This window comes from Drosophila sulfurigaster, chromosome 2L, assembly GCF_023558435.1.
Source record: "Drosophila sulfurigaster albostrigata strain 15112-1811.04 chromosome 2L, ASM2355843v2, whole genome shotgun sequence".
NCBI classification, from domain to species: domain Eukaryota; kingdom Metazoa; phylum Arthropoda; class Insecta; order Diptera; family Drosophilidae; genus Drosophila; species Drosophila sulfurigaster.
Window position 1 is genome coordinate 16273390 of NC_084881.1, and position 60948 is coordinate 16334337.

At 39.2% G+C, this 60948-nt stretch overlaps 5 protein-coding genes across 9 annotated transcripts; 4 read left to right on the plus strand and 1 right to left on the minus strand.

The window, feature by feature from the left end:
• Positions 1-20988: 20988 nt before the first annotated feature.
• On the minus strand, positions 20989-47466 carry LOC133846269 (serine/threonine-protein phosphatase 6 regulatory ankyrin repeat subunit B). Of its 4 annotated transcripts, none has more exons than XM_062281136.1 (17): positions 45858-47466; positions 43839-43940; positions 38145-38246; positions 35185-35301; positions 33683-33775; positions 32550-32763; positions 32190-32485; positions 31832-32134; positions 29834-31261; positions 28788-29324; positions 28519-28725; positions 27759-28452; positions 24363-24586; positions 22935-23063; positions 22388-22496; positions 21812-22029; positions 20989-21690 (listed from the first exon to the last, which is right to left on the minus strand). In XM_062281136.1, exons 1-17 carry the CDS (start codon positions 46242-46244, stop codon positions 21685-21687), a joined length of 5166 nt encoding a protein of 1721 aa, XP_062137120.1. In that variant the 5' UTR covers positions 46245-47466; the 3' UTR covers positions 20989-21684. The 4 variants fall into 4 exon arrangements, with proteins under 4 accessions (XP_062137120.1, XP_062137128.1, XP_062137135.1 ...); XM_062281144.1 differs by adding an exon at positions 27192-27278 and having other exon boundaries at positions 20989-22029; XM_062281151.1 differs by lacking the exon at positions 24363-24586 and adding exons at positions 25134-25345; positions 27192-27278 and having other exon boundaries at positions 20989-22029.
• A 426-nt stretch (positions 47467-47892) lies between these two features.
• Positions 47893-50142, plus strand: LOC133844690 (cytosolic non-specific dipeptidase-like). Its single transcript, XM_062278783.1, has 2 exons — positions 47893-50055; positions 50107-50142. Exon 1 carries the CDS (start codon positions 47973-47975, stop codon positions 49947-49949), a length of 1977 nt encoding a protein of 658 aa, XP_062134767.1. The 5' UTR covers positions 47893-47972; the 3' UTR covers positions 49950-50055; positions 50107-50142.
• Positions 50143-51395: 1253 nt separating this feature from the next.
• On the plus strand, positions 51396-54089 carry LOC133841569 (cytosolic non-specific dipeptidase-like). Of its 2 annotated transcripts, none has more exons than XM_062274157.1 (2): positions 51396-53556; positions 53766-54089. In XM_062274157.1, exon 1 carries the CDS (start codon positions 51474-51476, stop codon positions 53448-53450), a length of 1977 nt encoding a protein of 658 aa, XP_062130141.1. In that variant the 5' UTR covers positions 51396-51473; the 3' UTR covers positions 53451-53556; positions 53766-54089. The 2 variants fall into 2 exon arrangements, with proteins under 2 accessions (XP_062130141.1, XP_062130133.1); XM_062274149.1 differs by lacking the exon at positions 53766-54089 and adding an exon at positions 53608-53643.
• A 102-nt stretch (positions 54090-54191) lies between these two features.
• Positions 54192-55979, plus strand: LOC133847955 (beta-Ala-His dipeptidase-like). The gene has a single exon (XM_062283305.1). The coding sequence runs from the start codon at positions 54192-54194 to the stop codon at positions 55977-55979; it is 1788 nt and encodes a 595-aa protein (XP_062139289.1).
• Positions 55980-57239: 1260 nt separating this feature from the next.
• On the plus strand, positions 57240-60675 carry LOC133844513 (medium-chain acyl-CoA ligase ACSF2, mitochondrial). The gene is made up of 3 exons (XM_062278545.1): positions 57240-57469; positions 58822-60259; positions 60322-60675. The coding sequence occupies exons 1-3, from the start codon at positions 57396-57398 to the stop codon at positions 60583-60585; spliced, it is 1776 nt and encodes a 591-aa protein (XP_062134529.1). The 5' UTR covers positions 57240-57395; the 3' UTR covers positions 60586-60675.
• The last annotated feature ends 273 nt before the right edge of the window (positions 60676-60948 follow it).

The following is a 60948-nucleotide window of genomic DNA, read 5'->3' on the forward strand; positions in this document are numbered from 1 at the left end:
ACAACAGCAGTGAGGTCATTAATAAGCCAAAAGCCATAAGTAAATATCCTTAAAGGATGTGGGAAATGGGATAAGCGCAAGGAGCACAACTATAAACCCGACATGCTTATGGTCCAGGCATATTTATGCATATTTGCAGCGCATAAAAATTGCTATGCTTCAGCTATGTGTTCTGTGTTCTGTGTTGTGTGTTGTGGTGTAGTGTGTGTATTGTTGTGGTATGTGTGTCGTTTGTTGTGCCTTGTTTTGCCTTGCGGCCTGTCAGAGCAGACAACAGGGAGACAAAGCGGCGTCGTTTTGTTTTGCAAACACAAAAGACAAAGCGACGAAAAAAAAAATAAAAATAACGAAACACCGATTTCGATATTGAGAGTTCAGCGTCGAGTTCGAGTTCGGGATGCAGAGCATCCTCCAGGCAAAACTCTGATGCTGACTTTGACTCTGACTCTGACTCTGATTCAAGCGGCGCACAGCAGGATCCTCGGGGACCACATGTTGACATTATTTGCCTCTTGCCGCTTGCCTCTTGCCGCTTGCCTCTTGCCAGTTGCCACGCACAACAAACAGGTGTGAAGTTCAGCATATGTGGGTGCAGCATCCGCATCCTCAGTTCTCTTATTCTCACTTCTCACTTCACAATTCTCGATTCACGATTCTCATTTTGTGTCCGTTCTCAACTGTCCTGCAAAACGCATTAATTTTAAATATTATTTTGGCAGCTTGCTTTTTGTCCATTTAATAAATGAAATTTGCAACCTTTTTGTTTGTTGTTCGTCGTTGTCGCATCTTTCGACAAATTGACCGCAATTTCGCTGTGTCATTTGCTGTTAATTTATTTGCCCAACAAAAAAGAAGAAAAAACAATTCACAGAATACTGGTTAAATATTAAAAGATAAGATAACCAAAAAAATACGTAGTAAACTGCAATGACAACTGAGAAGTCAAGTAGAACTATTTTCGAATAGAAAACACTTCATGAAAACTTCTACGAAAATAAGTTTTAAGTTTGTTGAATTAGAAACTATTATATTGAACGTCTTCTTAGTATTTCTGGAACATTCGTAAGCTATTGAACTAAGAGTTTATTGTCCTTTAAATAAAATATTTGTATAATATTTTATATTTGTATAACATTTTATAGAATCAAAAATATATTTAATTAAAAATAATTCTAGAGTTATTTAATTATTTTAACTGTTAGAAAACGGTTTACAAAACAATTTATAAGAATTTTTCCATATTTTTATTTATCAATCTAAACCATGATGATATAAGTTTAGCTTGTCGATGCATTTGCTTTGTTTTATCTCTGTCCGCATTCCATTTGTGTGAGAATTTTGTTATTGTCAGTTTGTCGATTGTGTATTGTGGATTATGGCTTGTGAAAGACGACGAATGAAACAATAACAAATGACACTTTTAATCATTGCATATTAACAAGGTAAAACCTTGACAAGCAGCATCGTCTCCGACCCGCACCGAATTAAGTATATTTCGTGTATATATTCGTTGTTATATGGATACGTATAAGTATAGTATAATTAATGGCCGCAGACCGCGAACTGTGCCACCAAAAATAACTCATTAACTAAATCCGCTTTTAATAAATGCCAATACCAGTGTTGGTAGCCCCCCGCATTCCCCTCGATCCCATTGGCTTTACCACTTTAGCATTTCTTGCCACGGTTGCCAGTTGCCAGTTTACAGGCCACAAGACCAGCAAATTAATCAACCTGACGGAACGCGACGTTGTTGATGATATTGGGCGACTGATGCTGACATTGATGCGGCTGCCACAAGCAGCACAGACAATCACTCCAACAGACAGAGAAAGAGAGTAAGGGAAAGGGAAAGAAACGGCGGCAGTTACAACTTCAAGCCGTATCCAACTGTGCTGCAACATCAATCTGTGGTTGCAACTCAAGTTGTGAGTCGCGTAAGTAGCCTCGTGTCTCGTTTTGGGGGGCAAGCACAAATCAACTTCAAGCTTCTACAACACACACTCACTCTCAGTGTAACGTGTGTGGAATGCGCCCAAAAATGTTGTAGAATCAGAAGCGTTGACATGACAACTTGAGATGCCAGCCAAGATAAGCGCCAATAACAACAACTGCAACTTTCTATGTGGCACGAGCATGAAAAACCTTTTTAATGCGTCTTTTTTGTTGTTGCACTTACCTATTGCCATTGCCCCATAGGCTCAACAGTCACGATGATTGACCCTACATATGTACATACATATATAGTATATAGTACCCATGTCTCGTACCCAACTCTTTACTCCCCTCACTTTACATCACTTGTTTTCACGCCACACTCTTCGATTTGTTGTTGTTGTTGACTCGTGCGCTTAATTTTCAACAATTTGTATTATGAAAATGCAGTGAATTTCTATTGAAAATTGCCCTCGGCTCTGGCTGCGGCTTTGGCTCTGTCATTGATTGATTGGCTTGTAAAATCTTTATACGAAAATAAGAAAAGAAAAGCTTTTCACTCTCGTGTCAAGTCAAATGCGGCAAGAGCGTTTCAATGCTCGACAATTAGTTACCCTATAAACGCTAAAGTGAAGAAATTTGAAAGAGTAATTCAAAATTATTTGTGTTTTGTTTCTTACATCACTAATAACTCAAAGGTCTATAGTATGTTGATCCTCAAAATATTTGTAAGAATTGAGTATAATTTTTATAAATTCTATATATAAAGTCCCACAATATATAACGGTGAACATTAAAATAGCAGTGCTTAAGTCGTAAGCACGTTTATAATTTAAAAATCCTGTTATAAAATTTAGTTATAACAGCTTTATATATTTATTTTTAAATAATTCAAAATTTATTTCATTTTGGGTAATTCAATATTTTTGCAATATTTAAACAAAAAAGGATGCCTTGTGATTTTTCATTAAAATATCAGTGTTAAGAGCTAAATATATTAAAAATTTGTAATAGCTTATAACTATCTTAATCAGACTGATTACTACCTAATATTTTGTTGGTTGTATTGGCTATTACAGTCTCATACTTACATGGTATGGAGTCCACCAAGTCCTTGAAAGTCCCAATATATATATTAAATACGAAAGTTTCAAAGATTTAACAATTATTAATAATTCCACTCAGTTCTAAGCACTCTCTATAAACTTGTAAACCTTCTTTGACGGCACTTAATGCTTACAGGGTATCAAAAGTGAGTAACAAGTCGTCGTGTAACGCTTGTAACAAGCATTTCGTAAGCTCATTTTGAATCTTTTCGAACTGCGTAAATGATGCTGACAAGGCATTTGATTAACACGATTAATTGCTGATAAAAATGTCTGACAGTTTGTTGTTTGTTTTTTCTTCTCTTGTTGTACTTTACCCCCCATCGCTATGAACCATGAATTTATGCCCAACTACTGGAGATACGCTCCACAAAAAAATGTCCTTGTAAATGCATATTAATTGAAAGATGAAGAGAGAGCAGGAACACAAACAGGCATTTCAATTAGTTATGAAAAATGCATTTCTCTCAACGTAAAACGCAGCGCATAAATTCATCAATTGCAGCTGCAACATTTACTGTCATTTGTCCAGTTGAAGCAGCCAGAGTAACAGCAGCAGGCGCCACATCCAAGTGGCACCACCACCCATTGGCTACTGTGTTGCACGTTGCACGTTGTACGTTGCAACAGTCGCGCCTCCCTGTGGTGGCTGTCTGTCTGCTTGCCCCATCTCAGGGCAAAACTCCAGCCATCAAACGGTGGCAGGCAGCAGCTGTCAACTGTCGCACACGACTTGTCCTTGTCAGTCAATGACTGCGCACAGCCCACATCCCAGATCCCTCCTTCTCCTCCGACCTACAATGGATCCCTGATCTCACAGTGCCCAACCCTCGCTCAACGTTTGAGTATTTTCTATATTAAACTTCACATTTTTTGACGTATGGCGTTGCCATTGGTATGCAAATTGCTGGCGGCACGTTAGTCCCCGTTATTCCTCCTCCCCAACCCCCTCCGCTTTTGGCCTCACACTCTGATTGAGCTGCGCTGCAGATTGTGTGGCATCTTCGTATTTTTGGCCCTCTGGCAGTTTTACATACGCACTGACAATACTACCAAAAATCTGTGTGCCTTAAATGGCTAAAAGATGCCGGCAAATTGAAAAACGTTAAATCTAATGAAAATATATGCAAATCTTGGGTTAAAATCAAAATATGGGATGTTGATAAAAAAATACGATATTAAATAAATATATATTAATATGGAAAATGTAGTAAAAGTCTAAAGTGCCTTGTATTCATAGAGAAGCAAGTGTAGAATTAAAATGTAGAAGTTTTTTTGCAATTAACATATTTTTAAATAACAAAGGAAACTATAAATTAAAACCTTTATTTTCCTAAATAAATTCACACTCTTTTTATAATTTTATGATACCATATTTTTCCATAAATCGATATGTCCTAAATACCTTGGTATGGGTAGAGAAAATATAATGAAAAACTGAAGTTCCTTGAACTAAAATATGTCATGGAAATAAATTAAAAAGATTACAAAAAATATTAATATTGAGATGAAATTTAAGTTTTAATACTAATTTTTGTATTTTTTTAAATAGGGGTTAAATTCTACAACAATAAATAGATCAGATAGATCATATTTTGCTGTAACTTTTTTGTTTTATTATAAATTATTCATTTCTAATTTTATTTGCCTTACTTTTTCAATTATAATTGAATGAATAATATTCGATTTGTGTTATTATTTCTTGTTAACCCGTCAAAAGAAGTCTCTCCAGCACATTCAAAGTTGCAGCTAATTTGTACATTGAATAAGCATGAAGAACTGAGCTGAGAGAAATCTGTACAAGCAATCATAATTGCCAGTCTCTCACACCTCAGCTCTCCCCGCTCTCAGTTTGTACTTATGACAGCTCGGATAATTTCATATTTGTTAAAGGGATTACAAATGCCACGAAACACAAAAACATGCCACACATAATGATGCCTCACGAATGTGATGGCAAACTGAAAGGCAAGCAAAAATCGATCTTACGCTCAACATGCAGCAGATACTCAGCTACAGATACTTAGTCGTGTCGAAGATACAGATACAGACGATACAGATACACTCATGTGGCATCATTTTACATTTGAAATGCGTGCAGTTGAGTTGAGAAATAAAAATTGAGCATAAAGCGTGCTTAATTCTTAAAGAAAGTTCCCCATTTCCAATTTCCATCCATTTCCAATTGCATTACCAAAAAAAAACACTGGCATCTTCTGCCTCTGCTGGAGTAGCATACGAAATTTGGTTTGGAGAATGACACAGGACACGCCCCTCCTCATCCGCCCGCAAGTGCACAAGGCGTGAAGTGAAAGAAAATCCGCTCGAAAAAGAGAAATGTGTGAAAAACCACACGCATCATTTTAATTTTCCATGTTTTCTATTTCTCCGCTCTTAATCCCATTTCGAGATGTTGGAAATATTAGTAATATTAATTGAAGGCACAGGGAAATTGATACCAATTTTAGTTATCTTTAGCGAGTAAAGACTGTGAAGAAGAGAATTTGTTCCTCCGCATCGCAGCCATTTTCTCAGAGTAGGCGTTCACTTGGCTCCTCCAAAACTCTAGTTAGTGTCCAAGTCTTTTGCCTCATTGGCACTGATTCGTTCAACTGGCCAAATGTGATTATTGTTGTTGCGTTTGTTGTTGTTGTTGTTGTGCTGTGGTTTGCTGTTAACTCGTTTGGTATTTAAGTAAACTGGTTTGCAGTTGGCTCTTCACTCTGGCCAAAGCATCAGCAGCTCTTTAGCGCTCGTTCCAAAAACTAAAGTGTTGGACCAGTCCCCATGTGTGCCCCTCCTCCTTCCCCTTCTTCCCCCTGACCACCCTTCGAAAGCCAGTCAACGAACCAGTCCAGTCCAGAACCAAGCGAAAATTATATAGCATGAGTATGTGTACACTTCTTGAGTGAATCTCTCGCATGGCTCTGCCTACTTAATCTGCCTGCTTGTGGCCGGTTTTGTGGCGATATTCTTGCAGAGAGTGTTTATGACTCTTGGGGTTAGCAAATCTACCGACCGACGGCTTTTCAATGTTCTTAACATTCAACTAGTGAATAGTACTTCAGAATAAGGTTTTACAAGAAAGTTTATGTAATTTTAAGGGAAATTATTACAGAGGCAACTGAATATATTTAATTATTTCAAAATTGTTTCTGAAAGAATTAATTACTTAGTTAAAGGAACATGTTGACTCTCAATTAAGAAGTTTGCTTTTTCTTTTGTTTATAAAAGTAAAATAATATTCAAAAGATGTAAAATTAAATGATAACTAAAAACGTTACGATCTTCAGGTATACAAATAATTGAATGAGAATTATGCTTAAATTTAAGAAAAACAAAAAACGTTCAATTATTTAATAAAATTTAAATAACGAAAAGTATCTAATTATTTTAGATTATTTTATTTGATGTTAAACTTAAAGTAAAGAGATAGAAAACAATCTAGATTGAAAAGTAGAATGCAAATCTAGGAAGTTTTCGATCTTAAAAATAAAAATTTGAAACGTGATTTTTTGATTGAAAAAATATTTGAGTAAGATAAGAAAATTGAGCAATTTGCCATTTTAGATACAAAAAAACATATTTTAAGATTAAAATCTTGCTTTAAGAATATTTTATTTGAAAAGCATAATCTTGATTTAAGAACTTTCGATTTTTAGATAGAATTCAACAAGTTAGAATTTTGTATATTATTGCAATTTTAACATGTAGTATTGACATACTACATACTACATTTTTCAATTGTATTCACTTCTTAGCAAACTGAGTAATTTTGTATAATTTCGTTATAGTCATAATTAAATAATTAAATTAATAACTCAATAAACCGCGAGATAGCAGAATGCATACAGTTTTATTAGCCATTATTATACCATTAAATGAATTTCAAAATTAACAAACAGAATAAAGTTAGCCTCGTGGCCATTTGTGTGAATGTGTATGACGAGTCTGTGGATATTCACAATAGGAGTTAGTTCGTGTCTATTAACAAATATGGTCTGCAATTTGCCATGTAAAATCGATAATCATTCACAGCATTTTGTGTAAAGTTTGTGGCACGCCCACAACGCCTACGCACAGTAAAAGACAACAAAACAGCTGCCCACCTGAGCGAGTCGCTTGCTGGCTGTAAACAAAATGATTTGCCATAAAATTATCATAATGCCGCTCGAAATGCGGCAACAACATGTTGTCAACGGCAAAAGCGGCAATGGCAACCACAATGGCAACGTTGCCAACAACAGCTAACACGCACACACATACACACAGATACATTTACGAAAACACACACAGACAGAGACAGCGACATGGACAATGATGACGACTTTCCAGACAAATTGACGAGCGGCAAAATGTAATTTTGGCCGCTGGCTGTATTTTTTTTTTTTGCTTTTGTGAACGTCACAAACACCAATCAAAATGTCCATAAATCTGTTTGGCATCCCACACATTTGGCCATAGTCAAACAATTGAACTTTGTCAGCCAAATGGTCAGACACTCATCTCTTTCTCCCCTCTCCTAAAATCTAATTGACATTAAATTCTGTTTTCAAGGAAATGCAAAAATAACAAACTGCCTTTTTGGTGATCTTAACTAATAAAAGTTTATTTTATTTCATTTTTTTTATTGTTAATTTTTTTATTAATTCGCTTAAATATACCGCTCCCCCTCTACTCTTAATTATGCGTAAATTGTGAAGCAGAAGCAGAAGAAGCGAAAAATACGCACAAAAATTTACATGCAAATCAGTTTTTAGTGCACAGTTTGAGTTATCAGCAGTTGCAAGCGAGCTTTTCAGTTTGCCTTCAGTTTGCCAGTTATCGCCATTTCATGCTCTGGATTTGTGTGGCAGCCACACACACACACGCTCACTCATATACACACACTCATGTGTGTGCGCTGGCAAAATGTTTGCCGCATGCAACATCAAAGTTAAAATTAAATGCGCGGTAATTTGGCAAAAGGCTCAAAGGATGCCGTTGCCGACGTGAAGATGGCCCTGAATATGGGCGCAATGAAGGGCCAGAGAGAGAGAGAGACACTAGAGAGGTGTAGCATAGGGTGGAGTAGAGGGGGGCGCTAGGTGCCAGAGGGGGGAAGTGTGGCAACTGCAGGTATGAGGAAGTTCTTGCGATTGCCTTTGCCATTTGCCGCCAAGCGTGTACAGGTTTCTTTTGCTCAGCACAAATTGTGTTTTGATTGAAGTGTTGCTCGTTGCACAAAGACAATGAGAGGAAGGGATAGATAGTGTGAGAGAGAGGGATAGGGAGAAACATCGAGGTCGTTGCATAAAACTTCATTTGTAAATTTAAATTATGCCTTATAGTTGGCGGTTGATTTGCGGTCAACAACTTTGATAACTCTGTTTTACACGTATTTTTCTCTCTGTTGTCGAGTAAATTGTGCCAAACTGAAGGCCAACTGCAGTCCTAAGTGCCAATTGCAATTAACACTTGCAAGGCTGCCTGAAAGTCTGGCAAACCAAGTTTAAAATAAGTATTTTATTTATATGTTTTACATAAATACATTGCGTGTTGTCCATCGCAGACTTCAGCAAATGCTTCAGAAGTGACAGACAGCAGCCGTCAACGAGTCGAGCTTTATTTAAGTATATTTTTACTATATAAAGATTGTGGCTCGTGTTGAAATTGCGGTCAAGTTTCTGCTAAAATTAAATCTTTATAAACTTGACAGTTGCTCAAAGACATTTACGAACATCTCTAGTTGGAAATGTCGATCAAATGAGGAAAAATAATTGTGATGATATTTACAATTGTTATTCAAAGAAGAGAAAATAGTGTTTTACATATAATTGTCTTTCAAATATTATATAAATAATTGTATGAAATATTTCTGAAGTTAAAATATAACTTTAAATAGAACACCCGCAACACATTTTGAATAAAAGCAGAACAGTGCGGTATTAATTTTAAAATATATCAAATTAATATACCGAAGAATACTGAAAAACATATACCAAAGTATAATATATATTTGCTATATTTATATAGTACAACATTCAAAATATAACATTTCTTATTAAACTTTAAATCAAATCAGTAACACAATTTGAGTAATATTATAACATTGATTTGAAAATATGAAATAAAAAAAGCAGCGCCCAATTAAAAATGCTTTAGCATTTTATAACTTTTCATAAGAGAATATTATAAAAGGTGTTATTTAATGTGTAATTTCCTGATTATGTCTTGTCTTGAATTCTTCATTCGTGCTGTCAATAAATCAAAGAATTTATTTAATAAGCTGTTCTACTAAACTTAAGTAGTGTGCTCAGCTTAATTGAATTAACAACAAGTTGTATGCGTTTCTTTTGCCATCATCGGCACGTCAAAGACAAGGCGAAGCCAAAGCAAAAGCAAAAGCAAAGTGCTCTGGCACTTATGCAAATATTTTAGCTAATTCGCTCTTTAATAGACCATAATACTTGTGGCCATCACAGTCTTATTGTCAGGCTGTGCAATGCGCAATGTGCACTTGTCATGCGACTTGTGCATTTGGCTAATAAAAGCGTTAATCTGGACTACTCCCAGCTAACTGACTAACTAACTAACTAACTGACGAGCTGCTTGGACCACCAGCAGACGAGACCAGTTTAGAGAGGAATAAGGAGATGGGGGAGATGGAGTTGGAGTTGGAGGAGCTGTAACCGTCATGTTTAATGCCTCCCAAAGGCTGTCATTTACTCGTATGAATGCGAGTACGAATGTGAATGTGAGTACTTCATGTGTGACTATGAATGCGCTTTCGATTCGCGAGTGAAGGAGGAGGGAAGAACGGGAGGGAGAACGGACTCCCCGAGGTGTGAAATCATCGTAAGTGAGCAGCTGGAATGTCCAGCTAAGTGGAGAGGCCTCTGGCAGCATGCAACAGACAGCAGTGTCATGCCACAGCAGCAGCAACAGCAGCAGCAGCCGTGCAAATCCTGTTGCGATTTGCAACATTTATATAAGAATGATTTAGCAGTTGCCCCACGGCATGTTGTACGCCGCCTTCTCCTACTACTTCAGCTCCTTTTACTCCACCTCGATCACCTCCTACTCCTCCTCCTCCTCCTCCTCGTGCTCCTGCTGCTTATATAGCCATAAAATCATGTGACATATCCGCAATTTTTTAAGCCAACCTCAAGTGTCAAAATCGACGCCCACCCGCTGCGATTGCTTGCAACTGCCACAGACTGAGTCTTGTTGTTGTCGTGGAGCTCACTTCGCTGGAAGACAGCTCTTCCACTTCTTTTGTTCATCAACTTAAGAGTGTGCGTGTATGTGTGTGTGTGTGTGGGTGCAGCAGTAATCTGTGCAGTTAAATTTCGTGGAATTAACGCCCCCAAACGTGCGTTGACAAAAGCTTTCAGTGGCGCGTTTTCCCCTCGCCCTCCTATCCACTTTGCCACTGTCGATTGTTTTTCACGCCGATAAGCATCGCTAAATCGCGTCCATTCGATATATATTTCGTATAATTTGTTTGCGAATTTGTGTCGAGAATTGCCCACGAGCAACTAATTGCTGGCGATTAAGTCGAGCCGCCTCTCATATTTGGCAAACTGCTGACAACTTATTTATGATATAATTTTATGCCATTTGTTAGTCGCGCATTTCGATGCGACTCGACAATCTAAATCTAGTATTATTATTATTCTACTAGTTATTGTTGTTGTTGTTGTTGCTATTACTGTTGTCCGTTGTAGTTGCTAGTTTGGTTTGCTGCTATTATTATAACTCTCTGTCTAGCCGTCTAAATGCTGTTAATGAATTATGGCCATTATTTAATGCTGTTCGACTGTGTCGTGTTAATGACAGCATTTTCAAACTGCCGTTGTTGCCTTGAATTTTCCATGCAAAAACAAAAAAAAAACATTGATGTTGTATTTATTAATATTTAAATAGATTTAAATTCTATATTGTCTTTAGATTGAGATCAGTGTGAATTTAATATTTATTACTTCCTTTAGATATGATTTAAAAATGATTTATTAATATTATTTTTTTTTCAGTTAAAATAGATTATTTTCTAAATGTATTTAGTTAAAGATATATGCCGAGAGAAAAAAGATGTTGATTGAGCATTTATTTTAGTACTCATTTGATATGTGATTTTAGCCGCTTATTTCAATCTTCATTCTCATATTTTTAGCTTTTGATATTTAAGTGATTTGTTTGCTATATTGAAGTTTTACTTTTAACGCACTCCTAACACTATTTCCTTTTCTGAAATTCTTATTAAGAGTATAAAGGATTTAAAAGTTATTATTATAAAATTCGTTCATTAATTCTAAGTAGTATTCAAGTCTTTTCATAAATACAAGTTACAATACAAGGTCTTCACATTGATCATAGTTAGAAAGGAAAGAAAGGAAAACTGCTATTAAATCGCGTCATACGTTTATTTTCATATCCATTTTTCTTCCGACCCAACATCTAACTATGAAACTGCTTTGGATACTTAACCTCTCGCATTTATTTATTGGCGCCTTTGCTGCGCTGTCTCCTTTGCGGCATTGTCTTTTGCCGTATCTCTGGCTAAAGATTAGTCGATCAGCGTTCAATGAGCCAACCAGTTGTCCAGTTCCGCTGACGAGCTGAGCTGAGATGGGCCTGAAGCTTACTTACCAACTGATGTTGGGGCAGGCAGGATGCTGCCAGCTGGAATGCTAGCCAGGTGTGTGTGTTTGTATCTAAGCCTGAGGCGCGGGTGACCGCCGAGAAGCGGCTGCCGTGAATTCTTTTGTTCTATGCCGTCAACACTAAATACTCACGTCAGCCAATAAATCCACTTCAACTGTGGCAAAGTCTTGCAATCTTCAACGCCACATCCGAGATTGAGATCAAGCGTTCGCCCAGCCACAAGTGTGTAGCATCTTTCTCTCTCTTTCTCTCTCACTCTCTTTCTGTCCCTCTCTCTTTTATTCTCTTACTCAATTCCTCTCGCTCCCCTTTCCTCTTCATCTGTATCTCGGCTTTTTTTCGCACAGCTTCCAAATGGTGTTTCGGGTCTGTAGGTTGAGTCCGGTTGGGCAGCTTTTTGGTTGCTCTGTTCGCTTGGTTGGTTCCCTTTAGGTGTCAAAAGCAATAAAACGCCGGCCTGTAATCAACGCGATCCTAAATAGGTGTACAAATTACACCAAAGTCCTTAATTATAGCGAAACCGCCACAGTGAGACTCTAAACCACAAAACGCTTTTATCATGCTGCTGCATTCTCTCTCTCTCTCTCTCTCTAGCTCTCTTTGTTCTTCTTATTGTTTACACTCTTTGTATGGAAGTGTGTGTCAGTGTGTGTGTCTGTCTTCTGTGTCTGTGTGGTTGTGCTCTCATAGTAAGCTCGCAACTATTAAGAATTTGGCACGGTCCCAAGGCGGCTGCGACTGTGGTTTGCTGCTCCTGCTGCTGCTGCTGCTGCTGTGGTTGCTGTGGCATATAACTTACACCCAGATCGATCAGTGCAATTGGTGTAAATGTACTTTACTACGAGAACAGCAACACCACAAACAGGGCACAGCACTTGGCGCTCTTTGCTCCATGCCGCACGTTCGTGCTGCGAAAATTACGTTTGATCGATTTGATCGGCGCTTCAAGATCAAAGAGAATGAAACACACAACACACAGCAACACAACACAGCACAACATCGTCGATGAGGACTTTTGGCTTGGCGTTGAATGTTTAGCAATTGTAATGCCCCCACTCAGCAGTAAGGGTATTCCAGCGAAATCGAAATGAACTCAATGCGAAAATATCCGCGTGCACAGCAAATCAGCTCAAAATGGTTGGCGAATTATATTAATAATAAAATTCAGATATTTTAAGTGACTTACTTAAAAAAAAGAAGTCTAACTTCAAATATTCTGCAGAGAATAGAAAACGTTTAGCAATTTATCCAAATAATACATTTTTAAAATTTGAAGGGACCTAAAAGAAAAAGAAGTTGAAATATATATATTAAAACTAGTATTGCTCAGTATATTTTGCTACAACTAATACTGAAAAAGTGTGATTTAACATTCTAATAGTTATTTAATGGTTAATAAAGAAACAAAAATTAACAATAGTAACTATTTTGAAATCCAATGCTCAACAATTTATTTAAGAAGTTGTCGAAAATTTTTGTTTTATTTTATTTTAAGCTATACATCAAATAAAACAAATACGCTACAGTCTTTTATGTTCAACTGTGCGATAGTCGCTACCCAATTTCAATACAAATAAACCGTAAATACACCACAAAAATACTAAATTATACCGAAGGATGTAATTGGTATATCGATATTTGACTAGATTCAAAATATACCATAGAGTGCAAAATATACCGAATAGCCAACCAAAGCAAAAAATAAGAACTGTGGTAAGTAGACTTTTTTTTCCATACAAAAGTATTTCTCAAATAGCTTTTACAACTTTTATCTTAATAGCAACAAAATTTTCAAGCATTATAAATATATTAGTTAACAAAATTTTAATTTGTTCTATTCAAATTTATAAAGGGTTGTTATGGTACAATGTCTTGCTTGTACAGATTCAAACTCTTAATATATAAATGAATACACAAAATTCAGGTATTTGGTATTGCTAAAAATATTGTTAACTGCAAAATTTTAATAATTTTATTGAATTGCATTGAGTTTACTTTTCTAAGAAAGGGTGCAAATGATTCGCGAAGAAAATACAAAGTTATTATTGCTATTGGTTAGTGGTTATTTCTCATTTTGTTGAGCATGGCCAGTTGGCCTAAAGTGTGAAATTTGCTAAGCTAACCGAGGGTGGCGTGGTTGCCATGTTTGAACTCTGCTGCCTTCTAGGTGCATTTTCGCATTGCTGGGCAACAGAGGACACAACAACAATAACAACTACAACAACTGTATTAGTGTTAGCCCTGAGCCACAGTCTTACGCCTTTCGTTGCGGCTACGGACGCAGCCTTAGCGCTTTGTTGGTTAGTTGGTAGCACAACAAGCCGTGGCCACATTCATGTCCAAGTCGATGTCGATGCTGATGTCCATTTGCTGTAACGGTAAGCGAGGGAAATTCATCACGCACGACAAACTGAAAATACGTAAAGTAACTGTGACCATAACTTATGCGCAAATTATTCGATTTGGAGGCGTAAAAAATGCAGCTTCCCAATAATGGCGGCAGCTACTTCTCGTCATAGACTTCAGACTGCAATAATAATAATAATCATAATAGGCAGCTAGCCAAGAGTTTGTGTCTACTGCAGAAGCTGTGAAAGTTTTTTATTTTTTTTTTTTTGGGAGAGAAAGAGTAGCAAATTTGTATATAAATTGAATGGTGCCACCAAAAAAGAAAAAAAAAACCGAAACGAACCGAATTCAACTTCATAATGAACCTAATAGTGATGGCAACATGCAAGTTTGCAACACGTAGGCGGCACACGGATGCCAATGTGTAATTTCTTTTTCTTGCGAACACATATTTTATTTGGCAATGCAGATGAAATCAACTTCAGCTTTAGCAAATGCTCGTAATTGGTCAAGTGGTGGGAAAATTTCACTCTAGAGTTGTCTAATTGAAATTCCCATGCATTGGGGGACCACTCAACTCGGACTCGAACTCGGACGACTCTAATGGCCAGCTGCTACAGCTGCTGCTGCTGATGCTGCAGAGAATGAGAATCACATAGCCAGAATATGCGGACAATTTAAGCCAAATCACAGTACAGCACGCACACGCACTCTGATCGAAAGCATGTGGATGCATGGATGCATGGAGATGGAGCTAGACATGGAGATGCAGCTAGAGCTGGGACTTGAATGGGGAATGAGAATGGGAACAGAAACAGGACAACTGGCGCAACATCAACAGCCATTTTCGTGATTTTAATTGTCGACTGCATCTCTGCAAATGGTTCCACATGCTGCTGCCCTCCAACTCCAATGCTGTCTCTCTCTCTCTCTCTTTCTGTGTTGATGTTACATGAATGCTCCGATTACGCATTGTTCTCATGTGACCCGGGCTATCATTGTGACTGTGCCCATTGCCATTTTTAATGCTGCTAACGAAATTTAATTGGCCTCTAAATGATTTTAATTGTGCCACTGATGTTGGCCATAAGTTACAACGCAAAATTGCCAGCAACAACAACAACAGTCGAGTTTTTTCAACTGGTTATTGTAGTACCAGCATAGATTAACTTGCGAGTAACTAAGCAAAGGGTTCACAAGCTCATAACATTTATTTAATTAGACAAAATGGTTGTATTTTAAATACTACAAAATATTGTCGATATTAAAATTTAAAAATCTTTTCAAAATTAATAAGTAATTTCTTTCTACATTTAACTTTCTACCCGCTACCCTACGCTAGATAGAGACTCAAATTTTTATGCAGAATACTAACTACAGTATTTTTATGAATTTGGTTTGGATACGAGTTGATCTAAGCCTACTGCAATTAAGACTTAGCTGTTTTGACGCACAATCTGCTATATTTTGACCTCTATGTTCTACAAATGTAGTACTTCATCAATATACCAAATATGGCCTTCAGTATATTTTAACATTATTGCGGCATATTAATTGGTATATATTATATTAAGAATACATTTAATAAATGTCGTACTTTATCGATATTTTGTGGTATATTGCTTAGTATATTTAAAGAATGTGCGGTATTATTCTTGAAATATGCTAAACAATATACTATGTGCGGTATTATATATACTAATATAAATATACTAAACAATATACCAAAAAATATCGATGAAGTACGACATTTATTAAATGTGTTCTTAATATATTGTTTTTATTCAAAATACATAGATACCGGGAATCTCACAGTGAGGCACACTCCACTATAACTTTCTTGCTTGTTTCTCCTTGTGTTAAATGCGTTTTTATGATCGTCATTTTGAAATAGAATATATTAGTCATAATTATTGCTCTCCAGCAATTAAATTTAAATATCAATAAAATTGCAACTTTAATCGCTTCTAGAGCTATTTTTGCAACAGTTTAGCTTAATTTGATTATATTTAAATAACTATTATTAGATTTAAATATGACAATTATACTAACATTTGCCAAGGTCTTTTCGATTATAGTCACAGCTAAAAATACGTACATAAATAAAATAAAAAAATTTAAATAGAAACACTTCTCGCAAAATGTATTTAAATTAGTTTCCAATTTTAACATGGTTTTATATCATTTTTTGTCAGAATTTAGAAAGAAAGTCTCCTTGCATTTAGCAGCTTTCTCTTTCGACTCCTTCACACCTATTCAATAATTTGGGTGGTTCCCTTTCAACTCGGGTTTCTTCTTGGGCAGTCTTATGAAATGTTGAAGGAAAGCTTAGTGTCTTCGCATCCGCTTTCATTTCACCGTCTGTCAGTGTCATTTCATTTGTCATCATTTCGCTCGGCCCCTACTCAAATCAGCATTAAACCAAATGAGCCATACCAAAAGCCAGTCACAACAACAATCTACATACATACAGACATACATATTATATTAACAATATCACCAACAACAACAACGACCCAGTTTCATTTGTAAATTAATAACCTTTCACCTGAGTTTTAATTTAAATGCCCGCAACTTATCCGCCTAACCGTAACATTTTAGTAGTGTAAGACTCAACTTGAACAACTTCAGGCCAGAAGACTTTGAGTCGAGTTGTTGCCCACCCGGATGAATCCGCTAACTGAAGTCGATGTGGAACCTTCGTCAAGAGCTTCGCCTCAGCTTTTGGCTGACATTTCAAATTTTGCAAATGTCAAAAATGCCGTTCCGTTGATGCCGCCTCATTTGTCTTGAAAATTTGCCATAGCTGCTGCTGCTGCTGCTCAGCCAAGTCGCACTTTTTAACACTTTTCACTTAGACCGAGTTTCCATCCCCGCTCTTTGTCTTCTTTATGATACTGATGTGCTTGCCCGAGGGGAAGTGACTGCCTCCAAAACTTCAAGCAAGAGAAAAAGACACGAACGATGTGCCGACCTCGAGTCCATGGAGTGTCGAGTGTTTGGCTTGATGAGCGTCTCCAAAGTGACCAACACAGCACACAGGAGTTGGCTCTCTGTTCACCGAGGCTCACTTTCTTGCCATTGCCGAATAATTTCACAGTCTATCAATTAGCGTGGCGGTTACAGTGGTAGGGATGATGGAAAGAAGACTTCATTAAAACTAAGCACAACTAATAAAAAAGAAGAAATTAAGAATATAAAATAAATGTATTTGATGAATCTTCAGTTTTTTTTACAATAAAGAACTTATGGTTTTTTTTTATTCAAATGCAAACAAGATTTCAAAGGAATGTGCTTATAATTTACATTGTTATTAGTCCCATATTTATTGGCTGTTTGTAAATAAATTTCAATCAAAAAAACTTATATTACAATTATTATATTATTTTCTTTTTAAGATAATCTGTTTAAGTAGAAATGGCCAAACTTTTATAGGACCCGCTAACCATAGCGTAGAAGAGTATTATATTATACATATAAGAAGCAGAAAAAGTCATCTTCGACACCATATAGTATTTGAGATTTCTGAAAATATGGTTGCGAGCAAATAAAAATTCTAGAAGATATTTAAAAAATATTTTTTAATTTTTTTAGTAGTTTTAGCTGACAATCTGGAATATTTTGAACTCCATGATGAATTTGAATGTAGCACTATAACTATACTATACTACCATTCAGTATATTTTTGTGGTATGTGTATTTGGTATATTCTTAAAATAATACCACACTTTTGCTTTTATTTAAAATGGGTAGCGAATATCTCACAGTTCAGCAGACTCGACTTTTTCGACTTTCTTACTTGTTTTTTTTATTCTTTTTACACTTGTAAACATGTAAACCTATTACGTAATAAAGCGTTAAACAATTTAAAATAATAACACAAATACAAACATTTTTTCAATTTTTTCAGAGTAAAGACTTCAGTTGATTTGGCTTACTTTTTATATCCTATAATTGAATGGTAAGTTACACTTAATAAATAACTTTTATGTATTATATTTGAGTAGCAAAATTATCATTTTGGGTTAAAATTAACTTTACTTTTCTCCCGTCTATACGAAAAGCATATACATAGCCTAGTTCAACGTGATTAAATATTGTATAATAATTATAGTTTAAATACAGCTTTGTCATTTCTATTTTCATTCAAATTGTTGGGTGTTTTGTGACCACTGTGCCAGTTTGTAGGCCATTTTTCATGCTCTGGCTGCTAGGAGCAAGAGCACTAACTGCAACAACAGTCACAGATTTGCAGCAACCGCAGCAGCAGCAGCTGGCGAGAGAAAGAAGATCGAGAAGACTGTAAACTGAAGACTCTGAAGACTGGAGACTGCAAACTGAAGACTGCAGACAGGCTCTTATGACCTTAGGGGCTGGCAAAAGGTGGTCTCGCTGATTGTTTACGTCTGCGCTACTCATAAAATTTCAATTAATCTGCGTGTCACTTGGCCAACCGAGCACACTGACTATGGAGGTCTGTGTCTAGATACCTGAGTGTGTATGTTTGTGTGCATGCTAAATATTTAATGAAATGCGAAGAGCTATGACATCAAGAGTGTAGAGAGGGGGGGGGAGGAGATTGTTGTGTGTTGTTCATAATAAAACAAGCCTTTAGATTTCAGTTTCTGTTTCTCGCTCTCTCTCTCGCTCTTAGCATGAAATATCAGATTATAATCTCTCTGTGAATCTGCTCATTTGGCTTTGCCTGGCAGGCTGGCTGGCAAAACAAGCAAGTTGCACAGACACACACACACAAATTAATCTTCTTCAAATTAGCATCTTGATTAGCCAATGAAATGTGTAACCCATACCCCAATACCCTATACCCTCAGAGGCTGCCACACTATAAAAATCAACAGCAACATTTTCGAATGCTTCGTTTTTGATGATCATTGATCATTTTTTGAGGTTTTCTTTTACGTTTTCTTTAGCTGTTTGCTGTTTGTCTTCTTTTTCATTTCGTTGATCTTTCAGTGGTCTCTCTCACTGGAGCCCCTCACTGCTTGCTGTTGATGTGATTACAATAATTAATCTTGCTCGAGATTATGCTTGATTTTTGATTCCCTCCTCTTCTTTCTCACCAAGATCGCTTTAGTTTGGTTTGCTTTGGGTTCGTTTCGTTTTTAGCTGCTGTTTTATTTTGTTTTAATTTTTTTTCCTTAAGGCGCCTGCGCCAACTCGAGTCGACTTGAGGCGACGCGACGCGACGCGACGCGGCGTCAAATTAAGTGTTTGTGTCGCTTGCCATTAATCAAAACATATCACAAATTTCGATATGAAAAAGTGTTTTGTACTATATCAAACGCAAACTCCACTAACTACAACTTGTTTTCATGTCGTGTTCGATGTTCGTTTCTCGTGTTCATCTGGGTGTGTGGTGTTCACTTTAATTTCTGTTTTTTTTTTCTTTCTGTTTTTCAATAATTTATTTTGATTCCTTTTCCTGGTCTGGAAATGTCACCTGCTGTGCAAACACCGCACTCTGCCTGATACTGAGACTGAGACTCTGTGTCTCTCTCGCTGCTGTTTGATGAATGATGGACAATGTCTGCAGCTCTCTACGGATTTCATTCATTTTCATTTGCATTGAGTGCGTTCAATTTGAATTTATTTGCAGTTAACATGCAGCTGTCTCTCCCAACTACGATCTCTCTACGATCGATGGTCGATGGTCGATTTCAGTAGCCAATGTGGAAAGTGGTCAAGTGGCTGCCTCGCATTAATCATTCAACCTGTTTCGACCACACAATGTACTTACTCTAACAAATCAGTTAAACTCGGCAACGAAATTTATGAACTGCCTAATTGTAACAATATTTGACAAGCTTGTGGTCATAAACCTTGGAAATATTTTACACTTTTACACAACTTGTTTTGCTTATCGAGCTAAAAATATCACAGCTTAAAGCAACAACAATGCCAACATCCAACAGTCAAGTGACAGCAGCAAAAGGCAATTATCTATAATAAAGCACAAACTATGCAACAACAAAGACGACGACAACAATTCGACCAGTTTTCCCAGACCAGTTGCAATTTTCAACACTTTGCAACCAAAATGTGACACCTGCAGCTGTTGTTGTTGTTGTTCCTGTTGTTATTGTTGCTGCTGCAGTTAAAGCCAAATTAAAATTCACTTGACCAGCTCAACACCTTGGTCAATTTGAATGTGCATGTGTGTCTGTGTGTCTGTGTGTGTGTGAGCTGAAGTAATTGCTAAAGCTGTTGATTACTTCCAATTTCAATAATTCCAATCGGAAATCAGCAAAGTTCACTCTAAGATAATATTTAATTATGTTACAACAAGCTCATATTATGTATCCGGCTACAAGTCGTTTGTCATCAACTCAATTTATTACAGGTAGGATTACATCAACTGACTTGAGTGGTTGGGAAAATATGAAATATAATTATTTAAATTGCAACATGTAAGATGGAGACAAAGATAAAGAATGGGTTTTCTCCATTTACAAATTTCTTAAATCGCATAATTTACTACATTTTATTCAACAAATGATGTTTAATTTTCAATCTTGCTTTTTTGCCCATACAAAATTCACTTACCTGCGTTTCGTACGTGTACCCATAGATGGCGCTGTACAAGGCGCCATCTGACGGCAGCAATGGTAACTACGCAAACAATAGCTAAGACAATAACCACACATGAGCAGGACAGCCATACTTATGGTTGCCGTTGACTCACCGTGTGAAAGAGACAACACTCTTATACGCAGTGTAGTGAACTGTAAAAAATTCCACTGTTGTTCTTTAATCCGATTTATATTGTAATTTTTTTATTCAGTAAACAATCAAGTCTGTTTGTTTTTTCAAATATGACTATTTATTTACACACAATACATATAACAAATTCAAGCCATACATTTGTTAAAGAAAAAAAAAGCTTAGGAAATCAAAAATGTTCACACTGAGAATTTTCCACATCGATTTTTAAAAAAATGAATAAATTCTTCATACACACCAAAAGCTTATTTGAATAAATTTGTTAAAGTGAAAGCTAATATTAAAAACTTACTAGCTACCAAGTACGAGTACAAATAATGCTAACATTATCATCAACATCATATTATATATTATGAAAAATCGCTTAATAATAAAATATTAAAATGCTAGGCGAGCTCTTGTCAAAAGATTAGGCAAATTTTTGGATGACTTTGCAGTGTGTCCAACAAGGACTTTAAAAAACGTTCTTATTTCAAATAATTCATTAAGTATTTATGGAAAACTCGTTGTGTTGTTGTTGTCTTTTTGTTGTTTTTGGATCGAACTTCATATCAAAAATTGTTTGTTGATTAACTAAATACAAATATTTTGTCATAAAATTGAAATCATAAAGCTTAGGCTTAATTAATTATTAAAAACAATTTCAATATTCTAGCTAAATTAGTTAAGATTAAAGTGAAACTTAGTTTAGATTCCCAAGAGTGCAGCTTAGAGTTACAGTTACTTAAGTTACTTAGAAGTAGTAGAGCTTAAGTACAGAAGAGGCAAGACAGTCGAGATGGGAGAGTTAGATGGTTTTTTTTTTTTTTTTGTTTTTGGAGGAAGAGTTTTGAGAGGGGAGAAGTTGAGATAGAGTAGAAGAGTAGAGGAAGTGGTAGCAGAGAGGGATGATCTTGAAGCATTTCTTTTAGACCTGCAAATCGAAACACGTTTAGTAAAAAGTACAAGCGAATATGCAAAAAAGCGAATTCTTAAAACAATCTCTAATTATCAAAAAGTTGTTCTAAATTGCCCTTCATGGCCGCTCTTCCCACCTGTGCCGGAGCCTGTGCTCCACCGCTGCCCTCTTGCGAGCCACTCTCCGCATCCGAATCCTTGAGAGAGCCACCCTCCTCGTCTCCAACCAGAGCGCGATACTTCTTGGCAATTGCCTCCCAATCGGCGACATTCTCGATCCGATTCTGATTTGCCGCCGAGAAGCTGGCCTGTGAGCCTAAAGGCGATAGATGCACCTGCGATAGGGCCACCGAGTCTGAGAGATTGAAAGTAAAGAAGCGTTAGTAAAGCATAGGAACAATGCAGTGGAGAGTGAAGAGAAAGGCCATGAAAGTTGGAAGTTGAGAAAGAAATTTTGAGCTAGAGCGCGCCAATAAGTTGAGAGAGAAATAGAGAGAGATACAGTAGAGTAGAGTAGTAGTAAAGTTGAGATATAATAGTTGAGATAGCATAGATTGTAGATAGTTGACATATTTACGATCGCTTGTAGCACCAAAAACTCTTGCACTCTTCACCAATCTTCCTTGGTAACGTATTTGTGCAATTGGTCGAAGGGGGATTCGAGTAAGGGGGGAGGAACTTACGCGTAGCGATGCGATACATACATTGCTCACCTTTCTTGATCTTCGATAGCCATTTGGCGCCGGCTTTGGTGCGTGGACTGGCCTGACGTATTCCCATCATCTGTACCAGACTTGGACGCTTCTTTTTCTTCATGCGTGCCTGTGGCGTGTGTAAGTTATTCAAGGCGTTTCATTAGAGACAGGACACACATTGACAATCAACACAGTACAGTACATATATTTAAGACAGACAAGAGACACAATACGGAATACGAGCGATTAAACATTGAAAGCATCAACAACAACAATAGCTACAACAAAAATATTTACGAAAATACAGTGTTACACAGTGCGTATACTTGTTTTGAGTGCATTGGTGCTAAATCAAAGGCAACACACTTAAAGCATTCATTGGACAAGACGTTGTAAATCAAAATAGTGTTCATTTCATTTTTGCTTTTGTCATTTTCTTTTCCATTTGCGGTTGTTGCCAAATTGCTTTAAATGGTTTGCAGAAAAGGTCAGCAACTACTAGAGTTCTGATTCCATAATTACTAATAGAGCTAGGAGGTTTCATTTCAATGATTTGCGGGGTTACCTTGACCTTCTCGACGATCCACATAAACCAGGTGGTAACTAAATTAAGCGGCGATGGCGCTGTTGTGGTGCGATGCATATTGCGTATAAGCTTGGATAAGCCAAATTTCCATTCGATGTCGGATTGCGCCTAGTATTTCATAGGTTTTGCATAGCATTGCGATTGATTATTATTTTTTGTAAGTTGATGATGATATGGATGAGACATGACATAGGATAGAACGAGAACAACAATTACACAAATGAGTTTCATGAGTTTCTTTTTGTTGTTGTAGTTTTTTTGGTTATTTCATTAAGCAGTTTACAATTTACAATTTAATTTTAATTTTAACTTAAGCACGCTGCAACAAAGAATAAAGGAAATACACAAATGTACGCGTTTGTTTTGCATAGGAATTTCTAATCCATTATCGATCAAATTCGCTGGAGAAATTGCTAGACAAAACCATTCGCATTTATTGGTATATTTCAGAGATACGATAGATAGTAAGAGTAGGAGACTTAAACATAGACACAGAAACATGCAGCAGTAATTTGTAAAGCATGCAATTTGCCAACACTGGGCAATTGGCTAGCAGTTTTTTGATTAAATATTGCTCAACACTGGGCACAAAAGCTACGCACTTTTCGCTATAAAGTATATATAATATATATTGTATATTGTATATTGTATGATCATCTAAAGCTAGAGCACACACTAATTGTATCTAACAATCTAGAAGCAAGTGATTCAATCTGCAAGATACACTTTGGGGCGAAAGTGTATCTCACAGATGCAGCTACAATTTTGATTATTTTTGTAATGTTTTGTATTTTGTTTGTAGTTTTTTTTGTTTTGTGTTTTCTTGAAAAAACCTGGAAGCTGCAAGTCTGGGCAGTTGATGGATCTACATAATATGCCATTCAGTATACACTTTGGCTAAAACGATAATATTATGTTAGGGGTGTAAGTGTGAGTGTGATCTTGAGGACTGATATCTGTAGAGAACGTTCTGTGTGTATCAACTTGTATCAAATTTCAATACTAATTCACCTATATGGTTTCGGTTGTTAATTTCATCAAATTTTCACATTGCTTCTGATGTTTTACTGTTTTGTTCTTTGAATTTCTTTGAACTTGTCTACTCAATATTATAGTTTTTTTTTGTTGTTGTATATATAGTTTTATCTTTACTTATCAACTGCTATCATAATTCTACAAACTTATAGACTAAATATATATGAGTTGTTTATCTGGAAAAAAGACTTGAGGATTAATTGTTAAAAGTATCATTATAAATAAGACATAACTTAGTTAACATTTAATAGATAGATATTTATAAAAATGTTGAATATTGTATATTAGAGTTAAAAATACTTGATTTCGAGCATTCAAAAAGAGTTGAATAAAATGGATTTTTTTGATTAGAAGCGCCATTAGTAATACTACCTGAATTCTTTGATAGGTGTCTGACATCATAGCAATTAGCAGGTTAATGAGTACAACCACCGAGACCAACATGTAAATGCCAAACACAATTTTGAACAGATACTCAACCCAATAAGGCTGAGAGACTTCATTTTTGATTCGGTCAACTTGAGTTTGCTCCGTCGTCGTCTGGCCAAACACGGCGAAGAAGAGTAACTCGAACGAGTTTATTGGATGCATGCGCACTGTGTCGTTTTTTTCCCCGTTTTCGTATTTGTTTTTTTAGCCGGTTATTTTTGTTGTTGTTTTTTCCGTGGCACCCAATAGACCGAATATCGTACATATATATATATATATAGAAAACACGAGTCCAGATATCAACCCCCACAACACAAATGATTATATACGAGCACAGCACACACACACACGCATACACACACGCACATACGCAGAGACAGCGAATAGGGAAAATAAAAAGATAACGTACGCCCATTTGACATGCGGTTGGCCAAATCGCCCAATCATTGGTTTGATTAGACGAAATCGACCAACCGTAAAATAAAACCAAAAACGTGGGCCAATTGCGTTTCAATTTTGTCAAAACAGTCAACGGGGTTGTTATCAAAAGCGATTTCAGTTTCAAATTAAGTTCAACACAAAAATTTACATATATAGTATAGTATTGTAGTATGATATTAATATATATATATAGAGAGAGAGGGAGAGAGAGAGAAAGAGAGAGAGAGAGAGGGGGAGGAGAGTGTGTAATTAGTGATGATTGTCAATACAAACCTGAATGCGTTGATAAGTATCCGACATCATGGCAATTAGCAGGTTAATGAGCACAACCACAGACACTAACAAATAGATGCCAAAGACAAATTTGAACAGGACCTCGGTCCACTCGGGACGCAGATGTCGCATGGGATTGATGTCCACGGTGGTCGTTTGTCCGAAAACGGCGAAGAACAGACGCTCGAAAGCCAGAAATGGTGTCATGGGTCCTAACATGACGACGATTCGTTTATCGATTCGTCATCACAATTGATTCGATTATTCGATAGTTATACGAAGATCAAATATCATAACAAACACGCACATCAAGACTAACTTTTTTTTTTTGGTTTGGTTTGGTGAGGGAGCTTATTAATTTGCTTGCTTGGAATATACATATATATATATTGAATATTTTTGCAATTGAATATTGTTAAGTTTAGTTATGGCACAGGCGTGTGTGCAAAATGGGGGGCAGGGTGTACGATACGTCAAAAGCAATAGCGAACAGCAACAGCAACGAGAGCAACATTTTAAGACAATTTTTGATCACATGTTAATATAAATGTAGAGTCATCGGCCAAAACACACATATTGAATTATCGATTCGATCTTTTAATGGCGAGTTTATCATCAAATGATTCGTTTCGCCGTTTTGTGCAGCATTTTTGAAGATTAGTGGGAAAGGTGGGTGGAAGGGCAGCAAGCGTCGGCACAAGCTTAAAGCTTCAGGCGAACATGACTTACTGATTTATCGAGTATACACATATACTGATTGGATATACATTTGATATAATTTGATATATTTGGAGTGATAATTTTTAGAATTTGCTTGCGACTTGCAGAACATCAACATGCATTGAATTGAATTGAATTTGATTTGGTTAGTTTACATTTTCTTTTTATCTTTGCGCATGACAAATAAAAAGTGTGAACAAAATTTAAAATTATAGAAATTATAAAATGTAAAATGTAAGAAGAACTTATTGAATTGGGATAATCAGAAGAAATCGCTAATTTCTTATTCCTTTCCTAATAAATAATTCCTTCAAAAATAAAGATTCCATTTAACAATTATTGAATCTCCATACGATTAAAACATAGATAGAGAACAAATATTATTAATTTTATAAAATTTTAAATGTCAATTTTTTATTTTTATTTTTTAACACTCATTTGCCTGGAAAATTTGGTCTATGATCTTTCTAATTTTTAATAAATAATGTTATTATTTTGTTATACAATTGTAAAAGGTTAATTTTTATATTTTCTGACCTATTATTTGATAACACTCATTTGTTTAGAAAATTTTTACAATATAAAAATTAAATTTATCTATTATCCATTTTTAATCAAGGGAATGTATAGAAACATTATGTTTAAAATGAAATAATCTCAAGCCTCAAGTTAATAGTCTTCTTTTTACAAACACAGCAGATTTGATAACAATAATAATTTAATATTAAAGAAAAGATTTCATGCAAAAAGTGTTTAAAGTAAATAATAAATGAATATTTCGTAAACGATTGTTGATAATACAAAATAATATTGAGTAATGTAGCATATGATACCTAGATTGATTAACATTGATCCACAACATCAAGAATGCACAAAACATAGAACGTATCCACTGGCCAAGACCAAGATAAAAAACATGCCTCGAAACGAAAGGAACTTAAGGAAGAACAAGGCTAACGTTAGGTATTGTTGTTGTTAGTACGAATTGTTGTAGTTGTTGTTTGTTGTTGTTGTAGTTGTACGAGTAGTAGTAACAGTTGTTTGTAGAGTTAGTTGTTAATTGTAGTTGTTCGAGTATGTGTAGAATTTGTTGTTGCATTTGCTTTTTCCATAGGACTGGAAAATAAGATAATGACAATAAAAAAAACTTGTTACACACAACATTGAAGGCAAGGAACAGTTCGGTCGGTTCGACCTGCAGATTATATCGGTATATATACACATATATTGTTATATTAGTATATATGTAAGTAGAGTGAGGAAGAGCCCATGCAAAAAGGCTGAACGAAGGAAGGAAGCGTTGCGTTACGTTGCATTACGTTACGTTACAAGACTTACGATCATCTTTGTGTTTGCGGCGAAATTCGCTAGAGCGACTATCAATATAACTCTCCACGGGCGGGGGACGTGGGGTGGGCATATCATCTGAAGCAACAGTTTATTGGCGGGGCGGGGCGGGGAAAGGGGAGAATTGTAATATTAGTATTGCAAATCTGATTTATTTAGTTGGGGGTTTTAGCTTGGGAATACAGGTTGGATCAATAGCACATGACGACATCAAAGAGAGAGGGTTTTGAGGTTGGGTTCAGTATTTTGTTTTTGGTTATTTATTTTGTTGTTGTACAGCATGCAATTGTTGTTGTATTGTGGTTGTGGTTGTAGTTGTTTTTTTTTTTTTTTTTTTTTTGTATTTTGATAGGTGGAACATTGAGCACATTGAGTAGTAGTTTCATTCAAGGCAGAATACAGATACTTATCAAGACACATTAAAAACGAGGATGTTGCGAAAACATTCCAAAAAATCAACGAAAAAACGTAATTCAAATCAAACTCGAAAACAAATTCAACTCAAGAGTTTAATAAATGAAATTGTACCATATAAGCAAAGCAAACGTTCGGACTTACCGTCACTAAAGTAGCCTTTATTTCGATTCTTCTTCTCAAAGCCGCGTATTTCTTCGGGCGTTAGGTTGTTAAACGATTGATTCAATGCCACAATGTGCATGGAGAAGCCAAACACGAAGATGGCGAGCACGGCCAGAAACCGTGCCAGATCCTTCAGCAGATCACCAATGATGATGGCCCAGGGGCCAAACAGATGATGGAACGACAAAAAGTCCAGGATCTGCACACAGGCCAAGAGAAAGGCCAAGGCGAAGCATTGATTGCGACAATAGACGAGTGTGGGATAATATTCCTTGGAGACGAATAGAAAGGCGACGACATGAACGCCGACACCGGCCATGCCCAGCAGGAGGACGAGCACCTTGATCGATCCCAGACCCGATTTGTCGGATGGATTCGTCAACTCGAACAAAAGTAGACCGCTCAACCAAATGAGCAGACCTATTTCGTACCAGTAGGGGACCAGGCTGAGACGCAGCACCGGATAGATGGGCGTAATGCCGACGATGCTCAGATGGGTCATGAGGTAAATGTGCGAGGTGAGGTAGGACATGAACTTGATGATGGGCACCTTGTTGAACTTGTGGCCCATCGGGAATGTGAAGCCAATCCATACAGGCGGACAAACGATAAACGCAACCAGCAGCAACATGATCTTCCACGATGCCCACGTCAGTGAGCCGTGCCACAGTTCCTAAAGTGGAAGTACAAAGCGATTAGTTCAGCACATAGAAGATGGCAAAAGTATTAATTAACTGACTTGCAAGTATCGTTGAACTACTGTATGTGCAATGACTTCCTTCTGCTCGTTCTCGATCAGCACATCGAGAAATTCCACATTTCGTTTATCGGTCGCCTGCAGAATCTTTCCCGCCGAATCGGAGCCAGCTGCCAGAGCCAAGAGCTCTGTGGCCATTGCCTCACATTGTTTGCCAGCTGCCACCAAATCCTTGGCGCGTTCCTTCTCCTGCAGAAGCAAAAAGTGATAACCGAGAATGTGAGCAAGTTCATTCTGATTAGAAAACGCACCTTTGTCGAGAGGGTTATGTAAATGTTGGACAATTTGGCAGCTGTATCCACTGGCGCTGGGGAGACCAGCACAAACTCCTGTATCGGCTTGTTATTGTGATTCTTGGAGACGACCATCAGATTGTAAACGAAACGTTTGTCCTCCATCAAACCGTACGTATCGTGTTCCTTGTTCATCAGATACCGCAGCACCTCGTTGTGACCCTCGGAGGCGGCAAACCAAATGGCCGCACAGCCATAATTCGTCTCGGATTTCGGTGAGGCGCCTGCCTCGCACAGCAGCTTAACCACATCCAAGTGGCCGGCTTTGGCAGCACAATGCAGTGGCGTCCAACCGTTGCGATCGGTTGCATTTATCTCAGCGCCCTGGCCGAGCAGTATCTCCACCATCTGGAAATGGCCGTGCATCGCTGCGATATGCAGTCCGGTGCGACCATTGCGATCCGTGGATTGCAGGAGTTCCGCCGACCGACTCAGAAGCAAACCAACCACTGACATGTGTCCACCGAAGCAAGCCAAATGGAGCGGATTGTAACCCTGACAAAGAGAAGAGTTATTAGAAATGGACCAAGTAAAGTCAAGAAAATGAGAAGTTGAATGGGAGGAAAGTAAGGGATTGTTTTACGAATACCAAGGAAATCGGAGACAATTAAATAATGTGAGTATTATTGCCAAATATTCATTTATTTAAGACAATCCTAAGGGAAGGTAAAGTTCCCTTTACTTAAAACTTTATAGATTTATTACTTCAACTAAAGATTGAGAAAACAAGTTGGAAGGAAACAAGATGAAGGAATTCTAAAATTGTAATACTAGATGAATAATTTCATTTGAAAAAGATTTAAACAAAACAAGGATTTAACTGTAGTTCAAGATAAATGATAGGAATAGGATGAAAAGAAGTTAGGGAAATTCAGATATGATTAAGGTGATTCTGAAGTGTTTAATTTGTTACCCGGAATATCAAATAGGATATTTATATATATATATATATTGGGGTTCAATTGTAGTGTCAATAAGATGTAGAAAAAGAGATTATAGCTTACGTTCTCCACGGTAGCTGCATCGACTTGCACACCTGCCGAATTGAGGAGCAAGCGCACCACATTCTCGTTGCCGGAGAAGGCGGCCAAATGCAGCGGCGTCATGCCCGACTCAGTGCCCAGCTCACCGAACAGACTCTGCCCCGTGGGCGTCTCTGACTTGACCGTTGCCGGCACGCTCGTAAGCAGCTCTCGCACAGTGTCCGCCTGTCCGTAGTAGGCGGCCACGTGAAGCGGCGTTAATCCCAGTTTCTTGCTATTGATGCGCAGCGAGTTTGTGCTCTTGAGCACATCCAACACCTGACCGTGTCCATTTTGGGCAGCCAAATGGACGGCTGTGAAGCCCGCCTTGTTCTCCTCGGTGCAGGAGGCGCCGGCGCGTACGAGAGCCTTGACAACATCGGCATGTCCGCCCTCGGCTGCCAGTTGTAGGGGCGTGGCATCGGTCAGTTTATTTCTAGCCGATATCACGCCGGATCGATCGAACTTCATGAGCTCCTCGATCACCTTGACGGATCCCTGCATGGCAGCAATATGGGCACAAGTGTTGCCATCCTTGCTGGTCGCATTCACCAGCGATGGATGCTGCTGTAGAAACAATTTGGCCACTTCAGAGTAGTTGTTCTGGGCAGCGACATGGATAGGCTTCTGGCCCAAATCATCCGTCGCATCTATATTGGCGCCCAGCTCCAGCAGCAGCTGGCATACTTCCATCTGCCCGCTGGCCGCCGCCAAATGCAGCGGCGTCTGTTTGCGCAGCGTCAGGATATCGATCACTGCATTGTGATCCTTGATGAGAAACTTCACCAGATGCGTGAATCCGTTCATGGCCGCCAAATGGAGTGCGGTGCGTCCCACACGGGACTTGGAATTGATGAACGCTTTGTTCGTTAGCAGCGCATCACAGACATGCAAATAACCGCGCTCCGCAGCCAAATGCAATGCGGATCTGCCCTCGGTGTCGAAGACATCGACCCTGGCATGATTCGCTAACAGATTGTTGACCAGCTCCATGTGACCCCGATGACAGGCAATCAACAGCGGTGTCCAGCCCACCGATGATTGACGATTCATTGCCTTCTGTATGTCCGTGGGATTCATGTGCGATATCATCTCCATCAGCACATCGTTATTGCCGGCGACGGCGCAATAGTGAAACGCCGTCTCCAATGCGTTCTTCGTCTGCAGCGTCACATCGGCGCCATTCTCAAGCAGCATGCGCACGATTTGCTTATCGGATTCGGGTATTTTCACCTCCTCCTTGGTAATTTGGCAAGTGTAATGCAGCGCCGTGGCGCCATCATCGTTCACAGAGTTGATGTACGTGGTGGCCTTCTCCTGGCCGTGCTTCTCCTTCACCGTCTCGATGAGATGACGCACAATCTCCGGGTGGCAAGATCTGCACGCCATGTGCAGCGGCGTCTCGCCAGTCTGCAAGCGAAATTTAACAGATTATTAATTCAGGGATAAACCATTATATAAAGAATATGTCGGTAGTAGCAGATAAGGGTGGTGAAAAACCAGCATAGATGTCTTTCTGTCTGTCCTTCTGTTTAAGCATCTACATCTCGTGTACTACAAGTGCTACAGCTTACGAATTTGTCGACAATGCTCTTCTAGATGATAGCAGTTGATACTGGTACTAGAAATTGACAAAATTTCTATTATTTGCCGCAAGTCACAAAAAATGGTTCATTATTTTAGTATACCTAATGAAAAATACTTTCTTAATAATGTCAATAATTAAACTTGAAAGTTATACTAAAAAAAGTCAGGACCTAAACTGAATTAAAATTTTGTATATTTGATATAATAAGAAGATTTTGAATGGGTTTTATAAACTTCAATTCGATTAGATAATGGTGGACCTTAAACTTGACTAGAATATTGTATGAATGTTGACTGTTTAGGATTCGAAGCCCAACCTACAACTGTTGCAGTAGTTGCTTTAAAGACACTTTCTGCTACTACCGATCATATAAACCGATCAGCTGCACTCACATTCGACTTGTAGAGCGGATCGCCGCCATCCTCGAGCAGTTGCATCATCGTCGCCAGGTTGCCGTGACGTGCTGCCACATGCACCGGCGTGAGGCAGTCATCGGTAGTAAGATTCGGACTAGCACCCGACTTAAGCAGCATGAGGGCGCAACGATCACCATCCTTGACACGGGCAGCAATGTGCAGCGGCGTCTCGCGCAACTTGCCACCGCGCACATGAACATCGGCGCCAAATCCAAGCAGCGTTTCGACCACAGCTGGCTTCGCTGACTCCACAGCAATATGCAGAGCCGTAAAGTTGTCCTAAAACGAGTGAAACAGTTTAATATATGTCAATTTGATTAAATGGTCTGTTTACGTTTGTGGTCACATCCACTTTCTCGCCCTTTTGCAGCAGCGTGTTTATGATGCCAGTGTGACCGTATGCGGCGGCAGTGTGTATGCTGCGAGCGCCATCCTTGTTGGGCATATGGAGATAAACGCCCTTCTTGAAGAGCATCGTGGCGCACTCAGCATGGCCATTGAGTGATGCAATGTGCATCAGTGTGCTGCCATCCTTGGTGCGCTCGAAGATGCTCGCCTTGAATTTGTCCGCCAGTATCTCAATAACATGGGCATGTCCATTCTCCGCAGCCAAATGCATGGGAGTGCGATCTAAGAAGTTGAGATAAGTTTAGTTCCTAAAGTGCTTAATTGGTTGGGTTGACTAGTGACTTACCTTGATTGTCCGCTATGGAGGCCGAGGCGCGCACACCATAAAAATACTTAAGCAGCGCCTCATCGCCCTCGGCGGCGGCAATGTGCAACGGCGTCTGCCCTTCGCCGTTCTGGGTGTCCACATTGGTGCCGTAGTCGACGAGTATGCGCACCATGTCCACATCTCGCCGTCTGGCGGCCAAATGCAAGGCCGTGTCTCCATTGGCCGTCGTTGCCTGGCCACGAACATCGGGAATTAGAACAAGGTGTGGAGCATAAGTTTCACATTGCATTTTCAAATGTGTCAGATTGTGCTGGTCAATGTGCGCTAGTTTTGTAAGTAAGTTTTATAGCAAGGTTAAGTCTTGACACTACTTCTTTTTTCACCCCCCGTTCCTGCTCCCCTTAGCAATTCAATTTGTGGCTGCGTTTTCGCAAACACATTTGACCCACTTTATAAAGCCGGCTCAGTTTTGGGAGAGCTGATTGCGTGCCAAGCGCTGTTGGCCAAAGTCAACTCACTCGAACTTTAACTTTAACTGTAACTGTAACTTTAACCCCTTTCGGTTAATTTGATCAACACGCACTCTGCTCTTGACTCTATCGCTGTTCTTTCATTCCCCAACCCGCTTGCAAAAACTTTTGCGAAAGTCACAGCGCATTTGCATTGTTGCACTTTTCACGCCGTCGTTGACGCTGTTGCCGCACTTCGCTTGTTAAGTTGGCTGCGTATCAACGTGAGGTGACATTTGCATACGCTGTACTTCTGATAAATATTTCTTGATTTATTGCAATTTGCATTTTGATTTGTGGCCTTTGAATAATACCTGACACATTTGATTGACAGTCGAAATCAATCTATGCAAAATGCGAGTTTGTATTTTTGTAAAATGAAGTATAGCTTAAGATAAGTTTAGTAAGAAAGTGAGTTAGAGAGAAAAAACTAGAGTAACACATCAGTTTGAATGATGTTTTGGTATTTTGCGTAAGATTTGTTTTGATTTTAGGGGTTTGGTCTTTACCTCTTCCACAATGTTCTCGCCATCACCGCTCTCTCTAAGAGTCACCCTCATATCTGATTGAATACTGTTCATATGTGAGTTGTGAGTTTTTAAATATAGTAGTAGAATGAACTTAATTGTGTTAGAGACTTACCTTTAGTTGGTCCGCCGTTTGTGCAGCCAGCAGCTCTCTGCACATCGACTGATTGCCCGACTCGACAGACAGCAGCAATGGGATTTTGCCACGCTACAAGTGAGAGATAGAGATAGAGCGATAATGTTAATTGCCTTTAGTTAGCATAATTACTCACACACACACACTCACTCACTCACATTCACACACATAAACATAAATAACCAATTAGCCAATTCATGCCTCAAGTGTTAACGGGCTGCATGTTTGCTATTTTTAGCCAAGTTCGCAACTTTTTCGCGCGAACTTTGAACTGCCAAAGGCGCATGAAAAGCGCACCCTCCTCCATCTCTTCCTCGTTTTCTCCACACCCCCTCTCCACTTTGACTTTGCCATTGTCTGCATTGTGCTGTGCTGTCTTTGCTCAGCTGGCAAAGTAAATCAAGTTGTAGAGCAACTTGTGACCCCCTTTTTTTCGGAGCTGGATTATTATGTGTTTGTTGTTGGCAACGAGTTGAGCGCCCTCTGGCAGCGAGTAGACAGAGTGCTTCTAGAGTGCGTGCCATTGTCATCGTTGTTGTTGTATCGAAATCGAAATGGATATGGAAATAGGAAATGGGAAAACGGGCAAATCGGCAGTTGAAATGCCAATAGAAGATGATAGCTAAATACTTTATTCGGCTAATTTTGTCTGACAGTGCCATTAGCTGTACGTCTGTGTGTGTGTGTGTATGTGGGTGTGTGTGTTTGGGTGATTGACTGTGTGTGTGTGTGTGCTTGCGAGTTGCCATCTAATTGATTTAAATCAAGTTTGCCGTTTACCGAATATCGCCAAGTCTTTTTTGTCTAGACAATCAATCGACTCCCCCCCAATGGAGATAGCATTTCTATCCCCTCCCCACCCTTCGAATCACACTCAGTACTCAGAGGAGGAAGAAATTTATGCACTCGCCGCGGTTCGCGTGCGTTGCGGAAATATCAGAGCACACAGAGAAAGCAGCAAAAGCAGAGTGGATGGTAAGGGGAAGCGGGGAGCACGTGATGCGACAAATAGTTCCGCATTTTGTCTGATTCTTTTTGGGAGCTTCAATGCAAGTTAATCAGACAACAGCTCTGACATTATTTTCGGGGCTCTTTCGTTTTCCGACTTTCCTCACTTTCCTGACTTTCCCCACTTTTGCGACTTGGCAAGTTGTATTTTTATATATTTTCGAATGCATTTTGCTTCTTTTTCGGGCTTTTGCATATCGATTTTTCACAATTGTTGTTTAGTTGCTTCCTTATTTGCTTTGCTTCTGCTGCTGCTCTTGTTGTGTGTTTTTTTTTTATTTAACTTTTGTTTACCTTGGCACCGCCTGGCACCAGCGTTGAGTGTACTTCAGCATAATGTCGACTGCCAGCGACTCATAACTTGGCCATTTACCAGCACTCGCAGATAGAGCAACACTTGTGGCTGCTCCTTCAACACACATGCATTCACTCAAGTATTTAAATCGTTATTCATATGTGGAAGTTGTACTTACGCCGTCTGCCTTTAAGCGTATATCCTTGCCAGCAGCCGCTAGGAGAGCTCGCAGGATATTTGTTGCAGTGCCCGTTTGACGACTGGACACCAAATGAACCGCAGTTTGTGAACGCGACTGCAAAGAAGCCCAAGAGAGAGACATGAAATTCATTTAAATATTAAAAGAGAGCGAGAAAATTCATTAATGTAATAAGCAACAAAAGAGAGAGAGAGTGAGAGATATGAATGTAATTAAAAATAATAATAAAAAGAGAGTGAGTTATGAATTTAATTATTTTAACAGAAAGAGAGAAAGATATGCCTTATTTTTTAATATTAACTAAGCAAAGTCAGGCTTGTGAATTTAATTGTTTTGAGCATGTAACTTTTTCGAGGTGGAGTCACAATAATTATGATGATCACTGTGTGGCTGGCACGCACTTGCCGCTTTTAATGCGATTTTTATGAGCTGTGTGTGTTTGAATGTGTCTGTCTGTGTGTGTGTGTGTGCTTAGTTGACACCCAAAAACTATTCACTTCAAAATCCAAATTGCAACTGAATAGAAGAACGCTTGGTTTTTTCGCTTATAAGCACATTTCGTGTCATTTTCATACTGTTTCATTCCAGCTCACAGATTGACAGCAACAGTGCTTCCTGCCTGCGCTCTCTGGCACCTGACAGGCCTACACAGCCAGTGGTGAAGGGGTGTGAGAGTGTAGGTGTTGTGCCTAGGTGTTGTTGTTGTGCGGAGTTCGCCACGCACACAAGGCACAGAGGCAGCCCACTTCAAACTTGGCTGTTGCTAAAACAAAAGTTAACATCTGCCTTTGCATGTGTTGGCATTTAAGTGTATATATGTGTGTAGGTGTGTGTGGGTGTCTCTCTCTCTCTCTCAATGTAGGTGTGTGTTTAGTGCTTCTGTCGTGCTTGCACTCATTGGCCATCTCTCTCTTTCTAAGCACTCTGCTGCTGATAAACATCAGTAATTTCGGCTATGAGGCGCTTGCCACGCCCCGTCATTCACATTGCGGCAAAAAAAATTAAAATGCCAAAAAAAATATGTGACACGCAGTGAGGTAAACGACTCTCAAATACCCTGTAAAAAAGCACAAACTAAAAAGGAGTGAGTTTGGTTAATGTAATTAAAAGTTTCAGCAGAAAGTTCATTCATTAATTAAAGAAATTACAGAAAGTAGATGAGCTCAGAATGATTAATTTCGCTGACTTCATTTTAAAGTGGTTTGAAATATGTGACTCTGCTATTTTTCCAAGCAACTAACTATTACTATTTTATATCATTAAATTCTTAAGTCACTTCTTGCATATGATCTCATTTTCTGTCTTATTTCCCTGACACTAGTTCATTCCTATTTTTGCAAATTGCAATTTTGCAATTGATATTGAAAGTGAATGATCTCATTGTTTTCCCAATCTGCTTTATCCTCATTTTCATATCAACTACTTAGCTCTTCAATTTTAACTTCTCTGATATTTCTTTTTTACTTTATTTTCGTAACTCAAATAATGACATGACGTTATCATTTATTTCCAGCTGCATCTGTAACCTATTTCCAACTCTATCTATCTCCGGCTCCATCATTGTAAGTAATATGCTCTTCACACATTTCTCATACACTTGGTATTAAAATTAGAGGGTGCCTGGTAACCGCAGTTTGTTTACCTTAGAGCGACAGCCACAGCCCCCAGAGGCAAATTTGCTATTTGCTTAGCATTGCTTTCCTTATGTGTTTCATTTTGATTTTTTTTTTTAATTAGAGCCCTTGAGGGACCGACATTAGCTGAGCTTCAGTCTTAACCTTGTCGCTACTAATTGGTCCCTTAGCCTCTAACGTGCCAAAGTCACATGCAACATGCGGCACATCTTTAGCGCTGACCTTTGCACACAAAAATGCGTCTAATGGACTTTAAAGTGCCTTTAAAATGCCCCCCGCCATTAGCTCAAGTGACGGCACTCCAAGGCCTAGGCATTGATTTTAAAATTGCACACTTGAAAATCTTGAAGATTGGTAAGGAAAGCTAAGAAATTTAATAAGATTTTAAAGTTGTTTAATGACGAATTATATTGTCTGCTTACAATTTAAAGCTCTTCTTAAGTGTGCAGAATGAGAAGTCAAAGTCAAATTATGGAATCTTAATAATTTGTATTGTTTCTTATTGACATCTTAAATATATTTTACCTATTTTTAAATTTAACAAGTAAGAAAGCTACAGTCGAGCGTGCTCGATTGTGAGATGTCCGTTACCCATTTTAAATAAAAGCAAAACAGTGCGGTACTTTTCTTATAATATACCAAATGTACTTAGTAGTTTATGAAGTTCTACATATGAAATATACTATAGAGGTAAAAATATACCAGATTGTCACCCAAAGCAGCTAGGATTCCATTGCAGTCTGCGTAATTTGCCATGCAAAAGTATTTCATGTATATTATATCTTCTACCAAATTCACATCATCATCTCAGTTGTTGATGCTAATCAAGAATATATGCATATTAATTTTGGAGTCGGAGATGCCTCCTTCTGCCTGTTACATACCTTTTTTGCATATGTATCGGGCACAAAAATACACAGCTGTCTGAATAAATTTTTTCAACTCTTTATACCGCACAAAGATTTCAATTATTACTAATTTAAATCAGAGTCTGATTATTATACTTTTCTGAAAGTTTCTTTCGTTAATTACTATAAGAAAGTGAAAGTGTTTTGAGTATATTTAAAGCCAACTCTAGATTATACCTACTAAATAACAAGTTGCCTTAGTAATAATTAATAGTATTTATATTTTTTTTCAATGTTCAATATCTCTCGAGTCACTTTGGAATTTCTTGAATACTTTCTTTAAAGTAAAAACTTCAGTAGTAATTAACAGACTTTAACGTTTGTCGTGCCGTCGAATAATAAGCAGTAATGTCAACTTAAAGAAGAGGAGCTTAATGTACACTTGAATTATACTTACGCCGCCGGTGGAGAAGGGATCAACGCCGCGTTTTGTTAGCAACAATTTGACGACATCCTCACGCGAATACATTGCCGCAATATGCAGCACGTTGTAATTATCCTGCAATGAAAAGAGTGGAGAAGTGAAGAGGAGATTTTTAGCGGGTGGGGAGAAGCTTAAATCAATTTAGGTAACTCATTTAAACGCTGGAAAAACCAGCACAGGTCAGTCTAGCCACCCAGCTATGTTCAATGGGTCAAAGTCATCGCGCAATACTTCAGCAAACTTTCCCAACTTCCCCCCTTTAGCTCCTCTTGACGCCTGCACTTGGCATTTGGCCAGGTCAAAAAGCGAGCGAGAGGTGCGGCTGATTACGCTGACGCTTGCTTGGTTCACGCCACATGAAATCTTTGCATGCAGACGACGGACTTTCGCTTTTCTGGTCATTTCTTAATGGTCGTTAGTTACAGTCCGTGGCGAAAGTCATGCCACACATGCAAGAAGTGCATCAGCCGTCTTCTAGCCACACTCAACCCTGTTCCCAGATAACGACGTACCCCAAATTTTTGATTACCATTTTGGCGACAAGTGACTCACTTGGCTCAACTCCCCACATATGTGTTTTTTATGTGTATGCTAAATCGGGGGCATTGGAGCACTGCGCTCTGTCGACTCCCATTTATCGCCTTATGTACTCGTAATAAGCCATAACGCAATAAATATGTTACACATACGCCGCATGGGCCGAACTTCCACGGCGGATTTACCTAATTTATAACTTGCCCCGTGGTCATTTTATTTTCTTAGCTTCATTTTTTTTGGCTTATTCTTTTTCTTTTTTTTGTTGACTCCCCTTGAAACGGAAGTGAGTCGGACTTTTTATGTGCCTCATTGTGAATATATGTGTGGGCATTAATGCATTGTCATGGGCTTCGTTACATAATCTCTCTGACGTTCATTCGTATTATATAATATGGCCAAATTATGTAAATATATTTTGAGCAGCCATTTTGAAGAGTTGCCTATCAATTATGTGAGGTGCGTCACTGTAGCTAAAGCTCTTATTTAAGGCTCTATTATTTAAGACATTTAAAGCAAGTTTAAGTTTTGTAATAATATAAATGTTTCTTTTCTTTTCAGTGTTTAATCAATGTAATCAATACATCTTAAACTACAAAACTAACTAAAAATATACTATAAAGTAAGTACCAACGCAATTAGTATTCTATATGATATTCAAAAGCAGATTTCTCGAAGATTAAAACTTCTTTAATCAGAGCCTGACCTAAATTATGTTTAGCAAAAGAAAATTATATTTAATAACAACTTTATCAATCACAAAAGGACTAGCTTAAAAGGTCGTATCTAAATAATATATAATTAGCTTATTGCCAATATTTATAGATAGACTTGCAGCAGATTTGATGTATCAGCTTTAAGGGTTCAAAAAACTCTAAATTATATTTAGCAAAAGCAAATCATATTTTAAAATAAGATTAGCTTAAAAGGTCGAATTAAAAGCACTTTATTATTATTAATAGATAGTTTTAGTGTTCTGAAGCAACAGTTTAATATAGTTCAGCTTCTTAAATGTCTCAAATTCCCTCGCACTATTTTTAATTCGCTGCCAGCATTTCAGTTGCATACTTTCAAGAGCTGTTTAAACTGCTATAAAAGTCTGTCAAGTAAAGATCAGATCTAGTTATCATTAACTAAACTACTCAATCTATTCACTGCCTTCATATGCTCTAGAGTATACGTAATTCTTGGCGTGCTTTGTCGGTTTTTGTTTCGGTTGCCAACTTGCTGTGTCGAGTTTTCTTTTTTTTTTTTTGCTATTTTTGGGCTGCAGGTTGCGCTGATTTGCATAGAACGCAACGCAGGGCGTCTGAATTGGCAAAATAAAACAACAAAAAAAAGGAGCTTAACTTAAGACGTGGCTTGAGTTCGCTTTGGCTTTGACATGTGTCCAGGTGAAAGACGTTGCCACGCTTTTTGGCCAGGTCAGGTTGTTGCGGTTCGAAGTGCTCGTAAAACAAAGCAAAGTAAGGCAAACAACACACAGTAGCTGCCAAAAGTCGACGTACACTAAACAAAATGCTAGACAGATAATATTTCACGCGCCTGTTTTGCATACTTTTGAGCTATACAAGTGTGTGTGTGTGTGTGTGTATTTGTTGTTGTGTGGTTTGGCGCAACGAAAGCAAAAACCGGAAACAAAACAAAAACGGAAGCGCAAATTTTCCAGCACATTTTTGCACCTGCAAGCGAAACAGGGCAAAGCGGGGGTGAGGCAAGATAAAGAGGGGGAAGAGTGCTAAGCAAGGAGTGTGTGATAGGCCAAGTCGACCCAGTTACAGTTTGCTTGCTGTGTGGAGCGCAACAAAGTATGCTACGATTTCTGAAACTGAAGATGAAGTCATTTGACCCACACACACACACATATATGTAGACTGACACACACACACTCTCGATCACACACACGCAACAGACACTTGCAGAAGTAACGCTACAAATTGTAAAATTTATTAAAAAGCTGATGTTAGCACTTGGCGATTAATTAAATAAATGAATTTGTCGCAAAAGTTAAGAGGAGAGTTCGAGTCTCGCCTCTTGCTACTTCCCTCTTGCCACATGTTGTGCGTGAGAGAGAATGTGGCAAGCAACACGCACCGCTTGACAAATTGAGTCAGAGTTTTTGTTGGCCAAGTTAATGGCTAATGTAAGAATTTCACGCTGTCATCGTGTGCCATGAACGCCAAGTACAGAGTGCTTCAAGTCTGTTTTAATTAAAATTGCATATTAATGACGCCATTTTCGGGCCCATAAGAATGTGCCACTTCTTCTCCTCCCTTTTGCTGGCCATTTGTCTTGGCGCAAAAGGTCAGCGCCAAAAAGCCGTCAAGAGGCGTTGTATTTGAAAGTCAGCGGCTTGATTAATTGGCTTTTAAGTTGCAACAAATGAAGTTGGTGACGCCTCCCGAGATACTTTCAACTGACATGTGTTGGCCACGCCCCTTCCTCAATGTTAATTACACACACACACACACTCATTACATCATTACATCATTTCATTGTATCGTGCTAATTGCGAATAACTTCAAGATAAGCTCATCTAGCAAATGATATAATGCAAAACTCAATTCATCACGTTTCTCACGTTTTTCTTTTTCTTTTACGTTCTTTTAATTTAATTAGTTTAAAAATACAACGCTAATTAAAAGTGCAATTATAGCATACAATTACAATATAATATTTTAGACCAAGCCCTCAGTGACAAATTTGATGAAATCATAAAAAAACATGACGCAGCTTTATAATATTTGCATTATTCGCAGGAATACAACTAATTCAAGTAACGTGCTTGCCATTTAGTTGGTCATAAATAAGAGAAACTAAGATGTAATCTGTATTTAGTTGAGGTACAAACAAAAGTCGCACTCTCCATTTTTTTATTGCTCTGTAGGAAATGAGCAAATATGAATGAATGAATGAGTGCATAAAAATAGACAAATCGATAGATTTAATTCTTGTGTAATAACCAATGCAAATGTCAAAGATTCGCAGTTATTTTGATGGTTCTTTCTCTCATTATGCGACTGACCTTTTGGCATTTTTGTGCATTTCACAAAAGTAATTAGTTGTATGGTAATTAAGATAAGGCGTAATACGGTAAGAGATGATCTGTATAATACTAAATGCACTTATTAAACTTCAAAATCAACTCCTATTCCAACTGATAACTTATAGGATATCCTAAGTCATTAAAATGCTAAATTACTGCATAATCAAAGGGCAAACAACATCCGAAACTAGTTGCGAGACTCAAACATTATTTTGGACATAATTTAGCTTCCATTCACACTTGTTCTTTCAAATTAACCTTTCGCCTTTCACTGGGCAGCATTTTTTCAATGTATTTTTTTATGTGAGTCTGAAATAGAAATCACAATTTCTATGTTTGTTTTGGTAATTAAATTCGTTGACTTTCGCCAACTTTTTTTTTGGTTAGTTTCTTGAGTTTCTCTCTCACTTTGGTTTCGCCAAACAATTATTTTGTAATCAGGTCAAGGATTTTTATCGCTTCAAGCTCAACACATGTTTATGTATTTGTTGTCCGAAAATGAAATGAAATGCGGTTGATTCTTGTAAGTAATTGCGGCATGCGAACATAATGCTCAATGTCCAACTGCTAACCAAAAGAAAAGAAAAGTCAATTGCCAATTGCCAACAGGCCAAACTACCAACTTCCAACTGAGTGTTAGCTGACCATATGTTCCACTACAATTGCTCACTTTAGCAATTTCAATTGAGATTAAGTGAAGGACAATCAGAATTGTCGAATCTTGGTAATTCTCAAGGAATCCTTTAGAAGTCGAACTAAGCTATCATATTTGGCCTTGTGGCATTTGAAGTCCTTGACGAATAGAGGAAATATTCAGTGTATAAATTTGAACATAAATTTTCAAAGTAAACTTGTTTTCCAAGGGATCAGTTATAAAATATTCTAATCTATAAAAATGCTAAATTACGGAACAGTCAGCGCGCAAAGAATTTCCGAAACTAATTTCGAAGCTAGTATAAATAAAAATATTATTTAATTAATTTTTATAAATACTATTTAAATAACATAGTATCGAATTTAAAAATAAAACAGAAAAGATAGTCTGTAAATAGAATAGCTCGTGAGTTTATTATTTGGAATTAAAATTGAGTTATCGCCTTTCTCATTTGTTAATTTCTTCTGGTCAACGCCTTTGTTAGTTATTTATATGTTAATTACAATTTTTAGCCCTAAAATCTACAGCTTATAAGCAAAGTGAATACTCCCAAACATTAACATTTGCTCGTTTATTTTTAAAGTCAATGCTTTAAAGATTCTAAAGATTGAAGTATTTATAATTAGAAGACAGGAAGACTGACTGACGCACATGGCAATATTGAATTCATTGTCGATGAGATTCCTTCAGCTGCCTCTCTTTGAGTTCATTTAACCTTGTGTTCTATAGTGAACCATTTCTCTTTTTTCTTTCAATAACCCTTTTCGGCACCTCAACACTCGAAAGCATTGGCTGTTAGTCCGCCCTCGCTTTACAACACTAGATTAGCCTCAATATCTTATCATTATAACAGCCTTGTCTTCGCTACCCTCTAAAAATAACTTTGCAATTTACGTTGGCGCCTCAAAGTAGGCAGCAAAAATAGCGTAAGAAAATCAAAAGAATATGTGTGATATGGCCAAACCAAATAACACCTCCCCCCTTCGTTCCTTTCCCATAACCGACGTGGAGTTTACCAGTACGGAAATTCCTTTTGCGGCTTTGCGTGTCGCCGCAAATCGTAACAATTGCCCTGCACCTGGCCAAAATGTTGGCCAAGCTCTGTTCAGTTGACCCACAGCGGCCCTTAAATGGCTTCTTGGTTTCTGTTGGCCGTTGGAAAGTCCCGTGTGTGCGGAAAGTGCGTGGACCGCACCGCATACAGCCCTTTCCCCTTCACCTTCTCCGCCATGCAATGACGCCCCCGCGCAAGATTTAATTATGCGGTTTTTATCGATTTGACACAATTCCAGCGGCTTCTTTTGTTCCTGCCGGCTCTCAGCCCCCAAAACTCAGCTGAGAGCTGCTTTGTATTCATACCGAGTTGGTAATTTAAGACGAGTTCAACTGCTTAAAGCACTTGATACTCGATACCCAGACATTCGATACTCACATTATTTCGTGCTCCAACATCGGCACCCAACTCTATCATGCGATCCATTATCGCCGTCTTATTGTCCTTCGTCGCATACATCAGCGGCGTCATGCCAGTGTTCTACAAAAGAAATGGTCAAATATAATATAAATTTTAATAAGATAAAGCTTGTTATTTAGAAAGGTATAAATTGTTATATTATAATATGAAGATTGCAAATTAGACGAGTATTATAATAAGAATGTGCAATTAGTATTTAAAATTATTATGCATAATTTCTTAAATTATTTAAACAGAAAAATCGTTTTAAAATTCTAGAATCTATTTTCGTTTTTCTAATTACAACATACTTAAGGAATTTTCTATTCCATTGATCATCCTTACATTATCGTTTTACTACGATCTCTACATTAGAATATAATACAACTATGTTAAATATATTAAATATGATTCATTCAAGTTCCGTCTATATTAGATGTTAAACATTTGCCCAATATTTGAATGTATTACCAAAACATATAAAGTTCTTGTAGGCTGTTGTTAGTTGGTCAAGTAACTTGGTCATCATCATTATTATATACAAACATATTTACAAAGTATCCAAATCGCAGATTCAGTAGTTTTCCCGCTCTTCATCGTTGATAGGCTTACATTTTCACCTCATTTCATTTGCTGTTTAGTTTTGCGTAATTTTCATAATTAAAACTAAATCAAGAACAAGAACCTATAAGCTGTCTGGCAAACTCAAATAAACAACAAATTTGGAGTTGAACTAAATCCAGGAATTGCACGTTAGAATTTTGATAGACTAGAGAAATACCCTAGATTAATGGGAATTAATGGGAATTCATTGAAATAAATCAATTAATCATTTAAACCCGAAAGAGTTTGTTCTGATAAATAAATTCTATTCTATCATTTTGCAATACAATTTAAAAAAAAAAATATTTGTAATATGCAATAAATTAAATATAATTCTGCAAGTGCTCAAGTCAGAATTTATCTCACTTTTTTACAAATTCTGAATACATTTAACAGTCGAATACTTCATAAGATATCTATGATCTAATAAGAGAATTCTGAAAATTTGTTTAGCTCGTAATAAAGTCTTTGCCTCATTTTTTTTAGCAAAATCACACTCCTATTTTATTTATCTAATTTTTGAATCTTTCTTTCAAATCCTATTTCTTGCCATTTGTTAATATGATAATTGTAGCATATACTACCTCATTTGCAGTGGCATTGCAGCCACAGGGTATCAATAGCCTGTCGACTGGCAGAGGCTCTATGTTAATGATGCCTTTCGCACAGCGAAATAATTTGCATGGCATTTCATAAGGCGAACCCTTTCCGTTACACTTTGTCTACGTTTCTTTTAGGCATTTTCCTTTGATTTCCTGCCTACTCTTTTTTCCCATTTCAATATATTTTCGTTTGTCCCCTACTTGCATTTTATTGTCAGTCGAAGGAGGAGAAGGGGGGAGTGAGAAGTCGAAGTAGAAATAGAGAAGAAGCATTCAAAGTATTCAAAGTGGGCAAAAAGAGTGAGAGAGATAGAGAAAGGGAGAGAGAGAAAGGGAGGGAGCTGCTTGCAACGTTAATTTTATGTCAACGACTTTGCGTTTGGATATTTTTTATGGTAAATTGAAATCGAAGCGCTTCAATTTCGATGCTTTATGAGTTTATTCGGGGTAGTCAGCGCAACTTGTGGCAGGACGCAGACAGAGAATGAACGGCGCGTTTTTTGTTGCCATTGCCTTGGCAGCCAAACATTTGGGCCGTGCTATCAAATAACACACACACCAGTAAACCAACACACACACACACACACACACACACACATACACTAGTCTCATCCTGTGTCGTTATTTTGGCTGGTAAACAACCAACAACTAAAATGCCGCCAGGCGACGTTGATAAGGGCGACGTCGCCGTACATTTATTTTCGCCTTTGGACTTGCCTCCAAAATTGATTTTACAAAAAACCCAGAGTCGTATGTACTCGACTCGCAAGTACTTTACCACTTTACCACTCACCATATCATGAACTCCGGCCAGTGGTATATGATTGCCATCCTCGCCAACATTCGCCACATATTTCTCGAGTTTCTTTAGCTCCGCTTCAATCGGCGTCCATTCGCTCTTCATGGCCAATCCCAGCACCTTGTTGGCCGTATCGCGTATCGAGGCGCCCGCACTTGGTGGCTTCGGGGCCGGAAAGCTATCGGTATCCTTTTTGTCGCCATTACTCGAGCTATCATCCTTGGGATCCGAGTCGGCTTTGCTCGCTGGCGTCGCGCGTTCGCTGCCCGTGGCCGAATCATCGGGTGGCCCCGTCAATGAGGAAGGCGTCTTCCGGCCAACACCAGCGCCGCCAGCGCCTCCGCCACGCCCACCGCCGCGTCCACCTCTCGGCTGCGACATGCTAGCGGTCTATGCTGGTCGTCGTCGTCCTTTGTGTTTTAGTTAATCCCGTTTGTTCCCATATCTATTCCCATTACACAACCAACAAATTTTGTAAAACTGCAAACTGCACTTTTGTTTATATTGTATTTTGTTTATATATTTTTGGATTTACGAATCGTCTTTATTCGTATTCGTATTGATTGGCTGCATAGTTTAATGTTGTGTATATTTATTTTGCATATATGTTATTTTTGTTGCTTTTGCACTCGCATTGCACAATAATTTGTTGGCCTCCGCATTTTACCAATATTTGTTACCAACAATTTGCATTTTCATTGGCAACACACATAGACACACACACACACACACACACCGAAACGAAACACTAGAATCGAAGTCAGAAAACAACAAACGTTTGTTGGTTACTTTTTACCCCACTTTTTTGTTTCGTATGTTTCCTCTGCAACAAGAATCAGAACAACAACAACAACAACAGCACACATCCGCTTCCTATTATTATTCCTTTTTGCTTCACTCGGCTTTTGCTTTTGCTGTTGCTGTTGCTGCTTTTTTCTCCGCTTTCTTCACTTTTACTACACAATTTTATATGTTTAGCCTCTTTTATTGTTTTGGTTGCGTGTGCGTCTCACTTAAACGGCAAGTGCCTTTGCTTTACTTTTCTCTGGCCATATATAGTTTCTCTGATTCTCTAAGCCAAGTTCCAAGTGCTTAAAGAGGGGAACAACAACCGTTTGCCACGAGCTTCAGCGAGTTTCTGATTTGCAGGTTCAAAATATTTTTGCCACTTGCCACTCGCTGAGGCACTCGCAGCACAAACACCTTGGCAACATGACGAAACTGCCACTGAGCTCGAAGAGAGAGTGGCTGCACCTCAAAAATAACTTCTCACCGGAGTTGAAAGTCACGTTTTGTTTACAATTGTTGATTCCCTCGCTCGCAATGCGGCTGACACAGTTTTTTGGCGCGAAATTATTCGCTACACTTTCGTCAAGTTTGAGGAGATGAGCGATGGGTTTGAGTTTTGGGAATCCATTTGGGAATTCACTGCAATTACTACAGCAGCTCATACTCCTCGGTGGGAGATGAGAGAAGTTTGGGATTTAATGCGAAACGACCTTCAATGTGGAAAAAGTTTTGACCCTACTAAAAGGTTTAGTTATGCAAAAAAAGTAATTTTCTTCTGGGAATTTCAATTGGGTTTTTTGAAATTATATTTTATTAAATGCAAATGAGCCTGAGGGCATGATATGCTAAGGTTACCTGTACCTGTACCTTAGGAATTCATTTTAAATTATGAATAATAATAATTAAGTAAATTATAGTAAATTTCCTATACTTTTCCTTCAGCCCATTTATCTTGTTGTTTAGTAGTGAAAAACTTTATTGGAAAAGTTGAAAGAATTCCTTTATTTCTCTACAATTTCTTCCAACTCGAAGATTAAAACTAAGATTAAATATGCATATGTTACGGTGAAGACTTAGAATAGACTTGTTTTAAATTCTATATCAATTTTGTTACATACAATAATTTCTTAATGATTAAATGTATTAAAGAAAAGAATTGAATGCATATCAACCATTATTACAAATCCTCTAAAACGAAACGATTCCCCAGCAAATAATTGCAATAGTTTGAAATATGAATACCAATATTTTGTAATGCTTAACAAAGTAGTCAAAATTTTATTGTTTAACAAAAGAATTTAAATAAAAGAATTGAAGAAAATGCCGAAACGTAGACGTTCGACGCCGACTTCGCTTCGCGATGGCAGCAAACGGCGAAGTCAACCGAAAGAGGATAGAGGAAGCAACTTGCAAAGGCGGCCAGCGCATTCATCCATCTCGATAAAAAGTTTCGCAGATGATTTCGAACCAGAGCAATCACGCAAATGCTATTGTCACAACTGCAAAATGCGATACGTGAACAGGGAGCAAAAGGAACGGATGAACGATGAACTCGAATTCAAGCTAGTCGAAGTGCTCAATTGCATTGAGAGCCAGGTGGAACAGTCGATTGCCGATCTCGATCACCTGGTGCGTTACAAATCCATATCCGTGGAGCTCAAGTATCGCAAAATAGGCTGCGATGCTCTCGAATGGGTGGCGAATCGTTTGGCCTCCTTGAAGTTCCGCACCAATCTAATTCCCATTTCGAATGTGCCCGACAGTTGCTTCCAGGAGCCACTGCAGAATGTGCTCTTCGCCAACTACTTCTCGTCGCCGACGAAGACCACAGTGCTGATTTATGCCCATGTGGATGTTGTGCCCGCCGAGCGTGAATGCTGGTTCAATGAACCATTCGAGTTGAGTATCCGAGAAGGTCAACTCTATGGCCGCGGAGTGTCCAGTGGCAAGGGAATGCTTGTGGGTTGGCTGCACGCCTTCGAGTGTTGGCTGAAGGTCAACAACGATCTGCCCATCAATGTCAAGATCATTGTGGACATGCTGCACGAGGTGGGCAGCGAGGGTGTGCAGAAATATGTGGAGACACGCAGTGATTTCTTTCTCGACGTCGACTATATGATCTTCGATGCCAACTCTTGGCTTAATAAAGAACGTCCTGTCATCGCTTGCGGGCTCACAGGTTGGGCGCACTTTGGCATTCAGGTGCGTGGCGCCAATAAGAGTTTGGAGGCCGGCTTGGCTGGCGGTTTGGTCTTTGAGCCCATGACCGATGTGTGCCACCTGATGAACAGCATGCTGAGCAATACCCACGAGATTAAAATACCGCGCATCGATCACATGGTGCGACGTCTGTCGGTCACCGAATGGCAGCTACTCGAGACGGCCGAGTTCAGTACCTCCAAGTATATGGATCGTCTGGAGATACGTCGTCTGCGACACGAGGACAACAAGGTGAATCTCTTGCAGAATCGTTGGTGCAAACCGACGCTCTGCTTGCACGGCATCGAGGGCAGCGACAACGAAAGCGAATGCAGTCGCACGCTTCCGATGCTGGTCACGGGAAAATTCTCCATCAAGCTAGTGCCCGATCAAGAGTTGCCCTCGATACATGCTGCTGTGCAGGACTATCTGCATCGCATGTGCACCGAACTTCATGTGAGCACACACATGAAGCTGCTGCTCCTCGATTCCTGTGAACCCACCTCGTGGTCCACCACCTCGAAGCACATGAATGCCTTGTCTCGAGCCGTGACCGAAATCTATTTGAAAGAGCCCGTGGCCACCGCTGGCATTGCTGTGTGTCTGCCCATTGCCAGTGTGTATCGCAGGCTGATCAATAAGCCCATTTTATTGGTTCCTTATGCAATGCGCAGGGATCGTCATCATCAGGAGAACGAATCCATACACGAGGATCACTTTGTGCGGCATACCAAAGTGTGTGCCTCGCTGCTCTTTGAGATATCGACGCTGAATGTGAAATGCAAGTGCGGATACATACCCGAGTATTGTCATTTGAAGGGCGTGGCCGAGCGACTGGCAGCGGAGCGGGGTGAGGATGTGGTTGTCGAGTCGTCGTTCAGGAAAATGATATCGAAATTAAGACGTCGCAAGGTCGTGCATCAGCCTCCTCCAGAGCGTAAGACTAAAAAGACCATTGCCGACTATCTCTGCGGACCACTTGGCAAGAAGCTGCTGAAGAAGCGAGCAAGTAAGCCCAAAAAACAAAGTAAGCAAAAAGAAGCCGGTCCGGAAAGAGCATCGCAACAAATTAAAATAGAAACTGAAAATATATCCTAATTGGATAAATGGAAAATATTACTAACTATTGAAACGTTGCGAGAATGTTGCGCTTGACTTGGATATTAGGCTTGAAAAGAGATAATGCAAAGTTCGGCAAGAAGAGGTGCGAATGAGAATATCTTAACTTTGGAAAGTGAAAGTATGGTAAGAAGAGGTGCAAATTCAAAAGTCTTGAAAGACAGCAGAGGAATACAATATTAAAGAGAAATAAAATGAATGTAGCGTGGAAAGAAAAGTAGGGTGGTCATGTATAAATTTGTTGAGTATAATTATTACCGAATATTTTGAAAGAAATTAACAAGGAAGTGATAGGAATACAACATGTAACAAAGTCTTGAAAAAAAGCTAGAGAAAAGTTCGACAAGCAGATGCTAAGAAAACTTAAATTTGTCTACTAAATTTTATTAAGCGAAAACTCAAAAAAAAAAAAGCAGAAAGAAGCAATAGAAGATCACATATATTAAATACCACACAAAAGCCTGAAACTTGAGGAAAATATCTCACACTTTACTCTCTATACAACAAATTATTCAGCTACTTTTCTTAATGCCTGGTTGAAATGTTTGCAGACTCCACAAAGATTTTAAGTAGACATTAAGAAAACGAAGCGAAAATGTTCCGTATAAATACAAATGTTTAAAATGGCTGTGATGTATTGTTCACTTAATGTTTTTTGGCTCTTTCGAGAACATATCAAAATTCAAATATTTTTGCAGCATTTGTTGTTTTATTAAATACCGACAAAATGATTTGCTGGGGCGAACTAAACAGTTGCGCCATCTTCATCGATCAGGTGACCTCAGATCGATGCGACTGTCTGCGTGATAAATGCATTCGCGACTATGCGCCAGAGAAGAGGATAATGGTGAGACGGTATCACCTTAACCATGTGATCGATCATGCTCATGGCCAGCTGGAAACGCAGCTCATGGAACTCGATAGCATCCTGAGTATCAGGACCATTCCCCATGATATCCAATACGATGCACAGAATAAACAGGCCATGGATCGCATGGCTCAACGTCTCATTGAGCTGGGCTTCGATGTGGAGCTCGTGGATGTGGCGGCCAAGGAAGAGGGTAAGCCAACCCACTATATGATCTTTGCCGACAAATGCTGTAGAAAAAAATTATAGCTCTATCTCTTATAGTCTCTGAGATCTAGGTATTCATACGGACAGATGGACAGACACACAGACGGACAGACGGACATGGCTATATTGTCTCAGCTGTTGACGCTGATCAAGAATATATATACTTTATAGGGTCGGAGATGCCTCGTTCTACCTGTTACATGCATTTCCTGCCGGCGCAAAGTTATAATACCCTTCTACCCTATGGGTAGCGGGTATAAAAATATTGAATGCATATTAAACCTAACTACAAATTCTCCAAAACGAAACGATTTCCCAGCATTAATTGTAATAATTTGAAATATGAATACCAATATTTTGTAATGCGTAACAAAGTAGTCAAAATTTTAATGTTTAAGAAAATAAATTAAATAAAAGAATTGAAAAAAATGAGGAAACGTAGGCGTTCGACGCTGTCTTCGCTTCGCGATGGCAGCAAACGGCGAAGTCAACCGAAAGAGGATAGAGGAAGCAACTCGCAAAGGCGGCCAGCGCATTCATCCATCTCGATAAAAAGTTTCGCAGATGATTTCGAACCAGAGCAATCACGCAAATGCTATTGTCACAACTGCAAAATGCGATACGTGAACAGGGAACAAAAGGAACGGATGAACGATGAACTCGAATTCAAGCTAGTCGAAGTGCTCAATTGCATTGAGAGCCAGGTGGAACAGTCGATTGCCGATCTCGATCACCTGGTGCGTTACAAATCCATATCCGTGGAGCTCAAGTATCGCAAAATAGGCTGCGATGCTCTCGAATGGGTGGCGAATCGTTTGGCCTCCTTGAAGTTCCGCACCAATCTAATTCCCATTTCGAATGTGCCCGACAGTTGCTTCCAGGAGCCACTGCAGAATGTGCTCTTCGCCAACTACTTCTCGTCGCCGACGAAGACCACAGTGCTGATTTATGCCCATGTGGATGTTGTGCCCGCCGAGCGTGAATGCTGGTTCAATGAACCATTCGAGTTGAGTATCCGAGAAGGTCAACTCTATGGCCGCGGAGTGTCCAGTGGCAAGGGAATGCTTGTGGGTTGGCTGCACGCCTTCGAGTGTTGGCTGAAGGTCAACAACGATCTGCCCATCAATGTCAAGATCATTGTGGACATGCTGCACGAGGTGGGCAGCGAGGGTGTGCAGAAATATGTGGAGACACGCAGTGATTTCTTTCTCGACGTCGACTATATGATCTTCGATGCCAACTCTTGGCTTAATAAAGAACGTCCTGTCATCGCTTGCGGGCTCACAGGTTGGGCGCACTTTGGCATTCAGGTGCGTGGCGCCAATAAGAGTTTGGAGGCCGGCTTGGCTGGCGGTTTGGTCTTTGAGCCCATGACCGATGTGTGCCACCTGATGAACAGCATGCTGAGCAATACCCACGAGATTAAAATACCGCGCATCGATCACATGGTGCGACGTCTGTCGGTCACCGAATGGCAGCTACTCGAGACGGCCGAGTTCAGTACCTCCAAGTATATGGATCGTCTGGAGATACGTCGTCTGCGACACGAGGACAACAAGGTGAATCTCTTGCAGAATCGTTGGTGCAAACCGACGCTCTGCTTGCACGGCATCGAGGGCAGCGACAACGAAAGCGAATGCAGTCGCACGCTTCCGATGCTGGTCACGGGAAAATTCTCCATCAAGCTAGTGCCCGATCAAGAGTTGCCCTCGATACATGCTGCTGTGCAGGACTATCTGCATCGCATGTGCACCGAACTTCATGTGAGCACACACATGAAGCTGCTGCTCCTCGATTCCTGTGAACCCACCTCGTGGTCCACCACCTCGAAGCACATGAATGCCTTGTCTCGAGCCGTGACCGAAATCTATTTGAAAGAGCCCGTGGCCACCGCTGGCATTGCTGTGTGTCTGCCCATTGCCAGTGTGTATCGCAGGCTGATCAATAAGCCCATTTTGTTGGTTCCTTATGCAATGCGCAGGGATCGTCATCATCAGGAGAACGAATCCATACACGAGGATCACTTTGTGCGGCATACCAAAGTGTGTGCCTCGCTACTCTTTGAGATATCGACACTGAATGTGAAATGCAAGTGCGGATACATACCCGAGTATTGTCACTTAAAAGGCGTGGCCGAGCGACTGGCAGCGGAGCGGGGTGAGGATGTGGTAGTTGAGTCGTCATTCAGGAAAATGATATCGAAATTAAGACGTCGCAAGGTCGTGCATCAGCCTCCTCCAGAGCGCAAGACCAAAAAGACCATTGCCGACTATCTCTGTGGACCACTTGGCAAGAAGCTGCTGAAGAAGCGAGCAAGTAAGCCCAAAAAACAAAGTAAGCAAAAAGAAGCCGGTCCGGAAAGAGCATCGCAACAAATTAAAATAGAAACTGAAAATATATCCTAATTGGATAAATGGAAAATATTACTAACTATTGAGACTTTGCGAGAATGTTGCGCTTGACTTGGATATTAGGCTTGAAAAGAGATAATGCAAAGTTCGGCAAGAAGAGGTGCAAATGAGAATATCTTAACTTTGGAAAGTGAAAGTATGGTAAGAAGAGGTGCAAATTCAAAAGTCTTGAAAGACAGCAGAGGAATACAATATTAAAGAGAAATAAAATGAATGTAGCGTGGAAAGAAAAGTAGGGTGGTCATGTATAAATTTGTTGAGTATAATTATTACCGAATATTTTGAAAGAAATTAACAAGGAAGTGAAAGGAATACAACATGTAACAAAGTCTTGAAAAAAAGCTAGAGAAAAGTTCGACAAGCAGATGCTAAGAAAACTTAAATTTGTCTACTAAATTTTATTAAGCGAAAACTCAAAAAAAAGCAGAAAGAAGCAATAGAAGATCACATATGTTAAATACCACACAAAAACCTGAAACTTGAGGATAATATCTCACACCTTACTCTATATACAACAAATTATTCAGCTACATTTCTTAATGTCTGGTTGAAATGTTTGCAGACTTCACAAAGATTTTAAGTAGACATTAAGAAAACGAAGCTCTCACCGTAAAAATATAAATGTTCAAGATGGCTCTGTTGTATTGTTCACTTAATGTTTTTTGGCTCTTTCGAGAACATATCTAAATTCAAATATTTTTTGTTGCATTTGTTGTTTTATTAAATAGCGACAAAATGATTTGTTGGGGCGAACTAAACAGTTGCGCCATCTTCATCGATCAGGTGACCTCAGATCGATGCGACTGTCTGCGTGATAAATGCATTCGCGACTATGCGCCGGAGAAGAGGATAATGGTGAGACGGTATCACCTTAACCATGTGATCGATCATGCGCATGGCCAGCTGGAAACGCAGCTCATGGAACTCGATAGCATCCTGAGTATCAGGACCATTCCCCATGATATCCAATACGATGCACAGAATAAACAGGCCATGGATCGCATGGCTCAACGTCTCATTGAGCTGGGCTTCGATGTGGAGCTTGTGGATGTGGCGGCCAAGGAAGAGGGTAAGCCAGCGCACTATATGATCTTTGCCGACTACTTCTCGACGCCCGCTAAGAATGTGATGCTCATCTATGGCCACATCGATGTGTTGCCTGTACCAGAATCCGATCCTTGGCTGTATCCGCCTTTTACGCTCACCCAGAAGAACGAGAAACTCTATGGCCGTGGCTTGACCAACTCCAAGGGTCCGCTCATGTGTTGGATTCAGGCGATCGATGCGTGGATGACGCAGACCAATGATTTGCCCGTCAACATCAAGTTCATCATCGACGGCAACAGCAACGTGAGCCTGCGATTGTTGCGAGACGTGTTCGAGAAGCGCAAAAACTTTTTCCAGCCCGTCGATTTGCTGGTGAGCAGCACCAATCTCTGGATAGCCGAGAATGTGCCCATGCTCACCACTTGCCACAGCGGCTACGTGGAGTTCGAGCTGGAGGTGCAATCCCAGCCGCCGCCAAAGGAGGCCAAGGACAAGTGTCCGCCACCACAATGCGAATGTGGCTTGCAACGCGATCCCATGTCGGATCTATGTCTGCTGCTGAACACACTGACGGACACTAAGCAGGGCATCCTGGTGAAGGGATTGCACCGACATCTATTGCCCGTCACGCAACAAGATTGGGATATCTTCTGTCAGGTGGAGTTGGGCATACAGGAGTACAAACGACGCACGGGAGCAACAACTTTGCCGCACGAACAATCACATCCCGAGTTTCTCAAACATCGCTGGTGCATGCCCAGCTTAACGTTGCATTCGGTGAAATGTCCACACAAGGTGAGCACGCAGAACTTCCGAATACCCAAACAAGTTTCGGCGCGGTTCTCAGTAAAATTAGTGCCGAATCAAAGTTTTCGCTATGTGAAATTTGCCGTGAAGGATCATCTGGATCAGCATTACAATCGTTTAAAGTGTAAGAACCCAACGTATTTGCGGGTCCTCGATCAGCTGGCGCCCTCTAAGCAACCACGGAACGCCACCTTCAATGTGGCCGCCATTCGCGCCTACAAAAGCACCTACAATGTGACTGCAGCGATTCCCGATACCGTCAACGTTTGCATGCCCATCATCAATGAGTTGCGTCGGAATTGCATGAAGCACACCCAGGTGGTGGGTTTGCCCTTCTGCTCGATGCACATGTTGCCGCATCAGGTGAACGAGAGCTGCAGCATAGAAGAATATCAGCGAAATATCGAATTATTCGCTACATACCTCTATGAGATAGCTCACGTTCCCGCCGAATGCAAGTGCACGGATATTCCTGATTTCTGCTTCACGAAGGGCAAGGCCACGGAGACGGACTTTATACGCACGCTAGAGCCGAGGGATAACAACACCCATGTGCTCTACGAAATCGGTGAAATGGAGATCGATCGTACTGCTAATGTCGATTCAGTGTTACCCAATGTCAAGCAGATTCTGTTGGGCAAAGATACTTCTGCACAATCTTTAGTCTGATTGCACTTCAAGGTTCATCATCTTCTTCTTCATCTACTTCAATTGTGCGACAGCTGTTCGCTTTTGAGTGGCGTCTAATATAATTTATTTGATTACAAAGCCAATGACTTTAAATTGATAAGAAGTTCTAGTGTACGTTCGTCGCTCGCGCGTCTGGCGATTCTATTAATATCAACTGTACCAAAAAACTTGTGCTAAATTCTAGACACTAAACAGACGAAGGCACGCTCCGATCCGATTATGACTAGTAGTATAAATATATACTCAGATTAGCATTGCCTAGAAAAAGAGTTACGATATCTCACTTTCATTATCGACTTTCTTTATTAAACAACATGCATTTTTATTATACATAGCACTAAAAAAATCACCTTATGCTATAAATGGAAATTTATATGCCAGGCAAAACGACTTGGCTGATAAAATTTTTGTTAAAAGCATTGCTTTAATCAAAGCTAAAATTCCCCTTTCATTAATTAAGCTTAAGGCTATGTATAACGATAATAATTTTGAAGATATACTAAAATATGCTATCTAATAAGGTCTTAATTTTCCGCTTTTATAATTTGCCCTTGGTATAAATTAATATGCACCTAAGCATATAAACATTTTGCAAGTTTCATCTACAGACCAACAGATGATGAAGTAGCGTCATCTGTTGGGCATTTGTGCAAACAGACACATTGCCGTAAAATCCTAAAGATCCACACATCAATATGAAGATCTTTATCTACACATGTACATACATACGTACAAGGCGAGCAGTACAGTTGCCAAGCATATTCAAAATCTACTTCATATAAAAGCACAATTCGCAGCAACAAATATCATATTCAAAAATAAGCTTTTAAAAGCTCACAAACTAAAAGTCGGTAAATAGACGGGGCGAAACAATGAAACCAAGCAAGTGCAAAATGCCGGTTAAATAAAAACACTGGGGAAAAAACGAAACAAAACAAACACAAGAGCAAAAACAAATAAATATCGCGATAATGCGTGTGCAACACGTGCCAATAGGTAAAGTAAGCAGCAAACAAAATATAAGCGATCAGAATGAACAAAACAAAAAGCATAAAAGCGACGAATACATTGATCGGCAAACCCGAAAAACTAAAGCAACTACAACTACATGCAATGATCTGCGTGCATGTGTATGCGTGTGTTTATGTAGATAAGAGCAAGGCAAGGCAATTCGCCGTCAGCTGTTGCTTTTCGGCTATTCTCGCGGCGATGTCGACTGCGATTAGAACTAACCCTGCTCAGTACGCGTTTGACCGCGGCGAATTGTGGACGTGTGGATTTCTCTCCTCTACCTACCTTCTAATAAATCAATTGCAATCAACGTACATATTAACAATTAATAAATAAAAGTTTTGTAGTGTAAAAAGTAATGTCCATTAATTATTCGCAATAAACATGTTGAACAAGAAACTGCAAACTCTCTCACGCCATCTGCTCAAGCAGTATGCTGCGTATAAAGCATTGCGTTGGTAAGTTGAAAAAAAAATATTAAGAAGGTGAAGAAGGAAGATAAGAGGTGTGCTCAAGTTCAAGGTGTGCGTGCGTATGTGTGAATCTGTGAGTGGGTGTGTGCGATGTAAAGCAAGCAATTGATTGATTAGATTTTGCTTTTATGCAAGAAGAGCATCGACTATTTAGCATGCTTTGACTAATTAGGGGGCCGATGACAGATTGAATTAGATTGTCGTAAGGCGATTTTTGGGCAAAGTGGTTGCTTTTGCTTCCACGTCAGCAAGACTGCTACGCAATTGTTACGTAACATTATAATAGTTCTAATTTTTGGCATTCTTAGATGCCCAAGCAAGGGGAAGGGTATAATAAAGTCTATGGTATATATTTTCATCTCGATTAAATTACAACGTAAATGCTCATAATAAATAGTATATGTAAAGTAAGGGTATTAGCACGTCGTTAGTCAGATCTCACTTTTACTTTCTTCCGCACTTACATGCATTTATCTTCAAAAGCTTAATAAACGTGATTAGAAAAAACTACGCAGAATATTTTACCTGTTAACTTTAGAAATTTTCCACAAACAGGTAACTATACATATTTAGCCTCAAAGTCACCCCAATGTTTTACAGTCTTTTCTATTAGAAGCAATTTGCACTTTCCAGCATATATTAAACTCGCATTATTGAATAATAATTGAAAATATTCTCTTACATATGCAACTAATTGAAATGATAAGCGAATCGACATTACATTTTAAACAAAACAAAAGCTCATCGCTTAATTCATAATGCTGCGTGTTTACAACGCAAAAACAATAGAAAACGCAAACACAAACAGAGAGCATTCAAAAGCAGACATGCAAGTTATTTTCGGCGCAAGCTTTGAGAGCTTTTGCACGCAACTGTGGACCTCGCTTAGTTGGGGTACCAACCACAATGCATTTAAAACTATTTGATAAAGTGGATTGTGTTTAGAAATTATATATGTTTGCATGTGTGTATTGGATCGTATGACAGACTTAAGATAAGACAATGAAATAAAAAGCTTAAAAAGAAAAAAAAATAATTCAAGAACAATTATAAGTAAATTTATTAGAAATAACACAATACATATATAATTAAACTAAATTATATTATAAAACGATAATCATAATAATATCTCAAAGTTTTGTAACTGTTGTGGAAAATGATGAAATAATACAATACACGATAATAATAATAATATCTCAAAGTTTTGTAACTGTTGTGGCAAATGATGAAATAAATTATAATTGATTGATATGTTAATTGGCTAAAATATAGCAAAAATGTTCTGATGAATAATTTTGTATGATTTCTGATACAATTTTGATATATTTTCAATGCAGCGCTTCCACATCGAGTTACATACACAACATTGGCAAGGAGCCGTTGGTCTATCGCAATGTTGGCCAACAACTTGAGTTGGCCTCGTCCAAGTTTGGCAGCACCGAGGCGATAGTTTCGTGTCACGAAGCGCAGCGATATACGTTCCACAGTCTGCTGCAGGAAGTAGATCGCTTGGCGGCTAGTTTCCGTAAACTGGGTCTGCAGAAGGGCGACGCCATTGGCATCTGGGCGCCCAACTACATGCATTGGTATCTCACCTATATGGCAGCAGCGCGAGCTGGCCTCACATCGGTGGGCATTAATCCTGGATTCCAAGGACCTGAGGTGGCTTACTGCCTGAAAAAGGTGGACATCAAGGCGATTGTGGCACCCGAGGCGTTCAAGAGCACAAAGTACTATGAGATATTGCGTGAGATTTGTCCCGAAATTGCCAATTCGGAACCGGGCAAGATCAAGAGCGAGGAGTTTCCACATCTGCGCACGATCATCATCAACAGTCAGGAGAGTCTGAAAGGAGCCTTTCGTTTTGACGATGTGCTCGACCTGAGCAATGCCACGGAGCAGGCGGAAATTGCCAAATTCCAACGTGAGATTTGCCCCGAGACTCCTTGCAATGTGCAATTCACCTCAGGCACAACTGGTCACCCAAAGGCTGCCCTGCTCTCCCACTACAATATTGTGAACAATGGCATCCATGTGGGCAACCGGAATGAGCTCGAGGACGAAAGGATCTGTGTGCAGGTGCCACTGTTTCATGCTTTTGGCGTGAGCATCACGATCATGGCAGCACTGGCCAAGGGTGCCACCATGGTGTTACCAGCTCCCAACTTCAGTCCCAAGGACTCACTAAAAGCCATCTTCAATGAGAAATGCACTGTATTGCATGGCACGCCCACAATGTATGTCGATCTGGTGCATGCACAGCGTTCGCTCCAGTTGCCACTCGGCCCGATTAAGAAGGCAATAACGGGTGGTGCGATTGTAGCTCCACAACTCATCCTCGATGTTAAGGAAGTTCTGGGTGTGCAGACAATGCACAGCGTCTATGGCCTGACGGAGTCGACTGCCGTTATCTTCCAGTCGCAGCCGGGTGAACCAGCGGACTCTGTGCTGAGCAGTGTGGGACACATCACGGATCATATCGAGGCTAAAGTTATTGATGCGAAGGGTTGTCTGGTGCCCTTCGGTCAGCCGGGTGAGCTGTGCGTGCGCGGCTATCTGACCATGCTGGGTTACCACAAGGATGTGGAAAAGACGGAGGAGATTCTCAGTGCCGATAATTGGCTGCACACAGGCGATCAGTTTGTTATCGAAGCCAATGGCTACGGACGCATTGTCGGTCGTCTCAAGGAGATGATTATTCGTGGAGGCGAGAACATTTTCCCCAAAGAGGTTGAAGACTTTTTAAACAGCCATCCTCAGGTGGTCGAAGCTCATGTAAGTTTTACATAGTACAATATATACAAGCGATCTGCAACTAATTCCCTTTTTCTTTCCAGGTGATTGGCGTTCCTGATGAGCGTTTGGGTGAGGAGCTCTGCGCCTTCGTACGGGTCAAGGACGACGTTGACCCCAAGACGTTTACAAGCGAGGCTTTGCGTGCCTATTCGAAGGGCAAACTGGCTCACTTTAAGGTGCCTCGCTATGTTGTGCCCATAGATGCATTCCCTAAGACTACGTCCGGCAAAATCCAGAAGTTCAAGCTCCTCAAGGAATACGAGGATAGATTAAAGAAGAACGAGCTTAAGTCTGTCCGCGTTTAAGTATTATGTGACCATTTTGTACTTGTAATAGTAATTGTTCAGATTTTAACTATTTTACTATAGAACAATAAATGCTTTTTTTAAATGTCATTGTGTAGAATATCCTTCAAGGACCTCAGAATGGGAGAACGAATATTTCAGATTTTCAGGCCATATGAGGTACAGCATTTTCTTAAATAAATTTCATTTTTTGCTTTAACTTTGTTATGTCCTTGCAAATGACGCAAGGACATGCTTTTTTTAGTCCTTTTAGAGCATAAGAATCGATGTGCACCAAAAAAAAAATGTAAAATTGCACCAAAAAATTTGCATACATTTTTTAAGGGTGAGGACCACAAAAATTGGCCAAATCTCACAAAATCG

Excerpts from the sequence above, each read along its gene's own strand:
- LOC133846269 (XM_062281144.1), bottom strand. The coding sequence starts at position 46,244 with ATGTCGCAGCCGAGAGGTGGACGCGGCGGTGGGCGTGGCGGAGGCGCT. Across the intron at positions 38,247-43,838 it reads ATGTTGGAGCACGAAATAAT|GATAATTACAACGTGCTGCA; the intron begins GTGAGTATCGAA and ends TTTTCATTGCAG. Across the intron at positions 29,325-29,833 it reads ATGCAGCTACCGTGGAGAAC|GGTTACAATCCGCTCCATTT; the intron begins GTAAGCTATAAT and ends TCTCTTTGTCAG.
- LOC133844690 (XM_062278783.1), top strand. The coding sequence starts at position 47,973 with ATGCCGAAACGTAGACGTTCGACGCCGACTTCGCTTCGCGATGGCAGC.
- LOC133841569 (XM_062274157.1), top strand. The coding sequence starts at position 51,474 with ATGAGGAAACGTAGGCGTTCGACGCTGTCTTCGCTTCGCGATGGCAGC.
- LOC133847955 (XM_062283305.1), top strand. The coding sequence starts at position 54,192 with ATGATTTGTTGGGGCGAACTAAACAGTTGCGCCATCTTCATCGATCAG.
- LOC133844513 (XM_062278545.1), top strand. The coding sequence starts at position 57,396 with ATGTTGAACAAGAAACTGCAAACTCTCTCACGCCATCTGCTCAAGCAG. Across the intron at positions 57,470-58,821 it reads GCGTATAAAGCATTGCGTTG|CGCTTCCACATCGAGTTACA; the intron begins GTAAGTTGAAAA and ends TTTTCAATGCAG. Across the intron at positions 60,260-60,321 it reads CTCAGGTGGTCGAAGCTCAT|GTGATTGGCGTTCCTGATGA; the intron begins GTAAGTTTTACA and ends TTTTCTTTCCAG.